We start from the raw sequence: 63,725 nt of genomic DNA, 5'->3' as shown, positions 1-63,725 counted from the left end.
AAAGTTTTCTATATCCATAGTTCGATATAAGTGTAAATATTTGTATAAAAAATATGTCTTAAAACTTGGGGACCAGAAAATGTGTTCGCTATAAAGAAAATTCGTTATAACCGGTGTTCGTTATAAGCGTACTCGCATGTATAAAAAACACTTCGCGTTAACAAATTAAGTCTGATAAACCATTTTCAGACTAAACAAATCAAACACTTTTGTCTTCGGATGTGTGCGAATTAGTTGACCTATATATATATATATATATATATACAGTTGTTACAGTGGTGATCAAAATGTATGCAGTTGAAATTGACTATGAGGAAATATGTAGTAATCTCTTTATTTGAAATTAAAAAATAGGTCAACTTAGTATTTTTTTCAACGTTTTAGGTTCAATTGAAACTGTAGCTGTATTTTTTTCCAGAAATTTTTTGTATTTTGCTGTAAAATTTATTGATTTTTTAAAATTTATTGATAAAATGGTTAACTCGATATTAGCTGGGTCAAAACATATGCAACTCTGATGAATTTAAAAAATACCGTTATTATATGTATTATAGTTCATATTTATTCGCATAGTTTAAGTATTCTTGAGTGTTAAGTAATATTAAAGAAAAAATGTAATATACGTTCACAAACAACGAAACCCAGTTTCGTTCACTCATCGAGGAGGAAGCCCACGAAACAAAAGCTAACCTACTTATAATTTTTTTTTCATATTTATTTATATAATTTGTCCATGAAGATGGTGAAAACAATTCTTTATTACATGTTCCCAACTAGTAAAAGTCCTTAAACTGGACTTCCATGTGGACTTCCTCCTCGATAGGTCAACGAAACTTGAATTGTGGCTTTAACTTATTCACTATATGTAATATTGAACTTCTGGAGACATAAGTGTAAGAAGGCAACACAAAATCACTATTCCAAAAAAGTAGAAAGTCACAGTGCAAAAAGTAGAAATTGTTTCCGCACAGATTCAATTTTATCAGAGCCATATTCGAATATAGGTCGTACAAGAGATGTAAAAAGTTGTTTTGTTATGTAGGGGTCAGAGAATTCTTCAGGCCATCGTTTTATAAATTTACCATTGAAATTGCATGATTATTAAAATTTAATTTTGTTTTTAGAAACATATTGTGTTTTTATCTGGACAGCCTGAATTTGAATAAGTTTTTATATTAACAAAGTCATAGAAAAAAATCATTTATTTTTTTTATTTTCCATTAAATAATACCAAAGCCTTCAAGGCCAATAAATAATATTAACAATATATAAACATGTCGAAGCAGACTCTTAAATCTAAAAAAACAGCCATAACTACAAAATGCAAAAGTTGCAAATTAATGCCAAGATAAACATCAAAGTTTTAAAAATAAAACCATCAATCCAACATAAATCAGACCATAAGTAAATTTTAATAAGTATTTAAAGGCATCAAGAATATATAAAATCAAAAAAACATTACATAATATTTGGATCAGCGCTTCAAATGTAGTCCAAAAGTTTCAAATGAAATGCATTATTTGAATGAGAAAATACTCTCAGTTCAACTGCCAAGTAGTTCCATATTCGAGCAACTCGTATTAAAAACGATTTCTCAAAAACAGAATTATATATTCATGGTATAAATAATTGAGTAGTTCTTGAAGACATATTAAATCTAAACATATTCGATAGCAGATGGGGTACTCCACATTTAACGATTTTATAAAATGAGCATAACAATTTGATTGTACCAAATTTATCAAAATCAACTCCTAAAAAACTCTCAACATAGCCAGAAATATGCTCATATCTCTTTACTCCATACACGAAACGAGAAATACAATTAACAATTCGCTTTAATTTGAAAAGGGTACGATCTATAGTTCCAGATACTACTTCCAAGCAGTAATTAATATGGGGCATAAGAAGAGCAAATACCAACCTCTTTTTTACCCATGAAGGAATAAATACATTCGTAGAGTACAACTTGCGAATAATTCCACAAACTTTCCGATGTATAAAATCAATGTGAGTGTCAAATGATAACTTGTCATCTATAAACACTCCTAGAATTTTGTGACAACTTACAAAGTCTATCTATGAGGATTGAATTTGAAAATATGTTTAATATTTTTTTAAATAAATATTGAAAAGTTTTTGCGACTCTGTCGTATATTTTGACCTTGCAACAGCATTATTAAAAAGTTTATTTTTATAATTTTTAATACTTGAAAGCCCAGATGTGACCCATGGATATCTATCCGAGTTTCTAATTCTAACAGTTGGAACACATTCTAGAATACATTTATTTAGGATATCGTTTTGTTAGTGATATTCCAATCTTATAATCGCCAACAATCGCTTGTCATTTCTATTTGGTTGTTTGTGATCATATATTACTATTTGTTTAGCAAATATTTATTAAATTTACCTCTTAACTTTCAATAATACTTAAACTGTGCGATAAAATATTAACTATGATTCCTAGAATAACGATATTTTTTAAAATTTTCAGAGTTGCATATGTTTTAACCCCGCTAATATCGAAATATCCATTTCATAAATAAATTTTACAGCAATATACAAAAAAATGTCTGTGAAATTTGCAATTTCATTTGAACGTTAAAAATACCAAATTATTATTAAAAAGTTGTTTTTATAAAAACAGCAAACTGGGATTACGCCATCCTATTTTGCAATAACAATATATAGGAAATAAAAAGGAACGAAAGCAGCATGATGTATACAGTATCACATTGAATTGAAAAACTGAACATCTGGAAAGTCCATACACCATATTAGCGTTTTTAATTCCAACAAGTGAATAAGCGTTAAGTTCGGCCGGGCCGAACTTTGGATACCCTCCACCATAGATATACTGACAGGTACTAGAAATGAAAATATAGGGAACACCCCAAAAATTAGACCTATATCGCTGTTTCTATGTAAACTATAATACAAATTTCAGAAATTTTTAATGGATAATTATACCCTCAGTCTTATGGCTAATGAAGGTGTATACACTTTACACCGTGGAAATGTGCCTCATCGAAATATTGGTTCTAGACCCCATGTTTCTTTGGACAAAATCCGTTACAGAAAATTTAGATTTCATCCAAACTTTGCCCATCTTATTATTTCTTCCAAACTTAATTCAAATTCGAAGATGGGGAATATCGGTCCACTCCTCTCTGGTACCTCCCACACAGGGGCTAGGTCTAAATACGGGTTATAGTTCATTATCGAACCTTACATTATAGTTTTTTATCTCGATATCATCCGCAGGTGATATGATTACAACAGAGTCTTAGAACCAAACCCAAAACGCGTAACAAATTGCATAACTATTTTAATATAAATAAAAAGGGGTTATATGGGGACTATTCCAAAAAGGGGGTGCATGTTAAAATTTTTTGTAGGGAAATTTGTTACCATATTCGACCACAAAATACCAAATTTCAGCGAATTCGGTTGAAAAACGCGCTCAAGGACCCCAAAATAGCGAAAATTGGGGGTACCCTTATATGAGGGCTACCAGAAAAATTGGACCTATATTTATAATTTTTGGTGGAGATATTTGGTACCCAATAAGAACTCATAGTACTAAACTACAGCCAATTCGGTTGAAAACTACGATCAAAACCCCCAAAATACTGAGAATTAGAGAGTACCGTTATATGGGGGTTACCAGAAAAAATTGACCTATATGTATAATTTTTTGTGGAGAAATTGGGTACCCAATAGCAACTCAATATACCAAATTTCAGCGAATTCTGTTGAAAAACGCGCTCAAGAACCCCAAAATACCGAAAATTGGGGGGTACCCTTATATGGGAGCTATGCCTAAACGTGGACCGATATATCCCATCTTCGAACTTGACCTGCCTGCACACAAAAGACTCTGTGCAAAATTTTGGCCATCTATCTCAACTCGTTTAGGCGCTAGAGTGATTACATCAGACGGACATGCTTAGATCGTCTTAGAATTTTACGCTGATCAAGAATATATATACTTTATAGGGTCGGAAATGATTATTTCGATGAGTTACAAACGGAAAAACAAAATTAATATACCCTCCATACTATGGTGGAGGGTATAAAAACTGTTAGCAACACTTTTCTCCATGTTGCCATATGCGATTCTGAAACACGTCATACGCATTGCGGGTATTTAGGTGCTGTCATTGACATCAGCCAAACAGCTGATGAGCGGCTGTCAGAAGGTTGTGAAATTTGTTTAGTTATCGAACATTTGCAGCTTAATCGGCATAATATCCTATTAGGTGCTAAGAAAATATTATGAAGTTATGTGGAAAACTGTGCAAAATATACGAAATATAAATGGTCTTGTAAGTAGGAGTAATTATTTGCAATTACCCCTGTGCAGACCAAAATATGCATCAACTTTATTGACCGGCAAAAAGGTAAATATTATTCAACAACTGTGTTAATATGTGTGTCTAACGTAATTGAGACTTGTCGTTGCAACATGAATATACAATTAGCTAAAACAATTCGAGTTGGAATACAAAGCAGTTGTCGGCCTAATATCGAGATCTTTGGGAGTTAGTCCACAGACAGTGCGACACTTTCACCTAAGCCTTTGTTCAACTTCTAAAAACAGCCCTAGTCAAAAGGATGGTGGTAAACCGACAGAACCGGCGGGCAGCAGTGGTAGTAGCGGTGGATCAACTGGAGGTGGACCAAATGGAAACAAAAACGATAATGATGAAAAAGTCAAATCTGTGCTGACAAAGACAGTAATGTGGATGTTTACCATATACATGTTTGTGGCGTTTATTTCATTGATTTTGTCACCACGCACCGACCGCCCTGAGGTAAGCTCTATGAAGTTATTCAATATTTATCATAAATGCGGGTTAGTAAATACGAAACTGGTCACACCAAGTTCCACTTAACCGATTTTAAACCTTTCTAAAATAATTTTCAAACAATTTGATAGGAAACAACGAAGATAGGACTATCAAATATTATAATACATTCATGTAATCTAGTTACCAAATAATGTAATTGTAGGGGTCAACACGATATGTTTCATGGAATGAATTTGTTCATCATATGTTGGCTGTCGGTGAGGTCAAAGAACTTATTATTCGTCCCGATATGGAAATGGTGACTATAATTCTTCACGACGGAGCCATAGTAAAGGGACGAAAAGTTTCATCCACAATATTCCATATGTCAGTGGCAGACGTTTCAAAATTTGAAGAAAAACTTCGAGATGTGGAAAAACGTTTGGGTATTTCTGATGGTAAGTATATCGTGTTGTTGATATAGATATGACCGTATATTTAATTAATGGTGCGTATAGTTGTTATGACTGCATTACAAACAAAATAATAATAAGATTGGTCGCTTACTTTTCCTGTAATAAAATTTAAAAAAAAGATCGCCCTTACAGGCAAAACTCAACTGATCACGGCGAGTGTGCGAACCTAGGTCCCCAGAGCAATATAAATATTGTCCGACCAAATATTGTCTGAACCATCAACACACATCCGAAGGTTGGCCAAAAAACATGTAATTATCTTTCGCTATAAGAGACAATTTGATTTGAAAAGGACTGTTTCTAAAGTAAATACAAATGTCGGACGTTGATAAAATTAAATTTAATTCGCAGATGCAACTTCGCATTAACTGCGACATAAGTTCAAGTCATACAACATAAGACCTTTGTAAAGCCACATAGCCCAATATATCTGATGAACCGCTTAATCAACTGCGAAACGCGTCAAATATTGGTGGATGCGGAGGTTCTTCTCCTAGATTTCCATTTTATTACAAAAACTTCGATCTAAATGACTCCAACGAGAAAAAATACACTTATATTAAAAACTAGCTGAACCGATAAACGTTGCCTTAGGTATATTTTTGATGAATAATTTTTCGGATAATTTTTTTCCCCGCATGGATTTGAGAATATTAATACCATATCGAATTTTATTTCTACCACTTTTAAATTTGTCAATTATAATTTAAAGTATATTGTATACGGTCAATTTTCAGGTGTTCCCGTTACCTATGATAGACAAAGTGACGTCACTGGTCGCATATTACTACTGCTGTTGTTTGTAGGTCTCCTTATGGCACTATCATCAAGAATGAAAGGAATGAAGAGTCCATTAAGCATGGACTCATTCGTAAGTTATATCTTAATTAATGTAATAATCCACATTTAATGAGCGTTATATTTGTCTTCAAAATGTATGTACAGACACAAATGGGAAGAGCAAAATTCACTTTAGTTGACCCATTTGAAGGAGGACGTGGTGTACTGTTCAAAGATGTCGCCGGTTTGCAAGAAGCCAAACAAGAAGTTAAGGAATTTGTTGACTATCTGAAAGATCCAGAAAAGTACCAACGGCTGGGAGCAAAGGTGCCTAAAGGTGCTCTGCTTCTTGGACCTCCCGGTTGTGGTAAAACGTTATTGGCGAAGGCTGTGGCAACTGAAGCCCAAGTTCCCTTCCTAAGTATGAATGGGTCAGAATTTATCGAAATGATTGGAGGCTTGGGTGCTGCACGTGTAAGAGATTTATTCAAAGAGGGACGAAAGCGATCGCCTTGCATTATTTATATTGATGAAATTGATGCAATTGGAAGGCAGAGATCTGGCACTGAAGGATTCAGTCAAGGCAGCTCTGGAGAATCAGAGCAGACACTAAACCAACTGTTAGTAGAAATGGATGGTATGGCATCAAAGGAAGGCGTTCTCATGTTGGCTAGTACAAATCGTGCTGATGTTTTAGATAAGGTAATAAATGAATACATACATGTTTCTAATTTAATTCACTCATTTTCATCTTAGGCTCTTTTGCGTCCAGGCCGTTTTGATCGACACATCCTCATCGATTTGCCAAATCTCGAAGAAAGAAAACAAATATTTGAAAAACATTTATCTTCAGTGCAGTTAGAAGAAGAGCCATCCAAGTATTCTCATCGTCTAGCCCGTCTAACTCCGGGATTCTCTGGAGCTGACATAGCCAATGTATGTAATGAAGCGGCACTTCATGCCGCCAGAAACAGCCAAGATAAGGTTACAACGAAAAATTTAGAATATGCTGTGGAGCGTTTAGTTGGTGGCACAGAGAAACGTTCGCATGCTCTTTCACCAGTTGAACGTAAAGTGATTGCGTACCACGAATCTGGACACGCTCTTGTCGGCTGGCTACTTCCAAAGAGCGACGTTCTCCTGAAGGTAACAATAGTACCTCGTACTAGTTTAGCTTTGGGTTTTGCACAATACACGCCCAGTGAACAACAATTGTATTCAAAAGAGGAACTATTGGACAAAATGTGTATGGCATTAGGAGGCCGAGCCGCTGAGGACTTAACATTTGGTCGTATTACAACGGGAGCCCAAAATGATTTGGAAAAAGTTACTAAAATGGCATATGCCCAGGTAATTTTAAGGAAATAATTTTTTTTTATTTTATAATAACTACGTTTGCACATTAGGTAAAAAAGTTTGGTATGAATGATAAAATTGGTCCCATGTATATACAAGATCCAGAAGAAACGGGGACATATTACAAACCCTATTCAAAGGCTCTTGATGACATTGTTGACATGGAAGCTAGAACTATTATAGCCAATGCATATCAAAAGACCCAGCAAATATTAAAGGACAATAGTGACAAATTGCAAAAGGTAAAAATGTCAAGTTCAGTATGTTTATAAAATTTAACAAATCTGTATTATATTACTTAGTTGGCTGAAGCTTTACTGGAGAAAGAAACACTTAATTACGATGAAGTTGTGAATCTGATCGGACCACCAGCTTATGATACTACCAACCGAACCGTCGAACCAGTTGAGTTTGAACAAACTCTTAAAAACCTTAGTGATGATAAGAAGTAGACGTATTTGTTATTGTTGTTTTATTTTATATATTTTTAAATAAAAATAAGCGAAGATTAAAAAGAATGTTATGCTTATTCGATCAATGAGTTAATCCTTTTTATAATAAAATAAAGTTTTTTATTTTATTTATTTATTTTTTTTATTTATTTATTTATTTTTTTTTTTTGATAAAATGTAATATTCAAATACATGTTGATACATATTCAGCCTTATTCTGTATGTCAATTCCACGTGAATTTACTCGCTCATCTCCTTCGACTTATTCTGAACAACATTTTCCTGTGAATTTTTTCGCATTCTCGCTTTCGCCTTATTCTGAATGAAGTTCGAATGCGAAAAATCCGCTTTGGGGAAAAATTAGGTATTGTGGATTACAGGGAGTAGGAGAATGAGATGAAATTTTGTGCGAAATTTTTCACAAATAAATTCAAAGGGAACTGACTATAAAAACATAAGAATTAAATATTTTTATGAAAAATATCTACACAATACTTCCTCTATGACAATTTAGAATATTTTAAATGATAGTAAGCAATTTTAAACTGGAAAACAACTAATAAAATGCCATTGGAAATCCTATTGATAACGATACATGCTGAATCAAATATTGCCAAGGAATGTATTAAGTAAATAAGGAATATTTAAGTCGAGTTTGATGTATTTTGGAGGCGAAATACAGACATTTTGGGTGAGGATCTGTCTCTCAAGAAAATTTTTTTTTAAAAATTATGGAAAAACCAAATTTGCCTTATGAGCCTCTTAACAGTGAAAAGCAAATAATAATTATGAAAGAACAATAATAAAGTTACAAAAAATATTTTTTTCAAAATTATCGTCTGCATGATTTGAAGGAAGAAATAAGGGAGTAGGAGCAAATCATAACATAAGAATTTGGGGAGATAAAATATCGAAATTAAATAAAAAGGCACACAAGTATGTAGTGAAATAATAATTTGTGTTTTTGCCATCATAAAAAATTTTCTTTTATTTGTAATATATTGTTGCATCAAAACAATGGACCAAATTGCATCAAAACAATGAACAGCTGTTTCACATGCCATATTGTAGGTTGCCATATTTTCAAACATTAATTTATTTTCCTTTAATTACAAAGCGGATTATTGATATTTCACATTTGTATTGTTATAAAGTTTAAATAACAATAAAAAGTAAAAATTTTTAATAAGAAAAATCAATAAATAAAATATTGAAAAATATTACACAATTAAATTACAATGGGGCAATACACAATGCAACTTAAATTACAATGTGGCAACACACATTACAACTTAAATTACAATATGCCAACACGAATCTTTTTTTCAACCACCATTTTCGAAAACTCGAATCCGCATCTCGCATTTTTTGCGTCTCCCTATTCATTCAGAATAAGGCGAGAAAGTGAAAGCGAAATTTTTTTACATGCGAGATATCTCCCAGCGAATATCCAGAATAAGGCTGATTATTATTGATTCGATGTAATGGAAGTAGTTATAATAAGTAATAATTTGGTTGGTAAAATGGAATAATTGAAACCGTAATTTAGTAATAACGGTTCAGACAACTGAATCATCGAAGGTGATACCACAGTAAAAGAAAACATTCTTAAATTTAAACTACATACCCAGTTGTTCAAAAAATATCAATTGTCTGTTGATATATGGTTATATAACTAGTTACTTGGAGTTCTAGTTTCTTTATACCCCAAAAAGGGACACAAAATTGAATGTTGAATTTATTTGTCGATTGAAAAGGTTGTCTAGGTATATCATTCCAATTCAGTAGTTACTGGTAATGAAAAGGGTAATGAATCGAGTATGAATATAAAAAAACAGAAGAATTGTTCTGTCATTTTGTTTAGACTTTTTAGAAATTTTTGGAATTTTAAAAGCAAAAATCAAATAGAAATGTGTTTTCCGTAAAAAAAATAAAATTTCAATATTCAAATAAAATACAGATGATAAATCGAAGGTAAGTTTTTTGTAACACAATATAGATCAATGTAATCCTTATACAGGCTTCATTTCCAGATTTCAAAAGCCCCCACAGATTGACAGATTCTTCAAACGAAATATATTCCTAAAGAAGTATTGACATGCCTTCTGTGAAGAGGAAGAGTTGTCGCTCCGTAGAGATCTGTCGATTTTCTATAGGTATGTTTTCTCTAACAAAAAAAGCTTTATGTAGGACTTCTAACTTCAAATGTTTCTAAATCGTTTATTTCAGATAAATCTATTTAGCCAGGGAGACATATTTGAAAAGCACTCGGCCGTCAAAAGAATCGTGAACTATGGACTTTCAGATGGATCAAACAATATATATGTATACAATACTCTGTTATAACAAATATTTTTGTACAGAATAAATTGTAATTTTTCAAACTGTTATACATCTAATTTTCTATACATAAGTAACTACGCATTTTATTTATAGTTTGTATCTACCCAAGTAACTGACTATAAAACACTAGTCAAATATACAATCATTTTTTACTACCGAAATGACTGTATACTGGTAACGCAGGCAGGGGACAATTGACTTCCCCAATGACATACCCATGTTAAATTCACCAGTCTAGGGCATGAAGAGGTAACTAGTGGTAGTTACAGGTAATTAGTAAAATAACCAGTTCATAACCAGTTACTCGAACTACTGGGTATAAATTCTCTGATTTATTGGTATAAAGAACATTGGCTGCCGACTTCTCCCTCTATGCTACTGCTTTCGTTTGTGTAAGACTAGCTTTAATACCTATCAGTGACATAGCCAAAATCCTTTAAAACCAACTCATTTATTGTAAGCATTAGGAGAATATCTATCCAGGTTGAACTACATGTTAAACCTTGTTGTACACTTTAAATAGTGCCGTTTTTTACACGATTAAATTATTTGTGCCTAAAAGTATACTTCAAAATAAATCTGTCACAATTTTCAAATATTAATTCACAATAACTTTAGATTGGCTCTTAAAATATTCGAAATTACAGTAATTACTTGAGTGAACACAAAATAAAACAATGCAGTCGAGTACGCTTATTATACACACCGGTTACAACGAACTTTGTTCATAGCGAACGCATTTCCTCGTCCCGAAGTTTTAAGACATATTTTACATACAAATGTTTACTCTTACATCCAACAACGAATATAGCGAACTTTTTTATAACGAACTATTTATTCGGCCCAACTTTCAGTTTCCACGTATTTTAATTTATTTTAACGATGAAAATCCTCAAAAAAGATAATTTTATGGGGATTATCGGTCCGCTTCTTCAGGCATCTCTTACATAAAGGGTCAACATTTAAATAGTAATATTTTACCAAAATTAAAATTGATTGCAAAAAATACAGCTTTAATTCAAATTTGGTACATGCATTTTTATACGCCATCATACCTTCGTGAAGTTTCAAGATGCGCTACTTGCGGTTGGACTGAAACGTTTTCAAGTATAGTATAAATCGATACGTGTTTGCTTCGTTGAATGTTTCAGAGTCAGAAATAAAATGGCTCTTTAGATATTAGTAGATTTCATCTTCGTTTTCAGAATCACAAACAACACTACCTTTTTCTCTGTTAGAATCTATATAACAATGATCTTCATTTTCACTGCTTGAAGATTCGATACGAGTTACGTCTACATACAAAATTGTCAAATAAAAATGTATCAGTATTTTTAAATTATTTGTTCAATTTTATTTTGTAAAATCATGAATGAGAAACATAAAAGATATATTTAAAATATATATCAAAATTTTTTATTTTGTTCAATGATTTCGCTGTGTGAATTTTTGGAAAATTTAGGAGTATAATTCGCGATTTTAATGTCGATTCGAAAGCTATGAAGCAAGTGACTGATTTTGACAATATCGTTCTTTGTAGACAAATGGCAAATTTTTACGTGTTCTTTCGATTGAACTTATAGTACGTTTACATTATACCGGATTAAAATTGTCAATTCCATTGTATATATGTCAAATAAATCCTCATGAAGTGGGTTAACCCGGTAAAAAGTTCTAATGTAAATGCCGTTTTACGTTCGAATGGAGAAAATGGCTGTTAATTTATATTTTTACAACTATGTTCTATAAATGAGAATCGAATGAGAAACAAAATTCACAAATACAATCAAATGTTTGAGTATAAAAAATTGTCAAATAAAAATGTAACAGTATTTGTTGTTTTTTTTATCAAATTTTATTTTGTAAAAACGTGATGAAAAAAATAGAAGAAAAATAATTTACAAACAATTTTTGTTATTTTGTTGTTGTTTTTTGTAATTAAAGAAAAGTCCTTATTTTTTATGGCGGGCATGATAACTCCTCACTGGAACATCGGAATCCGAAAATTCCAACGGAGACTTCGCTCTTAAGAAAATGGTGGACCTTTGAAAAAATATTTTTGGAAAATTACCGATTTTTTACTAAAACCCAAGTTAAAAAATAAGGAAGATCTTCACCGGTTGGCTTTATCCTGGTTCATACGATAGCTATACACTCACAGAGAAACGTGTAAAAATTCGAAATCTATTGGGTTATTAGTTTTTGAGGTATCGTGCCCGCCATTCGCAAAAAAAAATGTTTCGAGAAAAACGCGTTTTAAGTTTGAGAAGCCCTTCAGCCGTCACTTGATACTGACACAATAAATTGGCTACATCTTCAAGAGTTCTTGAGATTTTCATTTGAAATTTTGTAGGGACATTCTTTAATTAGTGTAGATTCGAATTATATCAACAAAATTGTTGACCCCGAGTATGGGGGGTCCCTTTAAATAAACAAATACAACCAAAACACATTTTACAATTTTGTAAGATAATTTACTTGAAAATGTTCTCTAAAATCTTAATATAGTCCAAATGTGCTTTAAAAAAACGATATAAATTAAAATTGAATTGAATATTGACAAAATATTAATATGTATTTTCGTTTGCACGTCTAATATAATTTTGTTTTTACTTTATACTCACATGTGCCAAAAATATCATAATTTTTTCGTTCAGCGCAAGGCCCATATAATGCCATGTACAGACGGGCGTTGTTCGACCCTTAATTATGAAGTAATTACTTAGTTCCCTATACAAAATTGTCTGAGCGAACACCTACTTTTGTACGTTGTTCAATTCGAATCACTCTCTGAATCACAAAGAATTTTGCCCCATCTCTAACAATTGAGAGAATTTATCGAAAATAAATTAATTTTGACAGCATGAAAAAATTTTTAAAATTTTCAAACTTTTTTAGTAAAATCCAAGGCCTATATAAGGTCGGCCAGTAAGCACATCTGAGTATAAAGTTTGCTGTCAAATCATATTTTGAAACCTATACATACGTACAAAATTATGTTAGACGTCAAAACGAAAATATTAATATTTTGTGAACATTCAATTCAATTTTAATTTACATCGTCTTTGTGAAACACATTTGGACTATTTCAAGATTTTAAAGGCCAATTATCTTACAAAACTATAAATTGAGTTGTGTTTTGGTTGTATTTTTTATTTAAAGGCGAAACAATTTGTTTTCGCCTCGGCAAAAATATTTGACGTTAAACTTAAGTTTTCTTTATGAATTCGCTTACTGGCCGACCTTATATAGGCCTTGGTAAAATCGAAAATGATGAATGAAAAGTAAACAAAATTCTAGTTTTTATATGTATATGCAGAAGGATGTAAATTTAGTTGTCAACATGATGCAATATACATTTCTTTCCCCATTGTTCTAATTAGCGTACAAAACGAGAGACAAAAGTGGGGAAACCCAAACAAAAATTCTCCAATTTTTTAAATGTGAGATTTGAGGTGAGAAAATATAAAAATGTATTGAAAACAACAATATTTTCAGGAAAAATGGAAAACATGAATTAAAAGTAAAGAGATAGGTGTTGATATTATAGTCAGGAGAAAGAGAATTATTTTTTCTATTTAGATCCATATGTGATTCACGCAAATATGTTACAATTTTCGTGTAAAAACAAAAAGTTTGAAATAAAAAACTCTGATGACATGAATTAAGAATAGTGTTGTATGAACGGGTTAATTCATGTACGTAATTCTGAGAGCGAACTACGTTGTTCGAATGCCCGTCAGAACATGGCATAAGATCGGCCAGTAAGCGGATTCATAGAGAAAACGTCAATTTTTTTGCCGAGTCCAAAAAGTAATTGTTTTGCCTTTAAATAAAAAACACAGGCGAAGCACAACACAATTTATAATTTGTAGGGTAATCGTACAGTCCGAAGAAAAATAAATGTTGTCTTTTTATGCGTATTTTTTCACACTCCAACCACTGTAACTCAGCCAATCCTCAACCCCAAGGTTTATTAATAAGGTTAACTGGCAGGCGAATTCATACCTTAGTCTTCTCTTGCTGTCAACTTTTTAATCGCGAAATATGAACCAGAACAGGATAAAACTCCAAAATATCTATCAATAAAACGTAATGACAGTAATGTGCACGTATATTTTGGTTCGAATAAAATATTTTTTGTTTATTTATTCTTCAAACAATAAATTTGGCAGTCAATGAAGACTGTGGCGAATTCCTTGTTAACCTTATGAATAAACCTTGCTCAACCCATTTTCTAAAAATATATCTGTTTTGAAAGGAAAAATTTTACTCTTCGAAAGAAAAAAAGAATAATATAAATCCGTTATAAAGTAAATAAGTTATTCGCGTTTCAAATTGAAAATATATGAGACCCTCTACCAGGCCCAGGGACTCCAACTAAACAGAATTGTTACATTAGAACCCCTGAATAATTTTCGTGTAGCATAGTGTTATTTATAAAATGTTTGTGTTTTTATAAAAGAAATGAAATTGTTGTTTTTTCATTCTCAAATTGAAAACAAATATTGTTTGACGCAAATAAATAATTTTGTATGTATACTATCAAACATCAGCTGATCTAAATGTCGATCGATCATGATTAACGTTATGTGTAAGTAATTTGGGTGTATTTCTGGATTTCGCTAATCGAGATTTAAAATCTTATATGTAAATGTACTTTTACTGTCCGACCTTATATAGGAATTGGTTCAGCGTATCAAAACAAAACGAAAATAAATGACAATTTTGAAAATATTTTTTTATTTTCAAATGTGTGTGCTGATATTCCTTTCGTTTTGAGTATTACTTTCGCTTCATATGAGAAGTGGACCGATAAGTTCCATTTTCAAACAATATTCAGGTTTTCATAAAATATTTGGTTGTGCATAGTTTGATCCAAATCGGATACTCCGTTCGCATGATATTTACATGAATTTAGTCCAAAGAAACATGATGTTAAAAAAAAAAAATATTTCGATGAGGCACATTTTTACCGTAGCAAAGTATATATACCCTCATTAGCCATAAGTCTGTGGGTAGAATCATGGTACAATAATACAAGATATAACAACTTGAGGTGAGTAACAAAAACTCAATTTCTTCCAGATGAATAGTTTTCTATTCAATTTGATTTTAATTTATTTTACATGATAGCCACAACAATAAAACACACATGCCCAGCTAACAATTTTTCTTTCCAAATCCAAACATGGAACAAAAAACATGGGAACCGCGTAGAGATAGAAAATAGTTATGGAAGCAAATAAATTCGGTTTGTCAGTGGGAAAATAAAATAGAAGCACCCAATTGTAATGTCGCCAAATGGAGGAATGAATTAAAAATTTTCAAGATTTATATAAATATATGTACTTGCCAAACCCATGGCTCTTCGCAGCCCCTACTTTATATATAGTTGCAATATATTAATTTGTTTCTTATACAAGACCGTTATTTGATATTCGAACTGGCTGTTATTTGATACGTTGAGTTATTTGGTAGCATATATTCCCATCCCTTTTTTTAAATTGGCTGTATTTTGGATTCTCGTTGGGTAGAAGAGAGATTCCCTACCATAAATTTGAGTGCTAGTCCAAGTTTCTGGACTAATCAATTTTAATTTCTAATCTGAGTCTGTAGTTTTATCATTTAGTAATTTCCTGACAATAACATAGGCCCCATATAAAAGTCTCGATAAATTGTTGGTATTTTGAAGGTACTCCTCAAGGTGGAGGGTATAAGGAGTATGACTGACCGTAATTAATGGCGTTTCTACTTAATTTTTTTAAGATCTTGCTTTAATATATCAATTTTGAATACAGCTATGATGTATTTTAGCCATTTTAGGTACACATTTCAACTAAATTGTCAGGATTACATTTGTGGATCTTCTTGATCCCGAATTGTCCAAGTGTCGTTTTGGAATCCGATTGGGTTTCCCTCTAAAGATAATTTGGGATTTGGAAAATAAATATCATAATCTCGTATAAAAAATTTTTAATCGTATTCGAGATAAAACTGGGAATAGGTTGTATTCCCAGACCTACAAAATCTAAATACAAAATTGTATCAAGATCGGTCAATCCGTTTTGGAGGAGTATTTATACGAACACTGTGACAAGAGAATGTTATAGATATTACAGTAGTGTTGGCGGGTTATTTGGGATACCATTTGTATTTTGTTTTGTTTTTTTTTTTCAAAATAGTCAGGCTGAATCCCAGTTTGTTGTTTTTATAAAAAAACCACTATTTATTAGTGGGGAATTAATGGCATTGTCCGCCGAGGGGTAAAGCAGGGAAGACTATAGTTTCGGATCTCGCCACTGATCCTCATCAGTTCCCTTATGTTTTTGTTGGGATATTCTTCCCAGAAGCTATTTATTACTTTACAAAAAACCTTTCATACCCAAATGTCTCTTGTGACAATTCGAAGTTACCAGCTATACGACCTCAATGAGAAGTTCGGGCGAAAAAACTAAAGGAACTGATGAGGATCAGTGGCGAGATTTTTGCAATTTTTTCTTATAGAACGTTAACATTGTACTGGATTTTGTTAAACCAGGGGTTTAAATTGTCAATTCCTTTGACAATTTTCGATGAAAACTTTAAATATCAAACTATAGTCAAGATGTATTTAATAAGGTGTAAGTGACAATCATATGGTTTTAAACTTTTTTTCTTTTTGTTTGTAAAGTAAATTGTCAAACACATTTTTCGATGTTACATTTTCATTTCAATTTAAAATATTCATAATTATTAAAAAATCGAATGTGTATAATTTGTAAAAAGGAAGAAATTTGTGAACGGTAACGGATCATTTTTTAGTGTCCCAAAGGACGAAAAGAGGATTATTATTTGGAGTGAAATATGTGGGATGGAATTGTCTTCAAAATCGTGTATATGTGAAGACCATTTTTCTCCATCCTACGTAATAAGAGGTCCTCAAAGGAAAATACTGCATGGTTCACCAAAGAGTCTATGTTTGTTCGATTTTCACGAAAGAATACATAGTCTTTAGTTTAAATCCGTTCATCTAAATGATGCACCAAACATCCAAAGTTTGTCTGATGGCGACGAATTTGTGCACAACATTAACATATGTATAGACGTAAATATATAAATACCCAAATAAAAAACGTTTGTCCTTTTGAGATTAGATTTTGGACAGAACGTTGTGATTTAGCATAGCGAATGGTTCATGTCACTTTTGCATTAAATCGGTCCAGATATATATACATATATATATATATATAGCTCTTATGCATAATTGTTTCATTTCATACAAATGTATAGTCGGCCCCGTCCGAGTTTTCCATACTGGTTTTCTTATGAATACTTGACTAATTACATTGAGATTGTGTTGCGTAGCCCGGGTTGGAATTAGTCCACATGTGAAGGTCTATAGCCAACAAAGCCCAATTGACCACCAAATCTATCTTTTCTTTCAAAATGAGAGATTCTGAATAATATTTAACGCGTAGGATTGTTCTTAACACTAATATCTCAGGAACACAAGGACTACTTGTGATAAAATTTTCGAAATGATTTGCGATCGGACCGGAAAATTGATTTGTACAAGCAAATTTCGCACATACAGAACTTGTATGGTTAATATCTCTGAATCCCATAGGATATATGCGAGAAAAAGTTAAAAAATGTTGGCGACCGCACCTTAAAATTTGTAAATTTAATATATTGTAAAATTATTTTAAATAAATAATCGTATCATCCAGAACGGCAAATTTATTCTCGTTCTTTCGAAAAATAGTTTTATTTAATTCTTCAATATTCGTTATTATTAATTTGTTTTTGTTTCTTCATGTCAATAACTAATTGTCAACATAACAATTTAATTTCTATAACAATAATGTTGTTTTTGTAAAATTTTAGTTGTTGTAGCTGATGCATACACCTTATTAAATACACCTTGACTATAGCCAATTCAGTTGGCCAATGTGTTCACCTTTGGTAAGGGGGTTTCTACATAATTATAATACAAACGAAATGCTGCCCAAATATCCCTGAAATTTAAAGTTAATGAGTTAATATACCAAATAACATTTTACGGGGACCCCCATTCTGAATTTTGTTTTTTTTTTATTTCCAATATCCCCAAATTAACCTTCACTAATTCAAGAATATCCCTTTCAAATTTCAAGTGAAAATCTCAACAACTCTTAAAGGTATAACGGATTTATTGAGTCAGCATCAAGCGACGGCATGGGTGATTCTCAAACAGTGTTTTACGGATGCGGCATCAAAAAAATCAAACACTAATAATCCTATCCATCCGAAATTTTGAACACGTTATTCCGGACCTACATAGCTATCGTATAAACTAGCATAAATGTAGGTCAAGATCTTCTTTTTTTCAGCTTTGTTTTTGGTAAAAACAGCAACATTTTGTCAATTTATCTTCTTTAAATCTACAAATACATGCATGTAGTCTTTAACATAATGTATGCTCATTTGGCAGCTGGTTAAAAATTATCGATATTTAAAATGGAGAATGGTTGGGGTCACCTTCCCAATATCCCCAAAATAATGTATATCTGGGGATACCGTTATATAAGGGCTATACCAAAACGTGGACCGATGCTAGGAGTATTAGCAATGTTAAAGGTGAGTTTTTATCGGGACTTTGGAAACAGTCGTTATAACCGATATGTCGTTATATATTTATATTTCGACTATATATGCAAAATTTCAAAGGTCTATAAAGTGACAGACGGAATTGGCTAAATCTACATTTAATTTTATAATTATCAAGAATATAAATCCTTCATGGGGCTCCACGAAATATATCGAGGTGTTGGTGAATGACAAATTAAATATAAATTTAAAAAAATGACACTCCGTCAATTATTTGTTTCCAAATTGTTGATAACCCGTCGACAAATTGAAATTTCCACCGACGTTTACAATTTTCAAAATGTTTGTGTTTTTGGCCGATATTGTATGTATAAGTGTGTGTGTGCATGTAAGAATATCCAAATATATTCATATTGTATTCGACGGAATGATGGATTCGTTGGCACTCAGATGGTAAATCTAACTCAGTCGTTTCTAAGAGGATACGGATGTAAATTTCTTGCCACGTTTACCATTTATGTAATGAAGCGAAAAGTATTGATGCTGGCCCATTCAGCCAACCAAACCATCGATCCACCTCTTTGTTTTGCAGACAGGCTGGCAGGCATTGTTAACAAATCATTGGCACTACACATTCGAAACATAACTGCCACCGATAAAAAAAATACAAAAACACAGAGCACAGCACAAAACAAAGCAAGGCAACAATGAGAATAGAAACATTGCCTAATCCCGAACAATGGGGGCTTTGGCCCAGTTGTATTTAAAATGCGAACAAAATGTATGACAGTGTTGCTTCTGGTGGTAGAGCAGGATTACGGTCGACGTTGTCACTGTCTTGAAATATCCTTCCGAATTGGAGGCCGTCTGCAGTGTGTTGTGTGCCAGCAAAGTTGAAATGTTCAACTGAATGCCTTAATGCACGGCCCATTGTGCGCATGACCAGGACTCGTGTTCCTAGTGTGTGTGTGCGAGCTTGTGTGAGTTGGGCATGATCCTTCCTTGTCTAGCCAGATAGTTGAATGTTGCTGGCTGTGTCTGTGTACGTGTAAGTGAAAGTGGAGAAACAAAAAGCTTTCTCTCTGTGTGTTAGTGCTTGTGAATGTAAGTGACATTCTATTAAATGTGCAATGTGTTGTATACAACAAATCACATTTACACCCACACACACATACACGTATACGTATGGCTGTACATGCAAACACATTGAAATGAAAGGAGAAAAAAACAATAACCGAGGAAAAGCTAACGAGAAACTTCCGTTTGTCATACAAAATGCATGATGAGCCAATGAGGATTGAGACCTTTCCGTGTGGCAGACGCACACTTGCTGTAGCACTTGGCCATTCGAAAAGGGGGTGGAACGTGCGCCTGGGCACGCCTCTTATAAATTATGGAAACATGTCCTCCCCAAAATAAACTGGAGTTAGTAAAACTCATCATAGAATTCTTTATCACACGGCCGTTGTCTAGTTGTGAAATCTGTTCGGGTCCGTTTAGTTTAAACAATAGCAGCAGATACTTACACTTACTTATATTTACTGGCCTGCCAGCCTGCCGCCTGCTTGTTTGCCCGATTACTTCTTGTTGTTCTTCTTCTTCGTCATCTGGTGGCAACTCACTTGTGGGCCAGCCAAACACTTCTTGAGATACAATAATTATACCCATAACAGTGCGTGTTTGTTATCCAAGCCAGTTAACCAGCCAGCCAGCCAGTCAGTCATCCAGTCAGCAGACCAAACATCCAACCAAAACAACTTACTTCATAATTTATCAAGCTTATTTGTGATTCATAGTTAGTATTCGTTATTTCATTATCAATTGTGATCAATTTTATAATTAAAGTTTCATATCTGGCGGTAACGAAGACGACGTAAGCGGTAAATGAATTTCTAAACAAAAAACGCCAAACGCCAACATTCCGTCGCTGAAATTTGGATATTGCTCAAATTGGCAAGGATAAACGACATACCCGTAGAAGAAAAAGAAAAGAAAAACGAAGTAACAACTCGATTTAAGAACGAGAAAAATAAAAGTGTTTTCGTCCCATATACGTGTGCATTAATAAGTTTAGGATAACAGTTCCAAAGAAATACAAAATCCAAACCATTCGCGTGTGTTATCTCTCTGGAAAGTTAAAGAAAAATTATATAACTTAAAAGGATAATATCGACGAGATACCATATAATAAAAGCCGTCATTTTTAAACGGCTAAAGCTTGACCACATTTTGTTTTTGGTTCTTGCAACTTTGTGTTGTCCTGCTTAAAGGAAGCAGGATTTGTGCTTGAAATTGTCTAAAAGTGCTTCAAAATTTACTCGCCAACGACCTTTGACGCCTCCAGGGCGTTCAAACTAGAAGAAGATTTCGTGGGAGGCTGCATGACCATGTCGATGTATTCATCGACGGATAAAATGAAAATGTCGGCGCCCAGTTGTTTTCCTGGTCGCTACAGTCCTTCCTATCGAAGTTCCGAACAAATGAGGCGATGTATGCCAAATCCATCGGTAAGTATATGATATCATACCGTATGAAATATGTTGAGATTTCGAAAATTGTTACAAATACATTAAAATATGCGAGAAAATGTGGATTCGATTGGTTATTAGTGAGTGTAGCATAAAACGTATAGGAATTGGATTTGTGACCAATGGCAATTTTAGATTTTAAAATCACGGCGTCTATATGACAAAAAAAACAATATTCCAAATTTGAGTATGATTTTGCTAATATTTAAGAAATGCCCTTTTTGTTTATCTTACTTCTTTCTTTGTATTATAAAGTTTATAAAAAAACTTCGCTTTCTGACAGGGAAGCCACTATGTTAGAATGTTCTGCGAATAAATCACTTTCGGGTGAGATCGTTACATGCCCAAACATGGGTTGATATATCCCGTTTTCAATACCAAACATCCTAGGAGAACCAATGAAGTTTAAGAAAAAATCTAAGCTTTATTTGTTGTAAAGCGGTTTAAGACCATTTTTGTTATATTGAGATATTTAAATGTTCTATTTGTTCCAAAATTTTTTTAAGTGGTATTAATTTTATTTGTGACTTTGTGCCCTTAAACATGTTACAATATATAAAGTAATATGTTTTGTAAACTTTTCGAGAAAACCAAGGAGTGTATCAGAACCTAAAATGGACTTAAACCACATTCAAAATATACGCCTCAAATATTGCGTGTCTGTCATAATTTCACGACTGGCACGGTTTAATCAATATAGAATTTTTTCGCATTAATGTGCTGTCAAGGTATTTTAATATAGGGGTGTTCAAATACTGCAATTAAATGGCTCTTTTGCTATAATATTCTTAGAAAGAATTTTGTCAAAAGTTGTTGATTATAATAACGGTTTATTAATAACTCTGTTATGGTTGGAAAAAGTTGTTGTTATTATTGAATATCAGCTAAGTATTCGGCCGATTCTAACACGAACCGGAATCTATTGGGAGTATGGCTGGGCGTATTCTTTGTATAACATTCCATTTTCAAGAAGGTTTGTCGCAGTCGAAAGTATCTGCTTAGTTTTTAATAATATTATCATAAAAGCAATAAAATAAACAATATTTATGTGAATTCAATCTAAAATGTAATGATTGTTAAACAAATGTCATTGCAACTCACAGTGAAAAGGATCAAAGATAAAAGTTATTTAACAAACGGATTGTTTCCATATTTAATACTTAGTATGATATCCCTTATTATCTTTTAAAGCTTTCAAACATGCCGGCATAGATTTTCCAGCACTACATTTCAAATTATCTTTTAGAATATTATTCCCAATCACAAATTTTCAGCTCTATATTTCTAAATATTTTTTTTTTAAATTTTTAAATAAGACAGTTTTCCCACACCGGCAGCTCTTATATATCCCCATACCATTGCACAGTTGTCCCAATTCAATTTTTTTTGGCCAAAATTATTTAATACAACATAAATAGATTAATATTTATTATAATAATATTAATATTTATTGCAAATCCGTTAAAACGCGTTTCTGCAATCATAAGGTACAATATAGTACTATTTATTAGGTTTTTAGATATGCAAAGGCATACAAATGTTAGGGTACAAAATGTGATGTTTTAGTACAAACATGAGTTGTAAAACAAAATAAAATGCGGTAAACATAATTCAAAATTTACTATTTTTATAAAAGTATGACAAAACAGGCTTAAGAAGGTTGTTTTATACTATTAAGTAAAGAAAATAAAAGAACTCTATTAAGTTTTAAATTAATTAATTATTGAATATATGTAGATATAGAATATATGTATATATTTTCATCGCCATATTCTTTTTCGAATTCTTCATCTGTGGTTTCATCACAACCAGTATCATTCGAGGGCCGTAATTCACAGTTTAGTTCACAAACTAACAATTCGATTACTTCAGATGGCAGGTTTAACCGCTTTCTTTCTTGTAAGTGGGCGTTTAGGCGTATAGATGATATAAGTGGATCAGATGTATCCAATGCTCTATTAAATAGCGTGTAATAATCTGTCATTTTTATATATTTTGTTTCTGCATTCAGCAGCATCTTTAAAATATCTTAAATCGGACGGTACGGCTATGTCACAGTGTGGGCCAATTTTCAAAAAATGTTGCAGAAATGTTGTTTATACTATTAAAACCTTAAATATCAATTTTAAGAAAAATCGGATGAAACTTTTTCTTTATCCCACATTTTCAGTTCAATACTATATACAATAAAAACATCAATTTATAAAAAATTTCACTCAACTTAAAGTAGAAAAATACATTTTTTTCTAAAAAAGGCAAAATAAGGCAAAATATTTCATCTGAATATGATAGTACATACCCCTGCCAGCTTCCAAAAATTTTTTGGAGGAGACGATATTTTTACATTTTTTCTAAAGTTTAAGAAGATTTCAAAAATATTTGTAAAAAATAATTTTCAATATACACACAAACTTTTATCTCCCTACCCAGATATTACAACTTTCTTCGTTCTTTCTTTATATATTATGAAAGCACTTATTATCAGCTTCCAGATTCATAATAACTTTGGTCTGAATTTTACCCATTCGACACACACAGCACACCAAAAAGTATATATTTTACAGCACACAGTTTGTTCTATTTTTTATACAAAAAATTTTCAACTTTAGCATTACACCAACGAGCGGCTATTAATGGTATTTAGAAAAACCAATTATTTTCTGATGGTTTGAAGTGTTTTTTATTATTCCGCGCAAAAAAATTATAAAAATATGAAACTTCAAAAAAATAATTTTGGCCAAAAATTTTGTGATTGCGACAACTGTGCATTGCAGAGCCTCCTCCGTGCTTTACGGTTGGAATTGTGTGCATAAGGGCTTTATTCGCCCTGCGCCATACCTTGTTTTGTCCATCCGACCCAAACAAGTTAAATTTGCTTTCATAAGCAAAAATAACAAATCACCAAAATACAAAATAACCTTTTTCGTCTTATTTAACGAACTCCAATGGGATTTTGCGGTTTTTGGAGATAAAAATGTATTTTTCAGTGCAACTCTACCATGAAGACCATGCACAGGCAAAATACTTCGATACTTGATTTCTCAAAATAAAGAGTGCTTAACAAGTATTACTTCAACCGAAGAGCTTCCTTGGAGGTAGCGCTTTGAAATCCAGTTGACATCATTGGAATAACCAACGTGCTGTTTGTAGAGGTTTTTATTCTTTTTGCGGAACCTTGGTCATGCCAAATAGTTCCTTCACTAAACAAACTTTCTTAAAGTCTTGCTAGTTTTGCCTTAATGGCCTGATCCGATATCAAGGTCAATATTATCTGTATATATCTTTAAGCTATATAGCTATTATATATTGGTGTATATATACGCAAAAAATTAAAAAAAAAATTTATTGTAAAATAGCTAACGGAAAAACATGCCCAAGTAAAAAATTGATATTCTAACTGAAGGGAGTCTCCATAACAGAAACCAAAGGACATTTCTAAATACATGTATCGGAGTTAAAAAAAAAATTAGTTTACTAAATTGTGGAAATCATAAAAATGTTAACGTTTTACAAATCCGACCATTTATGTTACAAATATTTTCGGCAAACTACACAAATTTCATTTACGCCGGTATAAAAAACTTTTTTTTTTATTTTCCCCATGTAACTTTCAATTTTTCAACCCCAAAAAATGCAATGTGAAATTCTTTGTATCGTTTAAAATTTAGATATAAATAAATTATACAGCAACAATTTTTGTAAACTGTCTCAATTGTCCCATAGAAAAAGTACAAGTTTCCACCCCAATTTGCAGGAATTAAAATCGAATCGTGTAAAGATGCCGTCTTATACTTTTCTGTATTTTTGGTAAAATTTGTGTTTCTTTTTTAATTAAAATACAATCTGTTTTTTGTTTTGACAACAAAGACGCGGTCATGTCTAATTGTATCTATATTGTACATTTAGGGTGTTTTTTGGTTATTAGACTAGATGCATCTTAAACAGAACTTCGATTTTGTAATTATTTTATTTAATGAGGTGTTTGTAAAAATTAAAGCGGGTTTAGACTATTCATTTTAATCGAGATACCAAATACCAGTCGTTTAGACTAGTATACAAATTATATAAAGTAGATTTGTCAGCTGTTATTTGTTTACATAAACATTTTACCAACGAGTGAAACACCAAGCCCAAGGTTTTGGTGCAGGAACATCCTGCTATAGAGATGATGGTGGAAACCTAGTGGCAGATATAGTTAGTGTTTTGCAAGGCTCTGGTATCAAATAGTGGCGGTAAAGAAGAGATGACGGTATAGATTGTATACCACCAATAATAAAGCAGCAAGTACCGATGGGTTACCAGCCAAGCTATTCAAGACCGGTGCACAGTGGGAAAAAATGCAGATCTAGCGCGCAGAAAATAAAAGTAGATGTTTTACTGTATGTTTATCGATATTTTGGATAAGAATAGAATTAGATGGACAATTTTAATTATTTTATGAAAAAATTTGGCAATTTTTTTTATTAACCCATTAAGCGCCGATTTTTTTAGAAAAAACTTAAATTTTTAGGTGAAAATACTATTTTGAAGCATTTGAAACATTTTATAATAAGCAACATTTTTCGTTGTAACTAATAGTACTCCTAAAATGGGAGCTTCTTTTAAAAATTCCGAAACATTTGGAGGGTAAAAAGTGGGTTAAGGGCAAACACTATTGTTTTTATATATATCTTTATTATTGTTAATATTACATATCTAAAACATTAAACTATGTATATTTTACAAAATTTAGGCGTTACTTATTAAATACTAATCACATTAAGAATCCGAGTTTTGATCTGAATTAGTTGGTAGCATTGGATCCTCCAGTAGTTTAAGGACTTCTCCAGATAGTGGCTCACTATATCTATGGTTAAGAGATGCACTACGAGACAAACTTGATATTTTTGGATCAGAAAAAAATAGCAACCAATTGAAAAGATCCCTCATTGTTTCCTCACGACTAATTTTTCGGGTGTACAGTTCCCTGTAGTTCCGAAAGTCCTTATTTCTGGATTCCATGGCTTCTTCAGACAACATTCCATGCACTAATATTTTGTGTATGCTTGAAGGCATATAGAACCAAGAATATAATTCCACGAAAAGAATAAATGTTTCCTCAGCAAGTTTTTTAAAAGACTCTGCCTTAATAGCATATCCACAGGCCATGGTTGAAAAGATGATACTAAAATTTTTAATTATTTTTTCATCAACACCAGTTATCGACGATGCCAAGCCAGGTTGGCTAAAAAACGCCTAGCAGTATTGCCATCGTTTGTTGTTCCGGATATTGACTTAGGTGTGTCAACAATAATGTGCATTTCTTCCTTCAAATCATTAATGATACGTGCATTCCTTTCTTCGAAAAGTGGCCGATCGGAGCTATTAATTTTCCACTTTTTTTAAACCAGTCGGTATGAAATGTGCAATATACATTCTAAACATCGAATCCTTGCATGTAAGGTAGACAGGGCGTATTCGTATAAGTTGATGTTTGGTGTTAATGACGAAATTTTGTTGTAATTTGCTTATTGCGAAAACCATAAATGTAGGTAAAACCGTGTATATATGAATGTTACACCAATGATATTTTTCCAGGGTTCATAAAGTTTACCTGCGGTATTTTAGAAGACTCTTACAACCGATATCGTTGTAATTTCAATTTTTATTTAGAAAGACATTTGGAATAAATGTATATTCAGTGCATGAGTTTAAAATCAACGTTTGGAGCAGCTAACGTAAATACCCTCATTTTCATACTAACACCCATTACTCTGGAACCTTAGGACGGACATTTTGTACTTGATTTTTTCTTATCTGCTATGCTGCGATCTATTCCAAGTCAAATTTGATGAATTATTTAAAAAAAATTCACAAATTTTTAATTTTATTTGAACAAAACCTTAAAAAAGCTTCCTACACCAAATTGTCATTTTTTTCAAAAATTGCCGGCTTAAGTTGAGTTTAGGGGCTCATCTCCAATTTTTCTGAAATTTTCACCACAGGTAGATCTCGTCTCCCTGATCACGAAAATATATGACATTCATAGGGGAAACCCATATTTCCCGAGATATGGACCTCTGAAGTTCCGTAATTCATATGCTCATAACTTCGTTATTTATGAATCGGTGAAGGTAATATTGGTATGATTGTAAAGCGTACACATTATATTTCCACGACCATCGCAATTTTATAGCTAAAAATACCATTTTTAACATTGGAAAAAAATTCTTTTTTAAATGTACCGTTATTCCGTTCTAGCTTATTAATGCGGATTATTTTATACGGACTTAAGTACTCTCAACACTCTACTTTAAAACTGCATTAATGTTTTAAAGTTTCCTTCAACTTCATTTTTTTATTTTCTGCGCGCTAGATCGGTATTTTTTCCCACTGTGCGGTGGTCATATGCTGGTCAGGAGCATGCGCCAGCTGATTTGGACAATTTAGCTAGAGAAATGCATTCCCAATGATTGAAATCTCAGCATTCGGTGTCTCGTTCCCACAAAAGGAGACAAGGCGATATGTGCCAACTATAGAGAAACCAAGATGATGGTATCTACATCCAACCGTGGAACTTGAAAACAACAGCCTCGAGGTAGTCAAAGAATTTGTGTACTTCGGTACCGCCATAAATAAAAATAATAACATCAGTTTTAAAATGCGGAGAAGGATAGTGTTGGCCACACATTTTACTGCATTCATACTTTCTGTGGCAATTTCAATCAATATTCACAATTTTGCTCCCCTATTAGGTCAAAAGTGCATAAAAACATATGCTGATTTATATTATAGTATTATTCATTAAAAATGAGAAAAAAATAAGTTTCCTACCGAAAATATGACAGCCTTTTTCTTCAGCAGAAACTATTTTGATTTGTAATGTATTTTGTAGCATACTTAATGGACAAGTGATTATTAGCTCTGTCTGTTAACTCGATATTTGGTAACAATTGTTACCAAATGTTACTAAATGTTGTCTGTTTACACAAAAATCCAGTAAAAGAGAGTCAAGTGAGAGAGCAAGTTTGAGAGTTGAACAACAACAAAGTTGCTGGAGTTTACTGAAAGAATTTTTTTCAGTAAGATTTTGCAACTCAGTCATTTTCTGATCAGCTGTTTTCTGACCAAACACAAAAATTATTTAAAATATTTTTTTTTAATTTGCAAAGTTCAATTTGAAGTTAATTACAGAAAATGGAAGAAAATTCGTAAGTAATGCAAAGTTTCATTAAATTAGAAACTAATTCCTTTTATATTTTTAGGCAAGTTCCAGATAGAGGGCAATATATTGATGCTGGGAGCTTAAATGTTCCCGGGGTACATAACAGATCAAATTTTCTTTTATTATTCATTTTATTTTTAATATTAAATGCAATACAAATAATTGTGTTCGTCCTTTGTTTGTTGTTTTTTTGGCGCCAATCAAATGTTTTCTTGAATCAGATGTTTATTTGCTAAATCTTACTAAATGTTGTCTGTTTATTTTTTTTCAGTATTATCGCAAAAGAGAGTAAGAAAAGCTTACTCTCTGAACTAGAACTTACTGAATAAATGTTACTGGAAAAGTAACCAGACACACTTATTATTGCAAAAGCAGGGTTGTATTTGAAGTTATCTCTGTTAAAGGTGCGTTGCCTTCTAAATCGACTCGATTTGTAAATCGAGGTACAAAATCCTATCTGCTTAGATTAGTAATAAAATGAAATGAAGTGGATCTGTCAGATGTTATTTGTTTACGTATACATACACATTTTACTGTATTTATAATTTCTGTGGACACTATTCAACCAATATTTGCGTAATTCTAATAGAAATTACTTTAAATTAAGCAAAAAAGCTCAGAGCTAGAATTTGGTACCTCATTTACAAATAATATTTGTGTGATGTACATATTGAAGGGTATTTTAAGCAATTAGCATTTATGTTCTTCTTTTATATATAATAAGTCCAAAAATATTACGATAGTTAAATAGAAAATATATTTTTGTGAGTTGTGTCACTTTTGATGAAACGTTGTGCATACATTTAGAAATTAGAGTCATATGTGGATATTTATTATAACCACTTTAAATTGCATTTCAGATTGAAATGATTTGATTGTTTGTGAATGATTTTTGTTTCAACAAATCAATAGAACAAAATACATGAATATTAATTTGGGAACTTTGGCAAACATTTCAGAATCCTCAAATTATTTATCTACCAATATTCAGTTTGGCCTTCCGAAACAAAAAAAAAACAACAAAAACACATTATTAAAAATAACAACACATGTTGCTGCTTGCAACCATTGTATTCGCACCCATGTTCTCTCTATCGGTTTCCTTCCGGCTAAAGACAACAAAATTAATGTGAACATTTATTAATTGTAACAGTGCACTAAGTGAGGGTGATTACAATAATTACACTTCTATTTGAAGTAGTCAAGAGAAACAAATTACATCATTAAAAGTTTCCCATCGGGCAAGTGAACAGCGAGACTAACTTCTTTTTCTACCGAACAACAGGTAATTTTTTCCTGTCTAAAGCGTTGGCCAGTAAATTTATGATTAGCCATTTGCCGCTGTTGCCAAAATGAAGCCTAGCGAGATGCTGGTTATTTCACATCATAGGTCTTGTTTTCAATGTCAAGGACTAGATTTCATTTATCTTAATTTCTGGCCAGGGGAAGTAAAACAAACAAAGTGCAAAACAATTAATGAAGCAATAAATTTTGTGGTAGTTGGAAAATCTAACAACTAAAACAAAAGAGGAAAACAATAGCAAAATCTGAAAATGCATTCGCATTAGCATTGGACGAAAGCATACAGCAGGGTAGTTCACCCTCTAGTAAACATAAAATGTATTTTTACAATCAAATACGTTGATAATAAGGCGCCTTAAGGCGCTTTTAGACTATGCTTCTAAATCAACTCGATTTATACATCGAGATATCTAATCCTAACTGTTTAGACTAGTTTTAAACTGAAATGAAGTTGATTTGTCAGCTTCTATTTGATTACGTATTCGTCCACATTTCATGATTTCCGTGGCAATTTTTCAATCAATATTCTCAACATTTTGGGTGGAATTGGTCTCTATTAACTCAGAATTTCTAAATTATTGTAACATTTATTTTGAATGCAGTAATAATGAATATTAACTAATTTTAAAGTATGATTTAAGGAGAAATGATTATTATTTGGGACATGAAATCATCTCGTTTTAGGTGTCTCAAAAGGGTACAAATATCTTTTCTTTTGTAACTAATTGTGAAATTCGATGAGGAATAATTTTGTCTTTGTCGAATATTGAAGATTTTGATACATTTCTACAAGGTGTTTAATTAACTCAACTAAAACGACATTTACATTAGATCTTTTTACCGGGTTAACCTACTTTATGAGGATTTATTTGGCATGTATACAATTGGACCCACTGGGTTAACGAAATCCGGTACAATGTAAACGTAGGGGTTTCTTATAAATTTTAAGTAATAGGTACATATGTAACCTTTAAAATGAATATACATATGACATACTTTAAGCTTGATAAATATATTTTATTACTGTTTTAATGGAGGAAGTCAAAGTTTTCAAAACTGCCCCCCAGGGGCAAGGGTTAGCATTTTTGAACGACATGGTTTTTAGGGTGTTTATGTTCAAATATGTATGTATTTTATTCATACATATCAGAAATGCATTTATTCATTAAAAAATATATAAAAAAAATTCGAAATGTAAAAAATTTAGATCAAAATTTATTAAAACATAAAATGACTTAAAAACAAAAATTAATATGGTGAAAAATACAGTTAATTTTGTAATCTTATTAGCCCATTTGAAATTTTAAGAAATTGAAACCAAAAGTTGAAAACTCCGTTTTTTACTCGAGTTTAATGGGCATGTTCAAAGGTGCCCCACCCATGGCATTTTACGGAAATTTATAATATATATAATTTTTTTTTTTTGTAATAAATATTTATGAAAGAAATTACATTAGTTATGTTTGAAATGATTGTTGGAATGCAAAAAATTTGTTTGACGAAAGAAAACTATCACAGAATTCGTCCTGAGCCCTTACAACCAAATGAATAAAAGTTTACAATGACACTGCGAAAACATGGTCACCCATGCACAATTTTTCGGCAACTTGAAAAGCAAGGCAAAGTAGTTTACGCAGATAGAGAACAAGATTGCCATATACAAAAATTTGGTTGCGGGTCGGAAAAATTTTAAACCAAGATTTTATGAGCGCTGTTCAAAGGTGCCCCCTCTCCCCTACTATAAGAGTTTGTTGCCAATAATTTGTACAAATTATTACAAAATGTTGTTCGTTTACCCAAAAGTCCAGTAAAAGAGAGTGAATTGAGAGAGAAATTTTGACAGTTGCGTTACTGAGTATTTGCATATTCTTACAAGGAAAGAATCAGTAAGAATTTTCTTGTACCATCAGCTGAAACGAAACGAACGTATAGTTAATTTTCTTCCGTAAATTTCTGAAAAAATATAGAATTTTGCAACTCATAGTAATATTTGACGTAGAATATTTCATTATGTGAGGCTATGCACGGAAAATGTAGTTTCATGTTACTTTCATACAATACGTTGAAGTAAAGTACTAGGAAATGTTCAGTGACACACTAAAATTTGATCGAGAATATTTTTCTAAAATGACATCTAGTGAGGAAAATTGGCAAAAACTCGGAATATGTTCGGTTCTAAGCCTAAAATGAGTTTTCACATTTTTAAGATTTTTGAAGTTTAGGCTGATTTTCAAGTTTTGGCCTATTCTGAGACTTATAGTTTTTAAATGGGGTTTTAATCATTACTTGAAAAGAGTGCCGATACAAGTGTCTACCATTTGTAGCCCCTCTATCATATTTTTTCTGTACATCAATGTTTTTACCTGGAACTACTTCTATACCCCATTTGTATTATATGTATGTATTTGTATAGTTTTCTAATAGCTGTTTTTTTTTCTTGTGTGTTTAATTGTACCGCTATGGACATTTCCGATGGTACGATAAGTTTTTGTTTTTTTATTCTATGATTGGTCACGTTATATGAAAATATTTTTTTCTCTGATGATTTGACATTAAATTAGTTGCTTATGTCTCCAACACGATTAGATTTCTGTATTACTTCGATTTCTGATATTTTTATCAATGGCCTTAGTTAAGATTAATTAAAAATAAGTTATAGTCCGATAAATTTTCGAAATTTGGTTCTTGATAGAGCTTTACATTTTCGGTATTGTTAAGTTTTTAAATAATAAAATAAATTTTCATTATTCTGTTTTCTCAGACAAAAGTAAATTGTATAATTTTAAAATCCTAATTTTACACATACATACATAAATAATAAGTTGCTATGAACCTTGCTAGAGAGCACTGCAACTTCTATGTTTCTCCGAGTTTTCTTTTCTTCTCCTATATAAAGACAGAAAAAAGAAAACACCAAACCAATGCCTAATACAAAAAAAATGTTTACAACTCTCTGTGTATTGTTCCTTCTCCGTCTTTTCAGAGCCGCTTGTTAGAAGATGCATCCCTTCTATGCAATTCATGGTCAGCACGTCAAAATGTAAGTGATGTCGGCAGACAAAAAAATACTTTTCTTTCTTTCTCCTCCTTTCTCCTTTTGGTCCATCACTACATTCAAATATAAATATTAACTCACATACACCATCAGGCGTAATGTGAAGGCATGTCAGTTGATAGGTGAATGCGTGTGTGTGGGTTTGAAAATAAAATGTCGATAAAAAAACTTAAGATGTTATTTTTATTTGTTTTAGTTCTTTTTTGTCTCAGCAACAAAAGTTTTAATAAAATATTTATGATTTGTTAGTCCAAACGCTCTCACACACATATCCGTATAAATTTGCGCTCAAAAAATGTAATAAAATGTGAAATTTCAAGCATTTGTCGAATGAGCGCTTTAAAAAAATTACACTTTAATACACTCACATATTTGAATGTTTCTATATACTTACACATATATATAGGTATACATGAGAGCATGTAAACGGAAATAAGTTCTATATACTAATAAATATATGTACATAAATATACACACATGTGAATTGTGAATACGTACACGTACGTACGTACATATGGCCAAATAAATGAATGTTTTGATGAAAACGAATATAACAAATCTTTTTTATGTTGGTTTTTATTATTGTTTACACTCGCAATAAGGGAATTATCATATTTGATTATGCCGATGCTTAAACAAACATTGAACGAAAGTAAAAGTGCGAATAATATGTCTCCAGGAAAGGAGAACAGAAAATATGTTCCTAATCAAATTTTAACACGAAGTCGATTCATTTCAAAGAAATTTTTAACAATATATATATATATATACATATATATCATATTTTCCTGGTGGCACATGAAAACACAGAGCGTGAAAAATAATATTGAAAATAAAGCAAACTATCCGACAAATCGGGTTATATAATTAGTATTCAAACTTTTGTATTTGCTGTTTTTATTCAGACCTCAACATTTAATATTGAAGTATACGAAGTGTAGTATTCTACCAAGTGTAGGAAATATGATTTGGAATCGGTTTTACTTACATACAAACCTGTATAAGCTTATTTACGAATATGCGAAAATTTTTTCATGAACATCAGCGATACGCCAATTAAATATAAGAGATGTGTATCGGCATTTTGAAAGTTTACGACGGGATATAGACCAAAACTCGAAAATCAGCCTAAAGGTCAAAAATCTTAGAAATATGAAAAGTCATTTTGGGGATAAAGACAAAATTATTTTACATCGATTTTTTTTTTTTTTTTTTTTGTATATTCGATATTTTCGATATAGAAAAATTTCCATTTTAATCCAATTTAATGGTTAATTGAAACCAACAATTATAATCTAATATTTTGGATGAATTTTCGAAGACTTTACTTCGCGTAAAAGAAAACCCGTTTAATTGGAAATCCGCATAAGAGAAAATTTTTTTGTTGCAAAAACAAAAATATATATAAAAGAAGCCCTGTTTAAGAGAAAAACATAATTTTTTCAATTAATTTAAAATTTTTATGTGCAACACCTAAAATTATGTTGCAACTAGTTTCGCTTATCCGAAGTCCCTTTAATTGAAAATTCTGCATAAGTGAAAAAACAGTTAATGATTGTAATTATAATTATTGGAAGAGATTGATTCGGTTTATGCGAAAACCTCACGCGCACCATTCTGGTTAATATTGCTATTTGTATTTATTACAATATTTAAAGTCAGAGAATAATTGGATAATTGAGATATGTTTCATTTAAACAAAGGTCAATAAAAGTGGTATTGAAATACCGGGAATAAATCCAGTTTTATTTTTTAATTTGGACATAGCTTCTGCCTCCATGTTATCCCATTCACCCATTTCGGGTTGGGTTTGGAATCCGCATATTTTACTCAACCTATAGTTATGTTTTATGATTTAAAAATAAAACACATTAAAATATATTTATTAAATATTAAATTATTAGTTTATTTATTATTAAATTCGGTTGAAGACTTTCTGTTCAACCGACTATTAATTTTTTTTTTTTTTTTTTTTTGGTTTTAGAAAGTTGAAACTTGGCCAATTTCCAGATAACGCCACAACAAGCTCCGACTATTAATTATGTGACATTTGTATATTACGTCTAAATGAGAACTGAACTCTTCAATTAGAAATCGACTTCTTATAATCTAATTTTAAAATGTTAGTATAACAATTATAACAAATTAACATTAAGAGAGATTTTATATCATACGAGAAAGAGAGTAACACAAAGAGAGTGATAATTAATAATTGAAAATAAGAGAAAGTAAGAGAGAGTTTATGAATTTGGTAATCACTTAAAAAGATAGATTGGAGTTTTAGAAATAAGTGTAAGGTGGAGGTATGCAAATATAACTCTATGTACCAAAAATCATTTATATGCTCGCAAATATATTTTTTTCAAATTTCTGAAAAACTTTAAACAAATATTGAAAATTCCCATTTATAGAATTTATATTATAAAGACTCGAATACTATATGTGCATAGATTCAAGTTTAAATATATAATAGAAACCATACGTACCGAAATGGCTGTAATTTGTCTTTTGGATTATTGTTGAGTAAAAGTATTTCACAAAATAAATGCTCAATATAGTTAAACCTTTTGAGATAGTTTCTAGTTTTCTAGTTTCTGCTCGTTTCTAGATATTTTAAATGCATTTGCCCAGCACCTAGAAGGCTTGCTTATTATCCTTGACTAAAGGCTTCATTTCAATTCAATTCACACTCGAAGTACTACATTCCGAAGTACTAATTTAGGTTTTGTAAAAATAGTATAACGTGCAAAAAATAGGAACAATTCGGGTTCCATAGGCTTTGTATGAAATTTACAACTTATCAAATGTTCAGGTTTTGTGTAGGAAGTACAGGAATGGGTAGACTGATAGAATTCATTTGCAGACTCGATCAAAGAATAAAAAAATCAAATAGCCTATACATTTTATGCGAAATAAACAATGAGGTATGAGGTATCAGAAGGATTAGATTTAGAGGCATGATGTCGGAGGTTGGAAGCTCTAAGTTTTGTAAAAATCAATAATCAGAAATTTGAAAATATCTACTATATCCGCCTTAAACGCATGCTGACATTTTGAAGCCTAATATTTTATATTATATTACTATATTTTATGATACTATCAATTCGCTCCTCAAATGTTCGATGTCGATTTCTATGACCTTTTCTATGGTTATTCATGGGAGTTAGAAATATTTATACTATTTCCGATTTTGTCAATTATTAACCAAAATTACTGAGAATTTTACTATATTTTTTATGCTAGAAAGCGGTAAAAGTTGAAAATATTCGTGCACGTTCTGAAACAAAGTTTTCATTTGCTACTTATGTTTTTTAATTCATTCTATTATATTTAAATGTTCCAAATTACCCCCTGTTTCTATTAAATATTTTAGCCGATACTTGAAATTGCATGTCATATTTATGTTACTTCTGTGTTGGTGTGTAGTATTACAGATTTGTATTTCTTATCTTATCAACATATTTACACCTCCATCCTTTGCAGGGTGATATATTTGCCGGTATAAACGATGGCATACTTAGCAGAGAAGCCTTATCCGCGATAGATATAGGAAAACACCAAGCATCACATGTACATCCCTCACAAATGACCTCCCAAATGAAACATGACGTTATGTATCATCACCACAGTATGGGAGCGCCTCCACAACGACCACTGCAGGTAAGTTGGTATCACTGCCTCGGTCTGAGGACAAATCAGTAACAATCATGATAAACCGACATGTAAATGTTGTATCTTACTATTTACGTGCGTACGTACAAAACGTAAATATATGTATGTGTATGCGTATGCGTAAAAGTTTTTACATCTACCCAAGAACCATCCAGCCATTTTTTTAAGTTAGTGAAAAACTCAAGTGGGGCAATGTGTCTGTCTGCCATTTATAAAAGTCATTTTTTATTTATTACAACTCTGTCTGCAATGTGGGATAAATTAGGTGTGTATGTAGAAGTGTTCATTCGTACGTAGGAATATATGAAATACGCAACACTTGTCATATGGTATGCAGCAACCCGTTTAGTTTGCGAACAGAGAAAGAGAGAAATATTCACAATGGCTTCCTTGTATGTGAGAGAGAATTCTTAAGTCATTCGGAATGTAACTCATCAAAAACGTTATCAAGTAAATAAAAAATAAATTTGTGAATGTTAACGCTATCCTGCGAATTTATTATTTTATAGGACTACCTTGAGATATGTTCCTGTGTTGATATCTGAAATATATATTCTTCTCGCCCACTTAATAATTCGAATTATTTCAAATTTTTCTATTTGTATGTTCAGTTTTGAAGTAAAACAAATTAATTTGTCTTGGATCGCAATTGTTATAATTCGAATTACAAATAGAATTCAAATTATTCTATTTGTAATTCGAAATATATAGTATGAAATAGAATAGAATGGTAATTATAACTCAAAATATATATTAAAAAATATTGACGAGTTTCGAATTACAAACGAAATAATTTGATTTTCAAATGAAATGTTTGAAATTAGAATAACTTGAAATGCAATTTGAATAATGTGTTCAAAATTGAATAAATAGTATTACCACTCTGGAAGGACGTAGATGTTTTGTCTACTTCTGGAATAGTAAACATTTCAAAGACTTTGTCCAAACTTTGCTGATCGTAATATAATTACCAATGGTGAGTCAAGTTAGAAGATGAAGCCTTTCTACAAAGGATACCAATGAAACATTGTAATATTTTTACTAAATCTGAATTATGACGGCCTTAAAAATACTCACACACAATATCAGGGAAAATAGTTTTTATCAAACTTAACCAAGGATCAGAGATGAAGAGCAAAATTTAAAAATTTTTCAGCCGACACAAATGATTTTGAAAAGGCAAGCGTGATGTTTGATGCAGATATAGACAGGGATTGTGATATATACAGTGAATCACATTAAAAAGTATCCAATTTTTTATTTTTATAATAAAAGTGCCATAAGTGTACGTTAATTAATTGATTCAATTTTATTATTTTTTATATATGAACATAAAAATCTTAACTTAAAACTCATGCAATAAATAAAACGATATGTATGTGAATTCAATATAAAAAATAATGATTTTTAAACAATACTGTAATGGCCTCTTCAGTGGTAAGAATTGTGTGCTTAGGGTTAACGTCTTAATTCGCCCTGCGCGATACCTGCGCGGTATCGCCCTGCACGATACCTTAAAAATAACAGATTTCCAAAATGCAAAATCCTTTTTTTCGTGTTCCTGAATATATATATATATATATAATTTTTTTTTTGACGGCAGATCGAGTTAGGATGTTCATGTTCACATATAAAAAAATAAGAAATAAACTGCTCCAATTGTATTTTCCGGTTTTTGAGGTTTATGAATGGCTTTTTTAACTGGTGCCGAACGTGAAATAAAATGTTCCTAACAGAGCACGTATTTTGCCAATAACATGGTCTGTTCCCGGAATCTACTAATTTTTTTTCTATTTTGTTCGATAACATAAAGAACAAATTATTGTCGTAGTAAAAATAAGTAGATTTTTGCACTACGGGAACAGACCAATAGTCTTTCAAAATTATTAGTTTTATATTTTCAATAAAAGGGCATTTGACCAAAACTATTACTCGACGTTAAACTCAAAAATAATTCTTATTCTCAATTATTGCTTGGAATCAAACATGTGAACATGACTATGCAAAAATGTTTATGATGTCACAGCGACAAGGGATGTTAAACCATATTTTTCACTAGTTTCCGATTCGATTTTTTGTTATTTCATTTGTAAGAATACCGTTAGGCATCACCATCAGTGGCAGTGTGTCGAATCACTCAACATAATTTCGAGGCGACACCTTGCATAATGCCGTTCAAGTGGCAGTGGTGGGCTGAGGTCTCGGAGCGTTTGTGTGTAAGTGCGTGTAAACACTAACACACTCCTTATCTGAAATGATGGGGTTTCCACGGTTCATTGTCTCTAGAAAACAGGTTGTGCAAGTTGATTACAATCAACTAGCAAACCAATAACTTAAGGGCTAATGCGACGAATACCCCTTGATTCGCTTAACATTTCTATCGGAGAACAACAATGGCTAGCCACTTGCCGCTTTAATTCACAATCACCCACACACCTACAGCGGAATAAAACACGGCAAGTACAAGTTGATACTCATGTAACGACGACAATACAATTAACGACACGATTCCTGGTGTACTTACCTGACGAACGACCGTCACGTGTCCATTTCCCAGGAGGAAAACCACCGTGTTAGGCAATGCATGTGAATGTATACATCTTTCAATTGAATGTGTGCGTGTGTGTGTGTGTGAAACCGTTTCCTCTACTTTAATTGTATTAAAAAATAAAAGGCGAAAGCCAAACGAAACTCATTCTCGTTATTAGCCAAACTGTCAAAAATTCAATTAAAATAATAATAAAAATCAACCAGATCCGAATGTGAAGCCACTTCACAGGGGATGAGTCTGCTGGTGGTAGATTTGCTTGGATGGTGGCGGTTGGCATTATGCTACAATTACCAACAACGAAAACAACAACAGCGATAATTAGACAAACATTACAACAACAACAATTTACATCAACTCCGAAAAACAAATTCAAATTATAATTACAATAATGAAAGAGTTAAGATGATGTTGATGGAAGGAAGCACTGTATAGGATAAGACTTACCTTCGCCATTCTCCTTCTGCCACCGGTTTGTGATCTATACATTACTGTTCCACAATTCCATTAGCTGTGATTATAGAAATTATGATTTGTAGTCGTAAAAATATGTTACATTATATTGTATGCTTGACGTTCGTTCGACCAACAAGCATAGAGGTGGGGTAACTGGTATCTATCTGTCTGTCTGTATGATGAGACGACAATTGCCTGTCTGTCCGACTCCGTTTCGTTAAAGCTTCGTTCACCCTTAAAAAAATAAATGTGTAATTCAATTTAAATTATACTCATATGCTTCCGGCTAGGAAGTTAACATTCGTCCTCGTCCTCATCATCGTTGTCATGTTCGTGGTTGTGTGGCCGTCGCCTATGAATTAGATACGGATATTTTCAACCATATGGTTTAATTTCCCTTAAACTATTTTCCTACGGCTACCAAAAGGGATATACATATGTACATACAAACATACTTACATTCGATGTTTATTTGTGTGTCGTGTAAACCGCAAGTGGTTTATCGAATGGAAATTCATTTAGTACACCTGTTTGTTTTTATTTTTTTAGTTCTTAATACAATCAAATGATTTTTACTCCTTTCATTTCATGGCAAAAAAAAAAAGAAATTGCTTATGAAATATGATGTGGTTTTCAGTGTTTAAAACTATTCCAATATAGAAGAATCCGAAGGTGCTTATACACTACTAAATTTTCCCTAAAATCTAATTTTTTTGGTATTGTATTGCCAAGTTAATAAAAACGCATAACATAGGTGTCCGTTCGATGATTAAACTATAATTGTGAAAACACATACACCATTTATATATATATATATATATATAGCAAAGTTAATCTGTCAGACTTAATATCCTGCATCGATTTCGATACATAAACGCTGCTCTTAGTATTCATATTATAGACCATAGTTAATTATATAGGCGTTTTATCACATCTACACGGATTTGAAACAAATTTACTGAATTTAGTTCTATGTTCAAAATCTTTGACATGAAATCGGACGAAAGTATATCACGCTTTATTCTTAACTTAATTTGGTCCTTTTAAATTGAATGGAAATTTGGAAAATTACATGTCCAACGGAAGGATTTGATTCATATCGTGAGTCAGAAGTATCCAACTGTTTTTTTTTTCATTATAAAAATGGCATAAATTCGAGTTAATTAATGAATAAAATTGTATTCTTTTTTATATGTGGACATGAACATCCTAACATAAATTTAATGAAATAAAATAAAAAATATTTATATAAATTAAATATAAAAAATAATTATAATTATTATTACACATAAACAATTTTAGCCTCACAGTGGAAAGTATCCATTATTATTTACAATATATAATAACGGTTTAAAGTCAATCTTCTGATGGAATATCCAGTTTAATATTGCATCAGATTTTTTGCACTTTACGCATGAGTTTTCTTATTCCGATAGCTATCGTGAGAATTTGAGACCATCATGCTGAACCAGGAAATCTCTAGGGAAAATATCGGAAATACTCAATATTACCCTATCTGCTGTCCAAAAAATTCTATTGAGACACAAGACCGAGAATCGAATTTGCAATAAGCCAAAAATCAATAAGCCTGAAATTGCAGAGAAATATCAGGAAATGAAATGTAACCCAAAAAACAATTCGAAGAATTTTGCGTAAGCATGGTCTTCATGGTGGAGTTGCACTGAAAAGACTATTCAAAAAACCCCCAAAAAAGCTGAAAATCCGATTGGAGTTCGTTCTGGAACACGAAAAAATGCTGTTGCATTTTTGGAAATCTGTTATTTTTGCTGATGAAAGAAAATTTATTTTTTTTGGCTCGGATGGACTTAGTATGGTATGAAACAGGGCGAATAAAACCGTGGTCCCAAAGCACACAATTCCGGCCGCAAATCACAGAAGTGGTTCTGTATGAGCGCGGCTGGAGTAGGAAATTTTGGTTATATTGAAGGAATTATGGATAAAAATTATTATGTAAACATTCTAAAAGATAATTGAGATTGGAGACAACATTTCAATTTTATCAAGATAATGACGAAAAAAACACAAGCCCCAGATCGTTCGAGAATTGATGATTTTTAATTGTCCAAAAGTGATTCAAGCGCCACTTCCGTCCCCTCAGTTTATTTGAATCCTCTAGAGAACTTATGGAGTATTTTGGAGAAATATATTCGAAGACATAACATCCCAAGCTACCAAGTCTGAAAAATGCTTTACAAGTATAATGGGGGAAATTTCAGACATCTTATAAGGAAAACTTGGTAAAATCTATGACGGCAAGGTTAAAAGCTGTAAAATATAACAAGGGATACCAAACTAAATATTAACGATACCAAAAACCCGTTTGTTAAAAAAAAAAACTTTTTTCTTGGAGTTGCACTGTTTAACACATGCAAAAGCAATCGGCTGTTTTTTTGCAGTTAATATGTGTATTTCAACCATTTATCCTATTCTGATAATAGCATGACATAACCTATCAAAAATTATCTAATCCAAACTTAGTAAGAAATATCCAATACAACACTACAAAAAAGACAATGTCCTTCAAAAACCTTCTCCGACTTGTTATTTATGTACAGATTTATGACCATTGTATGACAATTTGAGAACAAATTAATGAAATTACGGCTGTCAGAATATGTTATGATACATCTCAAACGTCACATTACCACGAAAGGCCACATACCGAAGAAAAAAATACAGAAAAATATGGTCAGTGAAATTTGTCAATGTTGCTATCAACGAAAAAGAGGCAAAAACAAAATAAAATACGCTGAAATACCATTCTTACAGTAAGTGGACATAAAACATATGGAGAAATGTGAGACAAAAAAAAACTCACATATACACAACATATCACTCAAACTCGTACATACAAGTACTTGCTGTGGGAGTTTCCTTGGGCATCTAGTAAAAAAATATTTATGTATATGTGTGTTTATGGTGTTGGTATTTTTTGTTAAACACTACCCACATGTATATACCGGTTTATTTATTTGCTTTCTGACCACAAATTGTCCACGATTTATAAGGAGTATAAATTAAACAAAAATTTCATGGTTCTTTATTATATTAAAATGTCTTATTTAGATGGAGATTAATAATTCGGATATTGTTATCATTTTCTCGGATTTGTTTATAAAATAAATTAAAATCTTTTTTATTATGTAAAGAAAAAAGGGATAAAGAATTCGTATGTTCCCGCTCTTAAAAGTGGTGCAACTTAAAAAAAAAAAAATATATATATATATATATATATAAATTCTAAAAGACTTCTTGAACTTATCGGTTGAAAAATTATTATACGATATTGGGATACGTATGTCCCCAATCCCAAATTATCTTTAGAGAGAAACCCATTCGGATTCCAGGACGACACTTGGATAATTGTGAACCTAAACACCTAAAATACATCATAGTTGTATTCCAAATTGTTATATTATAGCAAAATCTTTAAAAAAATAAGTAAAAACTTCTTTAAATTCGATAATCCATACTCGATATACCCTCACCTTAAGGACATTCGAAATACCTAAAATTAATGGAGCCTTTTATATGAGGCTTGTGTCATTATAAATTTTTGCCTGGAGAAAACTAAATGCCAAACTACAGACACTTACTTACATAGCTGGTTTCGGGCAGAACATTTGTTCGTTAAAAAAGATTTCCAGACGCGTCGATCTTGGGCGCAACTCTTCCAATTTGAAAGACAATGTTTCGAAATGTTCTCTTCCACCTGATCTTTCCATGTAAGCCATCAGTGGCCAAATAAAAATGAAATAAATCGACATTTGGTTCTCAATTTTTCTAGTCACTATATAGCAGAGATATTCCTTCGGAAAACATTGACGTATATGACATACCTACCTATCCGAAACCATAACTTTTTTAAAAGTCATTTTCATAAAAAATCGAGTTTATTATTTTATCGGACTATTGAGGAACAGTCAGAAATTTAAATAAATGTCTACCAATCTTCGCCGGAAAAACGCAAACCTCAAATTTAGAATTTTAGTGAAAACGTTGTTTTATAAATTCCGTTTTATAATGCTATAATTTTTATAGTAGGTTTGGCTTAAATGTTTTACATCAGATTGGGTTGTAAATACTGAAGGGTCTCTCAATACCGACTCCTATGTTCGTAAATGTTTTCCATAAAATGGTCCACTCTGGCTGAAGAGAATATATATGATTAGATTTTGAGTTCGTTCCTTATAAAAAATGCAAATTATACAGTTCCGTATTGTGATTTGCGATCAAATATCCGGCATTAGTACATTAAAGTACACAGTTCCCATAAGTTAGGACTTTGAGTCTAAAAAGGATTTGGTGTCAAAAGTGAACTTATTGTAGAAAAAGAGTCCAGTTTAACATCAAATCAACGTCCACTCATTGATATTTTGTAGGTTTTAGGTGCATTTTTAATTTAAATTCTAGTGGAAAGATTATTGCAATTTAATTGTCATTTCAAAATACTACTTAATCACAAAAAAAAAGATATTAAACACATTTTGTATAGTAAATTCCTAATAATTTAAAGTTGTTCAAACCCCTTTTTGTTATAATTTAAAATCGTATCAACTATATATTATTGCAATTTAATTGTCATTTCAAAATACTACTTAATCACAAAAAAAAGATATTAAACACATTTTGTATAATAAATTCCTAATAATTTAAAGTTATTCAAACCCCTTTTTGTTATAATTTAAAATCGTATCAACTACTTCACTTACATTGACAGGTGTATCTGTCATGTGTCAAATTCAAATTGAATGATACATAGATAGATAAGTGCATCATCCGGACCCATAACAAAGGGACTAAACACTTAATGCACTTATCGTCCTATTCATCGATTTGAAAATACAAATGTAAATATTGCCCGGCAAATGCTTCTTAGCTTTCAAAGCATGGCGTCCAAAGCGAATTAAAGTTATACAAGCAGCTTACATTTATTGATAAATCTGATGATGACGCTACCCCATAGTCACTTTCCATTAAATTTACTTACTCACTCATGCACGTATTCACCCACGAAACGAAAACTTTGACATCTCAAAAAGTATTTAAACCTTTTTAAGAACATCTTAATGTCCAACAGATAGTCCGTCTGTCTGTCTGACAGACACAGAAACACATCACAGCCCGTCAAAGGTAACAGCAACCTGTCATGGTAAAGGGGCGGCGAATGGTAGATACACTGCAACAAAAAATAAACAAAAAAATGCAAAAAGCGAAACAAGGCATTAAGTACTTGTTGTACTCGCTTTGCTCCATAGTCCCGGCCGGTGCTAACAAGGATGAGGCAAAAACAGCACGTTAAGTACTTGCCGGGCTCACCCACTCAACAGTGGTAAGCTTTAATGTTTTCAATAAGGTTGTTACGAGTATTTGAGCATTGTATTGTATTTGCCGACACCGAAATGCACATCAAATTGATCGTATTAATGGCAATAACTAGTTTATCCCGCCCATCTTATCAACTCGGGGAGGATTATACGCAGATTTCCATTAACCGAAAATAAAAACAGCAGAAAGCATGAATCAAAAAGGACACACAAAAAACACAAACAGACTCACAACAACAAAGCAGGGGTAAATAGTAAAAACAACAGCAACAACAACCGAATAAAATAGAATTAGAAATGAATAAAAAGGGTCCAGAACAGACAAATGAGGAATTGATATGGGTTAGCTAACACATCAAACAAGTGTTGCAAAACAATGGATGGACGCACAGACAGACAGACAAGAGACAGAAAGTCTAATAGAAAAAAGGGAGTGTGCAAGGGGTGGAGTGTTGTCATTGCTGCTGTTGTTGCTATTGTCTATGATGTTGTTGTACAAGCACATTAATGCAATTCCAATATTGCCACACGTTGAAACATTATTTTTCGATTTAGCAGCTACAAGCCATAGAGTTGTTTGCGATTGTTTGCTACTTGAAATGAATAACCAAAACAAAAAACAACATCAACTAATAAATCCCAATATAAAAGTTGGTACCAAATGTACAATATGTTCGAATGTAAAAAAAAGATAAATAGATAACTATTTCTACATATGGTGCACAGTGTTTTAGAAGGGATAAACTCAATACACATTTTTGGGGTATTCCTATTTAGTTTTTAAGTACAATGTAACAATTGCAGGACACTTTATTTTAGTAACAATAATCTGCTAAATTTACAATCGTTAAAAATATTAAATGTTGTGAAAGCTAAATGCAGTTTGAAGGAGAAATCAGTGTAGTAATCTAACAAAATGATAATTCTTCTTACTTACTTAGCTTGCTTAAAAATATTACCGCGTCGGGTAATTGTAGCGTCTTGTAGAGTGTGCTTTTGGTCTGGCGAGAGGTGGTGTCATTTCTGTTCACATTTGCATCTCGTATGACCTTTTCCAGCAGGATGTTAAACAGGTCACACGTCTGAATCCTCGTTCGGAATAGAAGAGTTCCGAGAGGTCATTTCCGACTTTAACTGCTAAATAACCGTATTAATTTTGCAGGAATGTTAAACGCAGACCTGACTTTAAACACCTCTAAACGGATGGGACTGTCGAATACGGCTTTATAGTCGACGAATAGGTGGTATGTGTCGGTTTCTTTGGTGGATTTGCCAGGCCTTAAGCCGCATTTGGATGGTCCAATAATGTCATTGGACATTGGCTTCAGTCGTTCACACAGTACGCTGGAAGCACATTACATGCGATGGGAAGGAGACTTATTCCATATGTTTATTCATAGCTTCCATTCAAAGTACTCGCGTAATTTTCGTTATTTTCAGAGCCCCAGCCCAATTTTCAATCTGAGTGTCTGTAGTTTGGTATTGTATTTTTTTTAAAGAGTTTGTCTAACTGAACTTAACGATGTATTTAATTGTTTTTTTTTTTCGAATAATTCAATTTTAAATATGTAGCTGTTTTAGGCATAACGTGGGGCTAAATTTTTAGGACTACAATTGTGGATCTTTGGGTTTTTAATTGTCTATGTGTCGTTCTGGAATCTGCATGGGGTTCTTTTAACACGTTTATAAGTTAGTAGTTCAAAATATTGGTTACAATTGTAAATAACTTCAGTAGTGTTGGCGGTTTATTTGGGATACCATTTGTATTTTGTTTTTGCAAAATAGTCAGGGAAGACTATAGTTTCGGATCACGCCACTGATCCTCATCAGTTCCCTTAGTTTTTTTGTTGGGATATTCTCCCCAGAAGCTATTGCTTCTATACAAAAAAAAAACTTTTAAATAACAATGATATTAACTTACTTTTCTTGAAAACAAAATGATAAAATCATTCAATATTCTTATGGGAAATGAGTACGATTTTTGATGTGGTACCATTACAGCAAGTGATAATGTCATCTCAAAATTTTGAAAACTAAAATTAATTTATCTGAATAAATAAAAACCTTGATCTGTCATATCTTAAGATAATTTGCGCTCGAGGACATAATTAACATAATTTCCTATAATAATTTTTCAATCGAGAAGTTTAACCGTCTCCTAGATAAAACTCTTTAAAAAATGGAATGTCTAAGAGAGATCCGCGACATCATCCATTTTTGGCTTTAATAAATAGCATACAATGTGATTCTCAGACCAATGGATGGATGGACGGTGAAAAATTGGCCAAGCCATCTTGGAGAAGTATTTATACGAAGATTGTCCATATGCTGCATTTTGAGTTTGCTCGAATGTAAAATATTTGCACAACCTTTTCAGGATTATAAAGTAGGGCATTGCAAGCATCGAAATCTATTCTTAAGATTTCCAATAGTGCTTTCAATAATGTTTCTTGTAGAGGTGTGCCCTTTATTATATCGATGTTGACAATATCCATACTCCACTTGTCATCAAAAATGGTTCTAAAGCGTAGCCACTGTTCGTGTAAGGTTCATATGCCAAATAAAAATACCATGGCTTGATCCTGGTCTGCAGGTCGAATTATCATTTTATAGCCACACACCTAACAGAAAAAGAAAAATTAGTTTTAGGATCTTATATTTAAAACATTTTTCACTATCCTCTGAAAACCACTAACAACTAGAAATCGTAAGGTAGCTGCTAACTGCATCCTTTCGTGAATGGAACACTTATGTATGAAAGGACCATTTTTTTTTAAATATCCATAAAAGTTTCTTTATATATCCTGAAAAGAGATACAAAGCTATACAAAATAATGGGATCCTTGGAGATAATGATCGCAAATACTTACACAGATTCGGCATATATCCATTGGGTCCGACCCGTACTTCGTTTAACACGTTTCGGTATTATTAGTCTTATTCTTGTAGAAACCAGGGTAATTAACAAGCCAAGGAGCATTTTTTCATAATTTTGTTGTTAAACAAATAGCTAATCCACAACACAATTTATAATTTTGTAAGATAAGTTGCTTGAAAATGTTCTTTAAAATCATAAAATTGTCCAAATGTGCTTTAAAAAGACGGTATAAATTAAAATTGAATAGAATATTGAAAAATATTAATATTTTCGTTTTGACGTCTTATAGGCTTCAAAATATGATTTGATAGTTATTGAACACACTTCGTAACATAGCCTACTAAATAAGGTCTAACGGGAGGCGAATTCGAAGTCTTCATTGACTGTCAAATATATTGTTTGAAGAATAAATAATATATATATATATATATATTTGAGGAACAATTATTATTAATAAGAATAAAACATATTCAAATTTGTTGACGTAGTGTACATTTCAAAATATTTGCTCAAGTGATTCCAAATAATAATGAGGACATTTTCTTTGTAATAATGAATTTTGTACTGATTATTTTTGAAAGTACAAGTATAAAACTATGAGTTTTTTGGTTTGAAAATAAAATATTTGAATTTGAAAATAAAATAATTCTAAATCACTGTGCATTCTAAAACACCTTAGCGGTGGCAATATGTCTATGGGTAAACTCACTCACACACACACACATGTTGAAAACCAGACGAAAGTGAACTTGTAGAGCCAAAGTCGTTTTTTATGGCAACTATGCTATACAATTTGTTAGACAATCCCTAAGGAATTCCCAGGCAATACCAATAAATGAAAGCAAAAAGGGACGATAATAACCCAACATCCGTATCCGCATCAGTAAAGCAAGTGAAAATCCACCCAACGAATTAACAATCATGTTCGAGTGTAGCAAGTGCTTGTCTGCTATTGCTGCGCCTGCAGCATCATTGCAAACTACGGATTTTGTTGTTGCTGCTGCCGTTGTTCGACTCGTAAAACACCACTTTACCCGCTGTAATAAAAATAAATCATAATATTGTGTGCCCTTCTTTAACCCACCTTGGTGGGTTTGACTGTCGCTACCACCATCATCGCAATGCCGCAGCAAAGAGCAAGGTTATAACCCCGGCTAATGTGTTTAATGCATCTTTCCGTAATACCTTTTGGTTCCCCTCGACAGACGGACGGACGAAAGCGACGAACGGAGAATAAAAGTGAATGTGTGTGTTTGTGTGTAACCTGTTCCTTGTTAGCTTGATACGCATGTTTGGCATCCGTAACTCATCCCAGCTCATTTTTCTTCCATTACACTTGTTGTCCCATGATGCCTCTGCCCTTCCCCCCACCTCATCGGTCAAAGATACTGTTCTTTTATTGCCCTTGCGACGTGAGATGCTGCCAAAGTAGTGTCGACGTTTTTCCTAGTCGGTTGGTTGTCTGCCGCAGGTTGTTGCCTTATGATGTTACCAGTTGTTGCGATAAAAACCGAAGGTATATTGGTGGGAAGCATGTAGTCACGATGGTTGGTATATGTTTCCCAAAAGTGTACCTAAGTTCTATTTTCGGCATTTGGATGAAAATAAGTTTAAATGAAGTGTACGGGGACCACAATATGTGAATAAAATTATGGCGTTAAATTCAAGAGGGTGATTTTTTCTATCGTTTTTTTTTTGTGTTGTATTTGCGTGCGTTAACTACCCTGACAATATGTTAACCCAGAAACTTATTATAGCACTACCAGTCGATTTGCCTGTCTGCATGTCCGTCCGCCCTGTTATGGGTGAGTGACTACAAGTGGACTGAAAAGTGCAAAATACTGTTTAAAGCTTTGATTTTGCTGTCTATTTCCACTTGTCTTTAATTGATAAAAGACAGAAAAAAGAACACAGGGAAAACGAAAGTATTTTGTAATGACATGCCGTGCCGTTTTACTAGGGAGTGGAAAAAAATCTTTGTTAATTTGCATAATAAATTTGGACGGGGGGTAAATTGTTTCGGTGAAAGATTTGAACATATTTTATGATTTACATTTCAATTTGTGTGAAATACGCCATTTCAACATTTGGCATATCTGTGACAAATGTGGTATACAATATCCTGGGAAAGACCGCATATCATCCGCAAGACCCTACCATATTCAAAAAAAAAAAAACTTTACTCCTTTTAAAGATGTAGTCTATATGGCGGATAAAATCGAAACTCTCCTGAAATAGTACTTCAAAGTATTTCAGTTTATCAGAGACCAAAACCTGTTCCGAACCTATCTTCAGAACCGGGTGAAACCTCCTAAAATTAGAATAAACAAGACGACCACCAGGGGGAGGTGCCGGAATGTCGCACGAAAAAATATTGTATTGTATAAGGAAATACAATAAGGAAATAAGCGACCATTCTACAAGTAAAATTCCATCATACCTGACTGAATCGAAAGCCTTGGAAATATCTAACGTCACAGCTATAGTTCCGTACTTCCTATCCAACGAAGCTAGCAAAAACCGTTAAGGCATGGAGCGTAGAAAGATTTTCCTATCCTCAACAGTTCTGCTAATCCTGGATATAATAAAGGATTCAAAACACTCTCCAAAAGGCGAGAAGAGAAATAGGCCTGTAGCTATCACACTGAGAGGGATCGGAACCATCGCTTCGGTATGCGAACTAACAGCGCCTCTTTCCAAGCCCTAAATTCAGATAATGATTTAAAGGAAGGTCAAAACTACGTCACCACACGATTTTCGCGATGACTGGCGTGAAAGCACAAAACCAAAGGACCTGTAATCAACAAATCCACTTTTTTCCAAAAGAGAGACTTTGTCCACAGAGGAGACATTTGTAGAAAATGAACTGGTAAACGACAGACACAGCTAACTTGGCGGAAAACAGATCGTCACATAAATCTCCCCCGTTTCCAAGCGCTCCCTGCACTGTTCCGTTAAAATCTCAGACTTACGCTGATCACAACTAACCCTAGTACCATCTAAGTTAGCAAGAGGACTGACAGGATCGCGTGAAGCTAGACCTGCCAACCATTTATCCTTGTCAAACGTCTTCGAATTTACCGGGAGCCCCTCAAGATAATTTATGCACCGCTCATTCTCAAACCATCGAATACTGGCCTCAATAATACGGCAATGTTTGCGAATATCTGCGTTGAGGACAGGATGTCCCACTACTTTATTTTAGTCGTTAATTTACCGAATATTTTCCTTAATTAACAAAATCATCAGCAATTGAAAATTTGGCGTTATAGGTTATCATCGGTAATTATCTCGTCAAACAGTTACATGATCGCATTTTGGCATTTCTATCGTACAACAACGACAGAATCGCACCACGGTAATGTGATTCTGCAAAAAATTTTGCCGTCGCCGACAAATATGGATAGAACTAAAACAATTTTTTTTTTCATGTTAAAAATATTATATTAAAATTTTTATATGTATCGATAGGGTTTAGCGACTACTTTATTTATGTCGTTATACCGTGAAAGAGTTATAGAGTCGCACCACAGAACTACTGTCTAAATTATTAAAAAAGTACACCACCAAAGCAAATATTTTTACCAATTGACTACAAAAAATGTGCACCAACCATGCAGTGAACAAAGTATCGATAATGTCGCACTTTGTAATAACAAATTATTGTATAAACTTTGTATCGGTGGTAAATGCCCGTCCGACATAAAAAAAACATTTAAAAAAGACTGTTGCACATTAAAAGACAGATATAGCGTAAAATATCCGTTGCAATTTATTCGATAGCATTTACTGTCGCTTCCTTCTTAACTTCCGTGAATTCTACAACACCCAGAGGGATACAATAAACCTCTCCTCAGTGCTATCATCAAAAAATTGCCTTGTCTTCCAAGCTGAAGCAGCGACCCAAACAAACCAAAGGATGAAAGCAAAATCTATTACGTGGCAAACCACCCCATATTTATGTGGCAATTTGTTGTTTTACGATTGTGAACAGCGCGTAAAAATAAAGTGTATCATTTTCCCATTTACGGCACCGTGCGGTAGTACCGCAGTGCATTCGCATCGGTCGGTCGCACACCCCAACCTGTTTTCAATTTTGGCCTAGCCACAGTTTCAATTTATGAAGATTTGTGTGCTCGTTCGTTGAGCACTGTGGTTAGAGGGCCGTTCATTCCGGTGGTGGTGGTGGTTGTTGTTATCCTGTGCCACTACAACTGTTGCCCCACTGCACTTGTTTTGATTTGTTTGGAATAATAACAGATGCTTACTGAAATGCGGTGTTACCCACTCGTCGGTAGTATTATTATTCATTGTCGAAATATTATTAATGGTTGACAATAGATTCTCTTCGTGATGTTTGCACAGCACTTTTGCCCCGCATCCAGTCAGCCAGCCATCCATCCATACACCCATTCATTCTCCTTCCGCCAAGTATGCAGTCCCAAGCGGCCGGGCCAACAAGAGTGCAAACAAAGCCCATCCGTTGTGCTCTTTGTTTGGGCAAATTACAATTGTGTAAATATTTAAACTACTTGAAAATTACTCATTAGTGTTTGTTGCAATTAATGGCGGTTGCGTGGTCTGTTGGCTTTGCAATTCTGTCGTCGATACATTTGCCGTCGAAGTGGTCGATTTTTGATGTTTGCTCGCTTGTTATGATTTGGACAAAAAAAAACGAAGAATCATTTAGCAATTATCGTTCGAGTTTATGTTATTTACTTACATATGTTAATGGAATTGAATCTATAGTTAAAGCTAATCGACATATAAGTATGTACATACGTACATACATATATGTATCTGTAATGCTGGGTGTTCTAATATTGATAGTAACATGTAGTAATATATTCGGATACGACAATTGATTGGAAATATCACATTATTATAGTATGATGTAGGGCTGATATATTCAATTAGTATTTTTCACAACGGAGAATATTTGATAAAGTTCGGAGAATGGCCTGTTTCCGATTATTTATTTCCGAGTATTCAAGAATAAAACTACATATTTCGATTTTAAACACATTCTGATAGTATTCCACGGCAAATTACAACGAGTTAAGGCGCGTTTATACTATAGCTTATATCGTCATAAAGTGCATCTTCTTGATTTTATTGGTAAATCAAGCTCGATTTGCTCTAAAACCTATGCTAAATCGAGATAATTTCAAATACAATCCGGCTTTTGTCCCAAAAATAATGGTTTCCCCTTAAAGTATGCTTTAAAATTAGTTAATATTCAAAATAACTGCTTAACAAACAATTTTGTTTGCTATGCTAGAGAGAAATTCCTATCAAAATTATGAAAATATTGATCGAAAAATTGCCACAAAATTCAGGAAAGCAGGGAAAAGTGTACATAAACAGATAACAGCTGTCAAATCCAATTCATTTAATTTTAATACTAGCCTAACAGTTAGGATTTGATATATCGACTTATGAATCGAGCCGATTCGGAAGGCCTTACAAAATTAAATCAACTCATTATCTCGAATTGTACGAATTCCTATGCCAAAGCCGCGTTTAGGCTATGCCTTCGGAATCGGCTCGATTTGTAAATCGATATATCAAATCCTAACTGGGAATTTTACTCGATTTACCACACAAAATTAAATCCATAAATAATTAAATTAAATCTCGATTTGCTCGAAATCCTATACTAAATCGTGATCGTTTTAAATACAATCCTGCTTTTGCAACGATATAATAAAAGTTTCTCTTTAAAGTATGCTTTAATATTAGTCAATATTCAGAATAGCTGAGTAAGAAAAATATGTCCAAATGTTTATTTTTTTTTTTTGCATCTCTGACCTACATAATAGAAAGCAAGTCCTGAAAAAATTATGAAAATATATCAAATCAGTTGTTTGAGTAGAAAAACAAAAAATTTTATCGAAAAAAATATCTGTCTAAACCAAATGACCATGGATATAGGGTTATGCTGACCAGTATACGTCTATATCACACAGCTAAGATTTTGCTGATCGACTCAACTTTTTAAATTTTGACCAATTGTAAAATTTTCTTTAAAATCGATTAAATGTACATCATTCTATCTAAAAACACAATTTTGGGAAAATATAGAGATATTTCCACATATTTTAATCAACCTGAATAGATCACAAAATATTAGCTATGTGATATAGACGTATACTGGTCAACATAACCCTATATCCATGGTCATTTGGTTTAGACTGATGTCATTACAATTTGATATTTCCTCACATAATGCAAAAATATACTGGTTTTCTTCTTCGAAGCCTTTCGAAGTTAAAGTTTTCCTTCAAGTGATTTTCAAACTTTTGAGTTTTTTATTTTTTTGTTTGTTTATTTTTATAAATATTTATCGATCTCTAGTTATTCTAGCAATTTCTGAGCCATTCGCTTCTTTATTTTTTATACAAAGGCTGACTTATGCTTTTGTCAATTCCTCCTTCCTCGTTTCATTTCTATATTCTCATAATTATATCTAATTTACAAACTTTTTTGATGATCAGTCATCAATGTTTATTTTGTTCTTGCATGCAGTTGTAAGAAAATACAACAAAAGTTTTAAAAATTCATTTCATTCATTCATATTCAAGAGTGGCAAGAGTAAAAAGTTTGACATTTTTTGTAAACTAGGACAAGTGTACATATTTAAGTACTTGTGAAGGTGTGAGTTTTTGTTTGTCGAGTTAGTTATTCATTATTGAAATTCGTTGCATATTTTAAACAATATTTTTTTTTTTTTTTTGTATCTTATCCTTCAATGGCAAAAGTGGGAAAAGTGCAAATGAAATGAAAACTGTTGTTCATATTGTTGTTCGATACAAGCACATTGCACGTTTGTGGGGGATTGAAAAATCTTTTGAATATTTATATATTATCCAAATGATACCACATCGTAATAATGACAAAATACATTTCCAGACATATGGACCAAATCTATATTGATCTATGAAGTATAATGAACTTTAGGAATATATCCTACCAGGTAAAAAAAATTGTTTTATATTTTAGTTATATTCATAATAAATTAAACAAATCCCAATTTTTTGGTAGACAACTACTTTGAATTGTAACGTATTTTGTAGCATAGTTTAAGAAGAAGTCGTTATTATTTGGTGCAAAATCAGGGTTGTATATGAAATTATCTCGATTTAGCATATGATTTCGAGCAAATCGAGATATTGTGTGGATTTAATTTAATTAATATCAATTGAGGTATATTGATCTCAATTTAGCAATTAAATCGAGATAATGCACTTAGTCACGATTAAAGCTGTAACCGCCTTTTTTTGAGTTTTTGCCAGTTAGAGCGATGATTATTGTTTTTCACATTTTATTGTTTTCAATTAGGGAATATTGTGTTTCTATTATTTGCAATTAAGTCCGCAAAATGTTATACGAATGTGAAAGTATTACTTACAGTATGCTTTGACTGCAAAGACTTTCACGATTATCAATAAATAAATGAACATTATTTATTGGATTTATATATAAAAAACTCATGGTAGAACTATTTACTACGATATTTCCCTTAATGATACCCGAAAAATAAAAAAAAAATAGTTGATTCTTGCAGTACGAATCTTTGGTACAGTATCGTATCATGTATTTCTTATGTACCAAAATCGTGCACGACACGAAATTGACACGAACTGGAAGGGTTTATTGTAAATATTGATGATATATTTTGCCTTCGACAATTTAGGAAGAATGTGAAATTATTATAAAGACTTGTATACAATCATATTTATGCTTCATTTCAAATTAAAGAGCCGATACTCTATTTGCGAATGCAATCGAATTTAAATGCTTCAAACACAAATACGAGAAATGTGCATATATAAAACAAAATATTCTATTGTCATTGTTGTACGCCCATTTATGCACCGAAAACCGTGTTCCCAAGCGTTTTGAAAACTTGTTTCTATAAACTAAAAATGGTATGATTCGTACTTCAGTGGTGTGGGTAGGATGGCTCCCTACATTTGAGGTGTTTCCATTTATATGGGCTTTACAATAAAAGTCCATTGGAGGATGCCTACCAACGCGATTACATTGTCATACAGAGGCATCCTCCCACACACTCACACACTCCCGAACGTTCGCATACATTCATACATAATCTAATCGTCGAAACAGTTTTCTCTCCTTTTATGAAATGTTTTCGAATAATTATAATTACATGATAGTATAATTTGTATTCTTCTCAATGTCCTTTCACATATCGTTAAACTATTATAAAAATAACAGTGTTCACAGACATCACATCATTGCTTTATTCATTTTTTTTAAATATAGGAGTGCAAGGCCAGATTATACCTTGGGTAAAAAATTGTAGAGGAATCCCACTGGGATGCAAAGGTTCATGTCGAACAGAGTAGGAATAATCGTTGGATCTAGTGAGGTGAAATATTTTCAAGTTAACGAAATGGCAATTGAAAAATAAATGTCAATGTTTGAGATATATTATGAGGTTTGTTCAAAAATATCCTGAATTCATAATCATTTTCAGTTTCGGGAACAAAAAAAAAATTGCAGGTACACAACTATTGTATTGCGGTGCATTAATATGTTGTATTTAACCAAAAATACATTAAACCGATTTTAGACTATCGACTCGATTTGTAAATCGAGATATCAAATCCTAACTGTTTAGACTAGTATTAAATGAAATGAAGTGGATTTGTCAGCTGTTATTTGTTTACGTATAAACACACATTGCATTACTTTGCTGACTTCTGTGGCAATTTTTAATCAATATTTTCATAATTTTGTTAGGAATTGCTATCCTATAGGTCAGAAATGCATAAAAACATTTGTTGTCCTAAATTATAGTAATATTTATTATTTTTTTCGAACGCTCCCATGCCTTACTTTCCCACCCCTGCCGACACACCATAATCCGCAACTTTGGTGGAATATGAGAAGGGATAGAAAACCAGCTACAGAAACCTACTTCAACATCCAGTTATTATGTTGTATTATTCATTTAAAAATACAATTATATTAAATTTTATTAGTTTTATATTCATGCAAAAGTCTACGTTAAAATACACCGAATGGAAATCAATACACATTTTACTAAGTGGATCTCCCATAGAATAATTTGTGCGATGAAAATCTACGTATAATGGTTGATAATATTTACTGGATCGAAAAGGAACATTTATTCTTATGGAGGAAATTAGGAAGTCTGAGGTTATAATACCGTTTAATATTTTAATTGTCATCATAGTGTTCAACATAATACGTCTAATTTTTAATGTAGGCAATCGAATTAATTTTAAGTTCTAGTGTAAGAAGGCAACACAAAGTCACTATTCCAATGTAAACCTCTCAGTACAAAAAGTAGAAATTGTTTCGGCACTGATTCAATTTTATCGGGGATCCCATACAACAGAGCCATATTCTAATATGGGTCGCACAAGAGATTTAAAAAGTTGTTTTGTAATGTAGGGATCAGAGAATCCTTAAGCCCATCGTTTTATAAATCCTAAGACACCGTGGGCTTTATTTACCATAGAAATTATATGATTATTAAAATTTAATTTTGGAAACATTTAAATACCAAGATCAACAAATGAATCTACAGTTGATAAAACAGTACCATTAATATTGTATTGCCTTGTTAAAGTAGAAGATCTGGAAAAACACATATGCTTACATTTGCTTAGGTTTAGATCCATACAGTTTAATTCGTACCATTGAAAAGAGCTATTTAAATTGTTTTGAAGTATATCAAATTGCTTCATAGAATTATGGGTGATAAACAACTTGACATCATCTGCATACTTTAGCAACTTGGAATGGATGATTACATTTGGCAAATCATTATAAATAGAAGAAAGAGGAGTGGGCCTAAATGACTTCCTTGGGGAAGGAACATCAATGGATTTGGAGTGACAATCATCAAACATAACTACCTGTGATCTATTTCGCAAATAAGATGATATCCATATATATTTTAAAACAACCATAATTATCAGCTGTTTATATAGACATGGATCGATATTATTCATTGTTACCAATAGGCGAATTTGACTGTATGCACTTTGAACTTGTATGTTTTTTCCCAATATTTATACATATACATAGTGTATATACATTTATATACATATATTTACATATTGTGGAGTTTGAATACAATATGTTCCAACTAAAGTGATGGTGGGGTTATACAATCGACGAAAAATGGTTTGGTCCATGTTCTCATGTAAAGAACAATTTCTCTATTCTTTACGTGTCGCAATATTTGTTCGTTAAATTCATCGACTTATATACCATGTATGTTTGTATGTATGTATATAAATACGTGTATATGTGTCTGTATGTACACATCACAGTTGGTTAAGTGTAGGCTTTTGTAGGCATTTTACTATGTATATATGTGTGTATGGGTTTGTGTGCGTTTGTATGTGTGTTTAAATTCTTATCAATATTGTTGTACACTGTGAAACATGGAATTCTTTATGGAACTCCCAATGAAAATGCATTCATTGTTAGTCCTTTGTAAGGTTTTTGTTGTTGTTGTTTTTGTTATTTTGCCTCTGCTGATTTTCATGGTGAAAGCGGCACAATAACAACAGCGAGAACACCAACAACAACAAAAACAGCAGCAAAGCCCATCAACAACAAAGATTTGATTCAATTCTAAACGAACATTCCCATCATCTGACATTTTACAGCCACTCTAGCCAACCACAGACCAGATTCAAATGATTTCCCTCTGTTTGCCTGAATGTGTGCCTCTGTGTGTGTGTGTATATATAAATGGATGGTGTGTGTATGTGTGTACAGCCCCTGTAGTACTCGTAGAATAGTTGAGATTTGAGTTTTTTTTTAAGTGATATAAAACAAGGGGTTGCAAATTTTGTGCGACGGCGTACTGACTGGCTCCCATCAGACGACACCAAGAGATACACACACTGGCAATCCTGTGCCTTGTGCATAAATAAAGCCTCATTTCGAATAGATAGAGCCAAGGGTGAAACCAATAAAAGCCTTTCTAATTTTGGGATTGGTTTATAATTGAAGAGCTCCACTTTAACGACATTATGTATTATTGTTGTCTTATTGTTATTGCCCTTTGCCGCCCGCTATCCATTTCGCCCCCTATTCATTTCAATTCCTCGCTCACTGTATATGTATGAATATCTCTCTCTCCCTTTCTTGCTCCATCTCTTTCGCACTGTGTGCAGAATTTATGTGAGTTCCCCTTACTCTCGTTTTATAATCCTGTCCCCATCTACTATGTGTCAATTTATTTCCTCCTGGATATTCGAAATTGTAATTTTGTGTGATATATGTATGGTTGTGTGTGTGAGTGTTTAGTATTTAACTATGTAAAAACAATTTTAAAGTAAAATTAGTAATTAATTTAAGTACGCTCATACACTAAACAATGAAATAGACACAACTGCACACACACATAAATACATACATTTGGGTATAGATGATATTCAAATAAATGAACTCTAATAAGTAATTCGAATATAATTATAATTGAGCAATTATGTGGTTACATAATATTAAATGAATGGCAAAACAATTTTTTTACTAAAAAAATACAATATCCCCCTAAACGAATGGCGAATATTTAAATAATATGCATTTATTTCTTTCGTCAGTCAAAACACAATTTTGAATTTTTGAAAACAATTATTTTATTTTTTTCTTAAATGCCTAATCAAGATGTACAGATAATATGTATAGATAATATTATAATGGAAAAAGACTTCAATCAATAATTATTGGGTATTCCAGAGTTTACAGTTTAATTTTTTTCATGAATTTAAAAATTGTACAAGTTATTTAGGATAGGACCACTTTGAATACAGTGGTGTACCACTGTAGTAGTGTGTTTTTTATTTCGGCATTTGTACATTTTGAGATGTATGAAAAAAGCGAAAATTTACATTTTCCTATTTTATGATTGTATATTTAAATAGCTAAATTATTAATAAAATAGAAATAAAATTGAATTAATGTTAGCAGCCACGGTTACACGAATGATGCAAATAAATGCTGTCACTTCGAATTTCATTGTTTAATTGAAAATCAAATGTATTAGTTGAAATTTTTAAATTGTTAATTATTATAAATTAATTGAAATTTAAACTTAAATATTAATTCTTAGAGTGAAACATAAACCTAATCTATTCCGAGGAACCTGTTCCAAATTAAAAAATATTTGCAGGCTGCTTCCATTACTGACTATATTAATTGAATTACAACGTTAATTATAATCCGACGGGGCGTACAGAAAGTTGGATTTGTTTCATTATGAAAATGAAATATATCCACAAATAAATCGTTTTTATATCATATAATTGTATTATTTTTTTTATTATTTTAAGAAAAAAGTGACCTTTTCAAAGTTTATCCCAACACTCCATTATACGTATTTACTGCAGAGGTAGTTCGAATTTTGTTTTTGCAGACGCAAATGTTCTGCATTCCAATCTCCAAATGATGTTTAGTTAATTTTTTTCAGATAAACAATAGATTTTTAAATTTTTCTACCTTCTGCATCCAAAAACCATCGAAATATTTTATGAATGGCATAAATAATCCGTACACGTCCATTAAAACATTTTAAAATTTATCAGGGTAAATGCTCCAATAATTAAATCCCCTGGTTACAATGGTAAAGCTAACATTTTGTTATATGGAAAGAAAATTGCATAGTTTCCCACGAATTTTTTGTTTGATTCCAACTAAACAATTTTCATTCGAATATTTAATAATTTTATACATTTAATATATTAAAAATGTCTACTCTCCAACATCCCATATTTTTGTTTTCGGGTAAACCAGGCAAGCCTCCGAAGACACTACCAATTACATTACGATCACTCTTAATTCTGCATTTACATTTTTGGACACGTTTGTATTCAGATTTTTATCTAAATCATTTTTTGTTCTGATGTTTTTCTTTGACCGGCAATGATTTCGAATTCCATGGAGCTTACAACTTTACGTTCTTCGATCAACTAGTTATTGGTACATTATTAAGAATATAGATATTGGTACTTTATAAAGAATTTTAATTCGAAAAGAATTAGAAAATAATCGACTCATATGGACATTGATAAATTCCGTTCATTCTGATATCACCATTTTAATTTCTTCTTTTAATGTTTAACTTCAAATTGTTTCAGATGCATCCCACAATGGATCAGTTAGATATGTTGGATCCAACGGGCTCGATGACAACGTTAGCACCCATTTCAGAAACGCCATTAACGCCTACGCACCAGCATTTGCACGGATCCTATCACAGTATGAACCATATGATGGGTCATCATCATCCGAGCGGTTTAAGTGGACACTCTGCGGGTATGCTTATTGAAAACAAAGAGGACTCTTACAGTATATTATGCAGTTCTAATAAAATATTTGACAATTTAATCATTAATGCCATTTACTTTAAACCCGTAGGACATCATGGTCATTCGGCAGTACATCATCCTGTGATAACGGCAGCTGTTGCGGCGGCGGGCCTCCATCCTGATACCGATACAGATCCTAGAGAACTTGAAGCATTTGCGGAGAGATTTAAGCAACGAAGGATAAAATTAGGTGATTATATAGACATTCTCGCCGATATCGCCCAAGCTCCAAGCCAATATATTTGATCTATTGTTTCAACAATGTTAATCGACTTCATTGCAGGTGTCACACAAGCCGATGTCGGTAAAGCACTAGCGAATTTAAAGTTACCTGGAGTTGGGGCCCTCTCACAAAGTACAATATGTCGCTTTGAAAGTCTCACATTGTCGCACAATAATATGATAGCCCTTAAGCCCATCTTACAGGCTTGGTTAGAGGAGGCGGAGGCACAGGCGAAAAATAAACGAAGAGACCCTGATGCCCCAAGTGTACTTCCGGCGGGCGAAAAGAAAAGGTAGACAGCGTTCTGGTTAATGTTGCTTAACAAAAGACATGATCTACGTGACTCCAGTGGAAATTTAATTCGGAAAGTCGTGTGATAAGTATTGGGCTATTCAATTGGAATTCTTCGTAATATTTCGAATGCAATAAATTAAAAATCCTTAACAACTGGAGTTGCGATACTATCACAAAACACATATAAACATACATTTAAATGTATCTACGGTGCAACAAATTGATTTATATATATATATATATATATTCTAACATATTATAGTAAGTTTACATCATTTCATTTGACATATATAATTAAATCCTCATAGAGAAGGTTAACCCGACAAAAAGTTCTAATATAAATGCCGGTTAAAAGCATATTATTGAGATAAAGTGAATGAATTTATTGTAAATTTCTTATAAAAAATGGCAATACGTTCATATTTTCTTAGAAACGTTCCTGAACATGTTGACTCTGGCCATTTGTTCGTTAAATTAATATTTCTTTTATCCATTGACTAAAAAATATCCTTGAAAATTGTCTGTATTGGTACATTCTCGATTTACTTCAACAGATTACCATTACCCGAATTTGTTGTATGCAGACGTAGTATTTGAGTTATTTCTTCAATCGAAGGCAAATTATAAATCTAATGACCAATTTCTATAATTACAAAGAACTCACCTTCGTAATAGCCACTTTAGATATTTTAAACATTTTTTAATCTGCATTATTACTTAAATACTTATGCTGACAATAATTATGCTGATGCATTTTAAAATCTGCATGACATTATGGGTACTCAAATTATCGTAACATTATCATTTCAAGTGACGAATTCTTAATAAACTCTGTTCACACATAACATTTTGTTGCACCTGTACATATATTTAGGTCTACCAATAATTGTACTACATATGTATCCGTACTATTTACCATGAGTCAACATCTCAACCTATTATTCCACATGCATTTGCCCATACTAGACACTTGCTTTTTTTGGTTTGTTTTTCTAAAGTAATCTATATCGAGTCTTTTTTCAAGAAAAAGGACTTCCATTGCGGCACCTGAAAAGCGATCTCTGGAAGCGTACTTTGCCGTTCAACCGAGGCCGTCTGGTGAGAAGATAGCTGCCATTGCCGAGAAGCTGGACCTGAAGAAGAATGTGGTACGAGTCTGGTTCTGTAATCAGAGACAAAAACAAAAACGTATGAAATTTGCTGCACAACAACAATGACAATCAACTAATGCATCAACACAATTAGGTATAGTTAGCAGCGTTACACCCTCGATGACTGGACACGGATCGGCGGGGTTTGGTTACTGATAGCCGATGTTCCCTGGAGACCACTACATGTAGATTTCCTCCCTCACACATTAGCCGCTCGGCGACCGCTAACCCCAAAAGACAAGGATGTGAGCACCCCCGATCCCAAGATGACCATGGAGATGACCAACACCAGCGAGCGTGCACTTATTATTTACATCGATCTAAATCATGGATTCACCCTCAATATGCCAACAATCAAATGCGATTATTTATGGAACGATCAATGCAAACAATGGACCAACATATCAAATGCAATAACATTACAAGTAAAGGTAAGAACTTACAATCTCTTGAAAATCGGAATGTAAACAGTTATCACTTAGGGACATGTCACCTATCGGCATACTTAACGTATGTCCCCAACTAGGGTTGTCGGATTCCGAGTTACAAGAAACTGGGCATTGGGTTTAAAAACCCCATTAGTTTGACATTCACGTAAAATCGTTCTTGACTTGTATGGGAAGAATTGACTCCCTGCCTCTAAAAGATATATGTAAATAAAAATTTGCAACATTCATTGTTAAATCTTGCAACGTTACCTAAAATCCGACGGGGCGTACAAAAATATTCAACTTCCCCACTTTTGCAAAATGTTGTTTACGGCCGTATTACCCAAATACGTCGAATTCATATCTTCAAGCAAATAATACAAACCGCACAACAAAATTGAAAATTCAGTAGTGTTGGCGAGTTATTTGGGATACCATTTCTATTTTGTTTTTTACAAAATAGTCAGGCTTAATCCCAGTTT

At 32.5% G+C, this 63,725-nt stretch overlaps 2 protein-coding genes across 5 annotated transcripts; both read left to right on the top strand.

Moving 5' to 3' along the window:
* The first annotated feature begins 4,287 nt into the window (after positions 1-4,287).
* Positions 4,288-7,871, top strand: LOC133323198 (paraplegin). The gene is made up of 8 exons (XM_061532153.1): positions 4,288-4,406; positions 4,488-4,820; positions 5,020-5,254; positions 6,010-6,143; positions 6,218-6,754; positions 6,809-7,402; positions 7,459-7,650; positions 7,711-7,871. Exons 1-8 carry the CDS (start codon positions 4,290-4,292, stop codon positions 7,858-7,860), a joined length of 2,292 nt encoding a protein of 763 aa, XP_061388137.1. The 5' UTR covers positions 4,288-4,289; the 3' UTR covers positions 7,861-7,871.
* Positions 7,872-21,012: 13,141 nt separating this feature from the next.
* Positions 21,013-63,259, top strand: LOC133323193 (inhibitory POU protein). 4 transcript variants are annotated; one of them, XM_061532146.1, is made up of 8 exons: positions 21,013-21,281; positions 32,792-32,848; positions 36,347-36,523; positions 60,917-61,094; positions 61,197-61,337; positions 61,431-61,662; positions 62,695-62,852; positions 62,910-63,259. In XM_061532146.1, exons 1-8 carry the CDS (start codon positions 21,156-21,158, stop codon positions 62,969-62,971), a joined length of 1,131 nt encoding a protein of 376 aa, XP_061388130.1. In that variant the 5' UTR covers positions 21,013-21,155; the 3' UTR covers positions 62,972-63,259. The 4 variants fall into 4 exon arrangements, with proteins under 4 accessions (XP_061388130.1, XP_061388129.1, XP_061388128.1 ...); XM_061532145.1 differs by having other exon boundaries at positions 62,689-62,852; XM_061532144.1 differs by lacking the exon at positions 32,792-32,848.
* The last annotated feature ends 466 nt before the right edge of the window (positions 63,260-63,725 follow it).

The sequence above is a fragment of the Musca vetustissima genome, unplaced genomic scaffold (assembly GCF_032173495.1).
Source record: "Musca vetustissima isolate MV318-11 ecotype Yass unplaced genomic scaffold, APGP_CSIRO_Mvet_v1 utg1756, whole genome shotgun sequence".
In the NCBI taxonomy this organism is placed as follows: Eukaryota; Metazoa; Arthropoda; class Insecta; order Diptera; family Muscidae; genus Musca; species Musca vetustissima.
This window is presented reverse-complemented; position numbering and strand designations above follow the sequence as displayed.

What these genes read in the sequence shown, in the direction of transcription:
- LOC133323198 (XM_061532153.1), top strand. Translation starts at nt 4,290, where the DNA reads ATGTGGAAAACTGTGCAAAATATACGAAATATAAATGGTCTTGTAAGT. An exon ending in ACGTTTGGGTATTTCTGATG is followed by an intron (nt 5,255 to 6,009) that starts GTAAGTATATCG and finishes GTCAATTTTCAG; the next exon opens with GTGTTCCCGTTACCTATGAT. An exon ending in CTAAAATGGCATATGCCCAG is followed by an intron (nt 7,403 to 7,458) that starts GTAATTTTAAGG and finishes TTTGCACATTAG; the next exon opens with GTAAAAAAGTTTGGTATGAA.
- LOC133323193 (XM_061532145.1), top strand. Translation starts at nt 21,156, where the DNA reads ATGACCATGTCGATGTATTCATCGACGGATAAAATGAAAATGTCGGCG. An exon ending in TTTAAGTGGACACTCTGCGG is followed by an intron (nt 61,095 to 61,196) that starts GTATGCTTATTG and finishes TTAAACCCGTAG; the next exon opens with GACATCATGGTCATTCGGCA. An exon ending in CCGGCGGGCGAAAAGAAAAG is followed by an intron (nt 61,663 to 62,688) that starts GTAGACAGCGTT and finishes TCTTTTTTCAAG; the next exon opens with AAAAAGGACTTCCATTGCGG.